At 39.1% G+C, this 72089-nt stretch overlaps 1 long non-coding RNA gene across 1 annotated transcript; it reads right to left on the bottom strand.

The window, feature by feature from the left end:
* Nucleotides 1-24287: 24287 nt before the first annotated feature.
* LOC142032475 (uncharacterized) lies at nucleotides 24288-63501 on the bottom strand. The gene is made up of 3 exons (XR_012650840.1): nucleotides 63377-63501; nucleotides 58641-58725; nucleotides 24288-24821 (listed from the first exon to the last, which is right to left on the bottom strand). It is a non-coding gene; the product is annotated as an uncharacterized LOC142032475 (long non-coding RNA).
* Between the last annotated feature and the right edge of the window lie 8588 nt (nucleotides 63502-72089).

The raw sequence follows: 72089 nt of genomic DNA, 5'->3' as shown, positions 1-72089 counted from the left end.
TTGCTTGAAAAGGTTTGCACTCCTGGATTCAGGGATGTATCTGGTGGCAAGGTCCCATCTGCAAGGCACACACATTTTACCAGCGCTGTGTTTGTAATGCAATTGATTGGACTTTTAATTTCTTGTACAAATGGACAGAATTAGAAACTCATAAACAGCTTCTCTCTAGGCTTCAGTTACCTGGAAATAGATTTATTTGCTGAAAAAATACTATATAGGTCCATTAATGAAGCCTTAACATTCCCACGTTCTGCTACTCGTTTTAGCTGCACAAAGTCTCACCTTGCAATACGTGCAGTAAATTTTTCGAGTTAAATCTCTTGAGGACTCATTTTGACCAAAATATTGGGCTTAAGAACATCCTGTACCTAAGGCTGGAGCACAGATAACCATGTTACTGCCCTAGGAAAAAGGCTGACCGGTGTCTTTCTCCAACAGGGATGGTTTGCACTTCCAGCTCTTCTCTTACCCACAGGCAATTTGGAGCACAGGCAGAAGAAGCCGCTCATGGATTCACGGCTCTGGCAGTGACAAGTGTTCTTGGCCACCATTTTTTTCCCAGAGACTTATCTGAGCACTTGAAAGTGTGTAGCTCATGAGCAATGCAACTCAGAATGATGGAAAAGGCAGCCAGGAGCCGGCTGTCAGCATCGGAATAATTTATCTAGCCTAAAGTCTGCTGCCAGAATGCCGTCTCAAGAAAAATGACATTCAAGAGCAGGTGGAGGGCCAGGTAAGTAGACCTAGCTGACCTCCTGTAACCTCATATAACTCACAGAACCTGTGAGTTATAGGCTGAGCGTGCCCAGTGTTGGAGTAGGTGCTCATTTTCTGGCCAGCACAGAACTTATTTCTAAATCATGTTTTCGAATGTTCCCTTCAGTTCATGTTTAAGTCTTTAAGGACAGCTAAGAAATAAAATTAAAAATTATGTCTCCCTGCCATGGGAAATTTTGAAATTTCCACATTTGTTTTCATCAAAACTCAAGCTGAAATACCAGAATTTCTTCTGAAACAAAAGGTTTTGTACATATTTTGAATTGATAATGTTGGTATGTCCCCTTTTCCCATAACATTAAGCTATCTGAGTTGCTGTGTTAATCTAACTGGAAGTCCTCCTTCAGGGGCGTACGGGCAGAGGATCAGAAATAGAGACATTCCCCAGAGGCACTGTGACTACTTAGATCAATAAAGAGTCTGAAGGTAGACTGACCCCAAAACAAACATTATTGTTTGCTTTTCCTGACAGAGAAGTGATCAGTTTGAAAATTTTGCTGGAAGTGTTATCTTGTAGAGGTCTACATTTTCTATGAAACCATCATTGTTATAGAAAACTGGCCATTACTTACATTTATAACAAATATCAGTTCTGACCTGAAGAAATCATCATTTATATGTGATCGCCTTGATAGCTTGTTCATAAGTCTACAGGTGTGTATCCATGTAGTGTGCGATGTGCTGATTTAGGAGTACCCAAATAGGCTGCCGACATGTTTGAAAATGAGGTGCAAAGCTGGATGTCGATGAGAGATGGTGCACAAGGATAAATTAACTAACCACTGCAAGTTCAAATGGAATTTTCAATAAGCCCCGCTGCGTAATAGGTGTGGTAATAAGAAACAAGACAGTCTCTATGTTAATTGACCTCATTACCACAAATGATAGTTGGACTTTTTTTTGACAGACAATTTTCCAGGTGTCCTCACACTATTCTTACAGCCTTACAAGAGGGAAAAATGTGGTAGTCATCACTAACTAGCCACTATCTAATACTTATGTAAAACTAGGTTAGTTCTAGATCAGTCCCACTAAATACATAACTGCTTGATGTTAAGCAACTGTGGAAGTGCTTTGCAACTTTGGACTCATAAATGGATTTTTACTAGTAATTCAGCAGTAAAAAGAGTCTTAAAGTCATTACCATGACAACTAATCATACATTCTCTGCAATACTTGGTGACTGTCGCTTATGCTATTGCCTTTAATAACAATTATACATACACATAAATACATACACACACACAACCAATGGGTTAATCTTCCAGGTTGGGAAAGTGTTTCAACTCCTGACTGCAAAATGTCTTTTTTTAGTAAGGTATGCAGAAACTGTCTTTAAATGAATGAGCCTATTGCTGGATATCAGAATCCAAATGGGAAATGCTATTTAGTAGTTAGAATAAAATGGTCTGTATGGTAAGAAATAGATTAGGCTGCCTCACAGTGACTGAGCAGAGATAATAGGAGATGATATGAATGTGGAAATAGTAATTTGCAATGGGCCCTGTAACACTTGTAGCATGTGTCTGAACAGTCAGAACACGCTAGAATGGTTCTACCTTTCCTTGTTTAATAAAAGATGTGCTCCAGGCATTTGCCTGACTGAGCCTTGTGCCACTATAAGTTTGCTGACTCTTCTGCTCTACTGTTCTATTTGGGTCAGGTTATCTAAACAGTTGCATTAAACAGTGTCAGATTTCTTGTTAACAGAGAACATGCATTTTTAGCCAAATTGCTGAAAATAACAATTCTGGCCTCTCCGTTTTGTGACATCCTCTGCACTGTTTCATTTGACTCTCAGAAATAAAATTCTTTTAAATCAATGATTTTTTAAAAAAATATTCACCAATATGTTTGAAGGCATGATTCATCGGGTTGGAAGATGGAGATCTAAATTAGTTGCCAAAAATAGAAATGAAGGAAAGAGGTTTATCTGTCTTTGTCAATGCTACAATATTAACAAACTCAACAGCTTCCCTAGGGGTATCCTGGGAGTCTATTTGGGACTGAGAAGTTGAGTGAAGCTGCAAATTTTTCAGTGTTGCTGAACACATAACAAAGCAAGCCACTCTGACAGCCAAGCATCTGTCTCCAGACATTTTTTTCAACAGATGATGGCCTAAGCAGCCAGCTGGACTTAAAGCTGGATCCAGATTTTCAAAATTCAAGAGTTGTGAATCTGAAGATTACTTATGGCATGTTATTGAAAGAGTTTTATTGATGAGGTGATGCTTCAGATGTTTCAGAGACTGGCTCCATCTTGTCTTTTGTCCAAAGAAAAAGAATCATTGGGGAAATTGAAGACATGGAATTATGATAATGATTCCATCAGTACCAAGGTGGTGCCAGAAGCTCTCTCATAAAAAAGTAAGAGAAAAAAACATGACAGAGGGCTTTCTGCCAACTGTGGCAGCCTGCATACTTCTCTGACCTGCCTATGCAGAGGGACACTTGAGTTGTGGTGCTTAACTGTCAGCTGTTCTTTCATGAATTTCGGAGGGTTTGGGGTTTAAGTTGCTTACAAGCTCTTCTCCTACAGCTTGAATTTGAGTTATCTTTGGAAAACAACAGGGGAACAAGGTACAAAATACCTTTCCTGACATGGATTCATCCTGTTTTCTGGGTGTTAGGCACTAGAAGGATATTTAGCTTAGTTTTATCTCTCTTAAAAACAATGTTTACACCCACCATACCTCTCCTAGTGTTGTCTTTAATAACCTGGATTCAATATTGTCCAATTCTGTGCTACTTCCCACCAATGCAAAGGGAGAGCATAATGCCACCAGATCAGAACGATAGTATTTCTCATATACATTTACACTCATATTGTAGGAGAGTAAATGATAACTTATTGAGGGGCTTAGTGCAAATTTCTTTCTAATCTTCTTATACTTTCTTAGGAACAAGCTGTATTTAAAGCTGCATTAAATCTTAATTTTGTGTGGCCTTTTCCTTCTATCATTATTTTCCATCTGGTTTTAGTTAATCTTTGCACAATCCTTTGGAAGAGCAAGCACCAAGTCTTGTTTTTTCTTTCCTTCTATGTGAGGGGGAAAACCTGACAGCCCTATACATAAAGATGAATGAATGAGTTATAAATAATTCGAGCAATGACTGCTGCTACTTTATCATTCAGTTATATCCTTTTCATTGACTAATATAGAATTGCAGGGAGCCCTGTACCTTCATCTTCTTTAAGCAGCAGAAGATCTAACTGCTAAGTATATGTGCGTGCAGATATAAAGAATTACGTAAAGACATAGAATATGCCCTAGGTGACTTGCTTAGCCTTATTGGCTTGTCATTTCTTTCGGGTGGGCTAGATGTCAGGGAACAGTGCAGTGGGACAGCAAACCCACTACCATTCAGATAGAGAGCTCGTCAGTCCTGCTGACCACAGTACAGCCGGCAACGCGTTGTGTCTGTTCCTCAGGTGAGCAAACTGAGATATCAGGGTGACACTAATAGAGAAAAATATTTAGCATCTCTGAGTGTTGAGCACTTCTGTTCATTTGGCTCGAGGGTTTTTATGATGGACAAGCAAGGATGAGAGGCTGCTTTTGAAAAGTGCATTAGCACTTGCCCTCAGATTTTCTGTACTATCATCTCTTCCTCTCTCCTTAAATAGGCAGACTGTGTCTGACATGCGTTTTGGGGGGAACCTTAAAAAATCCACGTTGTGTTATTAATAGTAAGTGTCACCAAGCTTTCTCCCGTAGGAGTAAATATTAGTTACTGAACATGAACAATGTCAAAGGAATTTTCCTTGTGATTAATGGTGTGACAGTGAATAACAAAAGAAGCATTAATAGCTTGCTGCTTGTTATCAGGGTTTGCTGTTTTCTTTCTACAGAACAACAATTTGTCAGAAAATGACCTGGGCAGCACTCAATGGCAAAGCTCCAGAAAACATGTTCACGTGATAAACAAGCTGCAAGCGTGATGGACTTTTCTAGTGGGTCAGATTGTAGCACTTTGCTGGGCAGCATGGAGAGGAAGAAGGTTTCTTATGAGTCTCTGATGAAGCAATATGTCACATGCTGCCTCAAAATCAGATTTGGGAGTCAGTCACACCATAGTCATCATCACTGCTGATTTTGAAATATCCAACCATCAAATCTCAAACAACAGTGGAAGTTCATGAGCTGCCATGCCTCTGCACCTAACACTTATTTCCTGAGGACAGGCTCTGCAAGCTCTTTTAGCTATAGCTTGTCAACTGGGTACAGAGAAAGAGGAAGGGACATTTTATACTTCAACTTTGAAGAAGGTTAAACATGGGTTTTTTTCCTTTTCTGGTGTCTATGCCCTGATAAAATCTTGTAATATACTGCCTATTCCTTTTTTTTCTTTCTTTTTTCTTTTTCAATAAATTGTGTTAGTGCCTTTATTTTCATCCGGCATGAGAAAAGGATCATTTCAAGTTCCATGGATGAAATCAAGTCACTCCTATCTTGCAGGTGTCATTGTTCACTGGAACATGAGTAGACTGTCATCCTAATAGATTTCCCTGAAGTACTCAAAGAATAGCAAAATGCAGCTCAAAACAGCACAGGGTCTTTTAGGAACTGTACAGTACTGGCCTGTAGAGATAGCATTACTCAGCATTACCCAGGAAATTTCATGAACCTGTCACAAGAGAGGCTGTGAACCACAAAGGTCACAAATTACTTTGTAACACCAGCTAATCCTGGAAAATACAGGTGAGGGAGGTTGCAGTTCCCTTACTTTCCTCCACTGTCTGCAAGTCAACTGTACTGCAGGAAGAAAGCAAAGCACGAGGGACTCCCATTTCTTGCCTTCTCCAATTTTTTTTATCAGGTATGACATATTCACCTGTTCAGGCTTCCTCAGTTCCAGCGGCCAGCGCTTACAGAAGGCACAACCAAGACAACAGGGAATGGAAGTAGTTACCTGGATCAAAACTGTGTACGTGAATATAGTGAAGTCATATTCCACTTGTCAGTACAGCTGCATAGAGGCATAGGAAAATCTTGTCCCAACTAGTGGGAAATAAATGTTGGAATGATAATCCATTTTCTGCACTGATAAAGAGATATATTGCCAATACTTTGTTTTCACTGGGAGGTACTGAGAACTCACAGAAGTTTGATATTGCTTGACAGAGTTCAGATTTACCTTAATACCAATAAGTTTTCATTGCACCTGTTGCAGAAACTAGCTTTCCAGTGCTTTGGGATTTTAAAAGAAAACTTTTTAGGAATATACTTGCTTCCTGAATTCTACTTTGCCTCCTTTTTTATTGCAGGAAGTAGAATCTCTGTGGCAGACACAGTACTTGGATCTTCCACGGGGAGTTTCACAGAATATCTAGGAAAATTTCTAAGAAATGTAAGGTCTTGACAGCTATGTCATGCATAGAAGCACATAAGTCATCAGCTTCTTCGGTCTCATTTAATAATGCCATGTCCCTTACACATTTGCAACACTCTGCTTTGATAGTGATTACAAGCCTTTAGGTGCCAGCTGGATTTCTCTTAGGAGGGCTGTACTTGCCAATTTTCTATGGAAAAGACTCCGTTTCATTAAATTGGAAAAGTCCCTTCCCCCAAAAGCATTATTAATTGGCCATGCTTTGGCATGAGAGCACGTGCACAGAGAAGAGAGGAGAAGCTGCTGAGAAGCAAGTGCACCTTGTACAAGTAAATCCAACCTTTATCCCTTCGTATGCCATGAAGGAAAGAAAAAAGGGGGGTTTTGTACACACAGATTACACAGACTCTTGGACTAGCTTGGTAAGATGGTTATAGGCGTTCCACCATAAGTTTTTTTGCTTCCTGTAAGTTAAAACCCATACAGAATATCTGTCCTCTCTGCTCAAGTGTCTTCTGTTAGAAAGCGGTTGTACAGAGCCGTGTGGACGATAGTATGGCAGCATACCAAGGCACACATAATGCTCAGTTTTCCATACCTGTGGCTTGGAAACAGTTAGTTTTTACCATTAGATTGAGAAAAAGTGCATCCACTGAGCCCTCTCGCCATGCCTTAGGGAGCCTGTGTTAGGAAGGTTCGTAAGGAGGTCTGAACTTACCTGCAGACCCTACTAAGGGAAAATGATAACAGAATTATGGCTTGGTTTACTTACCTGGTCATGATTTAATCCTCCTGGGGGTTTTATGGGAGTGGTTTGGTCTATTTCTTTAATCAGTCTCTAAGAAGTTATGCTTATGATACACTGATTGCATTTGTCTGATTATTCTACTTCTAAAGATCGCTGTTCTAATGGAAGTCACCTTCCAGGAATCAAGCAGTACAGTTCTATTCCTGTGACATAAATTACAGTAGTGTGAATACCAAGCACATCCTCACGGACCCACAGCTCTCTCAGTACAGATATTGCAGCAGTTGTCAGAGCATAATTATATTAACTACATATTCCAGCATTTATTCCAAGTCTAACCACTATATGTCTTTTTACTTTTATAGGACTGTTACATTTGCTCTGTGATACTGCAACAGACTTAATAAAAACTTCCTCTTCTCACCTTGGGGCAACCAAACCACACATTCTAAAATTGCAGATACTTCCATACAAATCTTCCCCAGCGTCTCTGATTTAAAAATCTGACATGAGAAATCTCCTGTGATATTAATTTATGAAACTTTAGTTCTAAAACATTTATTTCTCATTGTTTACATCTTTCTGTTTGTAGTAATGGACAATACTAAAAATATAGCATATGAAAAGTTAAATTAAGTTTTTAAATATGCATAAGAATACCTAATGGGTTGAAGACAGCCTCGGGAAATCATCAGTGCTCATGTTTATCAAATTAATTAGTGGCTTTGACAGCTCAGCTGCTAGAGAGGTGGCCTTTTGCCTCATTTTCATAGATCCTATTAACTATTTGGAATCGATGTGAAAGGAAGATTCTCAGACCTATGTTAAATCTGGACATACATTGCTTAGACTGTGTGTTCTCAAATGGAGACAAAGTCTGTGCCCTTATTTTTCTCTACTAATGATGGCATTTTTGTTCCGCTAACTGTAGTCAAGATTTTGGAATCTGGATCTCGATTCACTTGTATGAAATACAAGATATTGTCCATCTTGTTTATAAAATAGAGCTTATGAGCTCTGTCTAAACTGAGTCATACAGATTAGCAAACCATAAAGTGCCATGCTCTGGTAAGTGACAGTGGTAAAATAGCTTTCTTTTTATTGATATTCCACTGCTCTGAAACAAAATAGCTATTAAGCAGGAAAATGAGAAAGGTTGTTTTTCCCTCCCATAACTCTTACTCCACTAGGCAGACATCAGCCAAGACCAATAGCGAGGTTTGGTTCATAAACTGAAGTTTATGATGTTTTATTCACTAGCAAAACTTGCATGGTGCCCTGAGATCTCTTGATGATATATGTGCAGCAAGTGTCACTCTGCTTCTTAGAACCAATATCATACACAGCGTAGTACTGCGAGGAGTAGGTGAGGTCCAGAAGAGCAGTTCTTCTAGACTTGTGGTAAAACAGTGAGGGGAGAGGGATAGTGAGCATACGGAGGACAAAAAGAGAATTGAAAAAATAACAAAGTAAATAGGAACTGGCTCATTTTTCCCGTCTCACATTTTCAGCTATCTAGTCTTATGGGTGTGACCTGATAGAAACAAATGTTCATTTCACTGTCCCGAATACTCTTTTTCTTTCCTCATCTGTCAGATGGGTACCAAATGAAGATAGAGACAATAGGTAATGATCCATCCAAACTCAAAGTTAGTGTCACATTGAGCATCTTAAATAGAGAGGCTGAGATATTTCAGTTATGTACGCAGAATTTGGTGAAATGTAACACAAAACAGGAGCTTAGCTGATGATGCAGAGTGGAAACTTCCAGACAAATGAAGTCCTGTTAAACACCCCACACAGATTCAGCCTGATGATGTCTTAGTACAGCTCAGGTTAATGTTCTCCACTTGTGGGTAGAAGCTGCTATGGGAACCGTGAAATGGGATCACGGCTGGGGAAAGTGAGTTGCCGAAAATTTTGCTGGAACCTAGTATCAATTGTTCTGCTCTGCCCTTCAGGATTATGTGTTCTGTGATAATCCTTTGTAGAGCACACACACAGGAATCGTGCATTCTTGTCAATGAAATTTCATTCTTATTTAACAATTCAAGGGGGTTGCCAACCTGAGAATGATGAAAAAAGCTGTCTTAAGTCATTAGTACTTCTACCTACTGATGACAAGGAATAAAGTAAGCAGCAGGTAAAAGGCAGGGTGCTTTGTTTAATACACAGTTAGCTTTCAAAGTCTTCTCTAGCCTTGCCAAAAGGCCATTATTCTATAACTTGCAGTTCTTGTGAAAACAAACAAAAAAATTTTTTTTCTTTTTCTGAAAGACTCTCCACAACATATTTGGTCTGTCAGCTAACACTCTGGAACTGAAATATGGCCTTAAGGACAAGTATATATAAAGTAAGAAGCACCTTCCCTTGATTATATTTTGTTTCTGTCATAACAAAGCAAGAAGATTTTTACTGTTGAGTTAGAGACTAAAATAGAGTTTGGGGGAGCTGTCTTAGTATATTTTGACAAATCTCTTCTTTCTTATGCCAACTAAAGCATCACAATATAAATTAGTTGCTCCAAACTGCTTACTACTGTAATTAACTCTGCTATGCTCTAGGGTCAGAAATAGCTGTTTTATAACTGTTGCAAATCAAACTGCTCTGCCATTGAAGTAGTCACTTGCCAAGAGACCGTGACACCTCATCCTTTAGATGGATATTGCTTGAAAACACCGCCTTTTATTTGTCCCTGTGAGGCTGAATGGACATCCACTATAAAATTGTACTGAGGGAAATGGGAGTTGAATCAGCGACACGTTTAACAATGCATAACCTTTATTATTCTGCTCCCAGGAGCATTGAAATTTGCATGGCTTAGCAAGTTGCAAGCTGTAATGACAGCACTTAGGACAGACATCAGTGGCAGCAACAGAGAGATCCAGTGAGAAGAGTAGAAATAGCCCAGCTTCAGAACCCACAGAGACATTGCAGAGATGTTCAGCACCTGGCTAATAGCACCTAATTCCTCGCGTATTCTTTGTAAGACACCATTATCCATGCTAAGGCTACTTGCTTTCAATACAGATATAATGTGTAACACTATCAAGAAGTCCAAGTGATCCAGCCATTACATTTTCAGTATTTTCTATTTTCGCTACTGTGCTTTGTCCAGTTGAAAGGTAAGAGAAACACATGCTGTGTGATAATGTAACTACATCTGGAACAAAAAAAAAATTCCCTAGCTCTGAAATAGTGGTATAATGTCTCAGTTAGTAGGTATATCTTTATATGAGTAGGTGCATATAGAAAAATAAAGTCTAGCTACAGTTAAATATCTTTAAATCAACCTAAAATACATATCTTGCTCTAGCTAAAATACTTGAGTATTACTAATAAGTATAAAGCAAATTTATTTCATATTGGTGCTCATTAGATGGTGAAATAGTATCTAGCATATGGAAAATATATAGCATATGAAATAAAAAGTGAAATGAGTTTTTTCTGGCTCTATTTAACAGATTTTAAAATTTGTTACAGCAAGATATAATATATTCCAGGAGAGTATTTTGCACTTACCTATTAGCTGAGCCTTTTTTGATTTCTTGGGGTGAATAGGGCAGGCAGATGTTTGTATGTGCAGAGTATTATTTTCATTTGATCGCCGGGCAGGATTGTTGGCCCTGCACGCTTTTTTAAACATTGGACTAGTTTTCACCAATATTCTTTCCTGACACTGAAAAGTCTCAGGAACTGGTAGGAAAAATCCTTGTGCTTTGCTTGGGGATAATAAAATACGAGATGTGCAACCGGTGATGGTACAGTCAAATACTGCATTCTTTCAGAAAGAGATGATACCGGTGGTTTATCAGGTTCCCATGTTTAAATGTTATCAGGAGATGGTAATCAGGTAAAAGATCACTGATTACAACTGATGACAGAAGGGAGCTGGTGATTATAAAGGAGAGAGGAGGATGGGTAGAAGAAAGAGGAGAAAGAAAAGCTGGCTGCAGAGTAGAGAGGTGTCACCGGCAGGAAAGGAGTGGGGTGACCACATGCTGCCAAAAAAAGTCACATCCCAAAATCCAAAGGTAAACTCAGGTTAGGATATAAGATGAAGAATAGCGTGTATTTGGAACCAAGGAAAACAAAAATGGTTTCGCTGTCCGGCAGCGGCAAGGGCAGGGGCCCTTCTGGGAAGGCGAGGGGTGAGCGGCCAGCGGCACTGTGGTGGCACTGGGTGACCTCCCTCCCTCCCTCCCAGAGCACCAAGACCACCAAGAGCACCAAGAGCAGGGCAACTGCTGGTGGTAGCCAGGGCCAAATGGGAGCCCTGATCACCCAGGAACAGGGGTCAGCCTTGGCTGAGGTGTCTTCTAGCTTTTTCATTCAAGGCCACCAGCTGCCCAAACGTTGGTCCTGAGCCCTCGCAGCCAAACCCTGAGAAGAAGAGGGACGTGTCCAAGCCCCTGACCCTCTTAAGTCTCTGAAATGTTAACCCCAACCCAAATTGCTCATGGGTCGTGCTCCAGGAGGAGGCATGTTTGCAGTATAGAAGCTTTCGGGGGATCGCCTGTCAGCGGAACCAACAGCACACGGCGGCGGCAGGACTTGACTTGCTGTCGGGGTGTCCTACAAAACCTCTGTGCCAAAGAGGTATTGTGGGGAGATGTCAACTACAGATTGGCAACGACTGGGACCAAAGCTTCCCAGGTAAGAGGATCAGATGCCTACTGATCGTCCCGTTTCAGGACCTCCACATGGGCCGCAGCAGCCTGTTGCAGATTTTAAATAGTTTTCACGAATTATTCTGAGGCACTCAAACGCACAAGGTTCTTGTTTTGCTGACGTCAAATCATTTCTAATACAAGTAGTGGCACAGAATTAAAGGACTAGTCACTTGAATAAGAGCTTACAGTATTAGACCTTAAAGGTCTTATTCAAACACTAAGTCAGTGATAGACTGAAGAAACATCATCTAATTCAGGTGGTGCCATGAAAACCAAATGGCAGTTTATAGGGAGACTGTATGGTTATATATGGACATAACAGGTCCCACATGAACCCTCTAGTGTCTGTGTAAAGGAAATCCAGACCGATAGGGGCTGGTGGAGGGATCGGTGAAGTCTTAAGTTTGCTTCCCACAGTGACTGACCTCGCACAAGTGCCGTAGTCATCTGCTGTTTGCAGAGACCAATTGCACAAGTCACAGGAGAAAGATGGAATAAGGAAAGGATTGTCTGACGGAAGTGTCATTATATCCTTCCTCTTAACAAAGGCAATGCGACATAGCCAAAATTAGCTCAGAAGGAGGAAAAAAAGTAAGGCATAGTAGCAGTATATGTCAAAATGGAGGCAGATGAAACAAGGTCTTAAGACTCACCCTTGAATTTTAATACGAGCGATTTTAATGGAGTATTGACAGCAGAAGGCAGACTGGTGATTTCACCAGGAGGTTTTATAAATCTTCTAAGTAATAAGAAGACATAAAGAAAATATGTTTATCTTGTAACTGGTAACTTAGCTGCTTTCCGTCTGTTAAAACATCAAGCAATGGATTCAGATTCTTCTACTTGGAACTACAGAGAAAAAAGGTCAATGAAGTAGCAGTTAGATATTATGCACTGTCCAGTAAAAATAAGCCAGTACCTAAGTTAATAGAAAGAAATGCTCTTTTGCTAATATAAATTGCATTCACTAGCAGAAGAAAGTAAATAACTTCAGCGTATCAGCCTCTGGAATACACCCAAATGTTGTTCTTTAGCTAAGGCATTTATCACACTGAAAGGATAATTCAAAGCAAGGTCCCTAAACATGTACAGGTTGGGTTTTCATTGACCTTATCATCATTTATTATTAGAAATTGTAATGAATTATTATATTTAGAGTAGGTATACAATGAGAAACTATATATAGACTAAGAATCCATTTTGGGTTACTGGAAAATACTATAATAAATAAAAATTATTAATAAAAAGCAATGTGTAATAAATTATGGTAGGTTGAAATGTAATTGTAGAGCTTTGTGGATATTGGGCTGAATTTAAAGTTACTTGTGCTGGAAATTTAATGACTCCTGACTTTTGAACAGGGCTGCACTAATTAATCAATTGGTAATTACAACTGTGATTAACAGCTGTGATCATGATTGGTAACAAGTATTGATTAATTCCCCAATAATTCTGGCACAGTTTAGAATAAGAAGCACTTTGCAGGATGCAGGAAGCATGATTAACAAAAGCAATAATAAAAACACTTCACTCTCATTACAGAGCTGTCTTGGGGAAACAAGATTTGTGAAGGTGAGAAACCTAGGTAGATTTGCCAAGGTAAAACAGCATTATGCCAAAGATTACCTTAATGAAAGAGAATTATTGGGAAAAGTGGGTGCATTTTTTCATAATGATAAATTTGCTCCAGACTTACAGTCATTATGTCCCCACTACTGAAGTCTTTTTTCATTACAATAGCGTGTTCATTTCAAACTGGACTCAGAAACTCTCTTTATTCCCATAAAAGATAACATTTATACACTTTCCAAAGTGCCATATGAATAGTGGCTCATTATCTACTCCTACAAAAAACTACTAACGAAGGGCACAAGGAGATGAAATATGCATCTGCTAACCAAAGCTGACAATTCCATTTTGTGACAATGTCTTCAATTTTTATTTTCTTTGTTCCGTAGCAGACCTGAAAAGAAAGCTTTTGAGAATGTTTGCAAAAAGCAGGATTATGCTAACATATCTATTCAGAACCAAAGTCTTAGTTTTATATTGTCAAAAAGAGGTAGATATGTATGTCATCTACTTGCTAAGGCATTGGCATATCCAGCAGGAAGCCGAGGCTCCTCTTCCTTTACAGTCGGTACAAAGATTTTCATCTAAGGGCACTGTGGGCCAGGTGCAGAATGGATATATGCATTCTGAATCAGTTCCCTAACCATCACAGTACAGAAAGCCTTCTGGTTACCAAAACAAAACAAAACAACAACAAAAAAAGAAGAATCAAGTACTACTACGCTATTGCTGTACATGTTGAAAAAGATGCAGTCGAAGAGAAAAATATTTTTGAGTATGTCATTTACTGCATATCAACTTTAGGCACTATTCCTTTGTACTATGAGTGAAAAGTAAGTATGAACTGTTATATTTCTCATCTGGAAAACTATCAGTGACAGGATTTTTTTTTTTTTCAGTAAGTTTCTACCACTAGGGAAAAGAAAATATAAATTTAAATCAAGGACTTCTCTCCCTACTCCATAATCTTCCAATCCAAATCAGAACAGACACTTCTGAGTCAACATAATTTCTATACTCTCAACTCTTGCTATTTTATTATGATCTTTGTTGTTTATTATAATATTAATGTTTCAGCTCTGGGAAGTTCAGTCAACTGAATATATGAGAATTTAATCATCTAAAAAGAAAACTTACTATTTGCTAAAAGCAAAAAAAGCTTACTCACTCTCTTGATTTTAAAGAACAGTTTCAGTGGCATAAGTGGATGGCATGGCATGGGTGACTTCTAACCACTTGAAATCAAGAGAGAAGACATCAAAAAAAGTTTTAATTCTAACTTTTAAGTCTACCCTATGATTTCTGAACATGCCTCACCATTTTAATCATGTGTTGATACTGCATTTCAAGTAATTTTCACAAAGAAGTTCTCTGATCCTGGAGGTCTCTTGTGTCACTGTGGTCCCCTTTGTCTCTACGTGGTGCTCTTTCAATTTTAATAGACTTACATAGTGTGCTGCTGGTAGTACCCTTTAAGATGGCCAATTCCTTGCACAACGTTATCCTCTACCTCAGATCATTTTTTTGCCATACTTAGTATGATCCCAAAGTGGTGTTAGGTGAAGGAAGGAATGGAGGTAGGTGGGGGGAGAGAGAGGGAGATAAGTCTCAAAGTTTAGCTGTGGATTTGAACCTCCCTGAAGTTCTGTGTGTTTGGGTCTGGGCTTGAGCACATGCTCTTTCAGAATACGTAGGAAACTAACAAAAGCAGAAGCAAAAAGTCCTTCTAAAATGAAATTACAATCAAAGCGGGAAAAAAAATTATAGCAATAAAATAAGAATGAGATCTGATAAATATATCAAAAGGTTTAGCATGAAATGCAGCATAATGAACTACAACACTTCTAGAGCCTATCATTCTTTCACATAATGTTTGTGATACTAAGAGGTAAGAATTAAGACACTTAAAAATCCATTTTAGAGACTATCTTTATTCAAAAGTCCTTTTGACACCAGTACCAAATTCAGAAAAACTTACAACTGATTATGCCAAGAAGACAAAAGACTGAATTTTCTTTTTTTTTTTACATTTATTAAATAACATTGTTAAATAAGGTATGAACATAAGATGTGAACAGATGCTTTTATTCCACAGAGTCCAGTTCTGTAACTCTACCCTTCCATCCCAGTAACTTTTCAAAGATCTGTCTTCCTGGTCTTTGCTTCTCATTGCTTCCCACCCTTGACGGGTGAATATTTTTTAAAAGGCTGTAGGGACTCATCAAGTTTAAATGGCATGATGCACACATTTTATGCCATTCTTCAGCTGCAGCTGGAGACTGCAGACAATAATAATAGTAATAGTAATAATAATAATAATAATATAAAAATCTTCATGCTGTAGATGTAAATAGCTTTCCCTAATGTTCTTTAGAGCATAAAAATACTAAGAAGAACTTTTGATATTGAATTATGTAGTCCTGCACAGGACATTTGAAATAGCAGCTGACAGGAAATGGTGGTTTTTTCCAGAGTTTTACACATGCATGAGGCCCCCATACTGCTGCAGGTGATATCAGATGTTATAACCCCTGTCAAGGATACATTGTTTGTGGCATCTGGTTACTGATAACTAGACTGTACATTTTTTTTCTGTATATATTTAATAGAAAAGGGACTCTAAGATGTTATACAATACAAAATGCTGAGTTAAGTATTAACAGTAAAGCAAGCAAATATGCCATTAGGCTGTCAAAGATCACGAGGGACCTGAGCTTGCTTACTTCTGTCCCCCACTCTCTGGCTTGTTTTCAGGACAGGCTTAACTCCAGTTATAAATCATGAGACTCCTTCTCTTTAGCTGATACCATCCTCACTTCATGTAATTTGAATGCAATTTTGTAACACGCTGTCTCAAACTTTAGGCTGCCAATCTCAAATATGTCTGAAAACAGCACAACTCCTTGGCAAAAATTGAGGGCAGGATCTATGTAGTCATTTTTTCAGCAGTAAAAATCAAAATAGTTTTTGACAATTGTTTTCATCTCACTCTGAAGTATAACTCCCGGTACCACAGATTACCACACTGAGGACCTTCTATGGTAATATGTAGTTATTGTTGATTGCTGACACAAGAGTAAAAAATTGCACCTTTTTTTTTTTTTTAAGATTAAAAGTTGGGTCTCCGCAATCCTCAAGTGTTACTGAAGTAAATAAAGCCAAACTTTGACTAACATAGTTTATGTACCAAAGATATTCTCTAAATTGCTACAGAACTATGGAAGGTCAAGAAATCCTTTCATGTTAATGTCTAGGGGTATCTACTATACAATAAATTTCTCTCAGGTGATTAACACTTTTTCTGCATCAAAATTCTTATTTTTAATCAAGACTTTTTCACATATAGCAGAGATTTTGCCACCAAGGCAGTTTAAATGATACTATGCAAGTACAAGTTACTGTGTTTAGACCCTCCTTAACGAAGTCTATATTCAAAAACTACCAAACACTGTTAGTCTTCACATCTGAGATCAAGTAAGCGATGTTATTATATCTAAAGAACTAGGTATCAAGAGTAAAGATAGTTCCTTTATGACAAGACACATTTTAATCAGAAATTTTGATTTGTCAAAATGAGAAAGGTCTGCTGAAAAACACTGCTTAGTTTCCTGCCAACTTGCATGGGAATCTCGTTTCTACTGCAGCTGGGACTCTGTTGTCTGTGGCTCACATGTTCATCTGCAAAACTTAAGCTCTAGGTATGGGTCAGGGTCTTTGGCAAAGCATCTGAAAGTGGTCAGAGGTCTGTCTGAGATGAAGCTTTTCAGGTTATCAGGTTTTTGTCAGGTTTTCTGCCTTCAGGATCTGAGCTGTATCTTGGGATGGGCAGCTAGGATGAGTGTCACTCTGGATTTGATGACCTCAAGATTTTCAAATATTTGTACCCCAACTACTATCTCAGGACTTGTTGCAGGACTTTTACTCCTTTTGCCCCCCAGTAGGTATGGGGAGTAGCTTTGAAGTTAGAAGTACTGGGAGCTTTAGTTGAGATTGGAGGCCTTGGACTTTGGGTTCCCGCATTCCCTTTTTGTTTAAGCAAAGCTTCTAGTGTAACATTTCTTTTTTTTTTTTTAATTTTATTTCTCTATAGTTGGAACTTCTTACAGTTTGTCCTATTCCTTCAAAACATAGACAGCTTTCTTTCCTTGAAGGTAGAATTTTCTTGCAGGGCAGACAACCATTCAACTAGCTCTGCTCAGGAAACCTGAGTTCTACTTTCACCACCTGGATAGGTGATCACACCTCTCTTTTTGTTTCAGTTTCTTTATTTCTAAAACTATATCTGTAATAATTCTGCTTTTATTTAAACTTTTTGAATCTGATATCCTACAGCTGAGCTAAATACTGCTTGTACAACATCATGAGCGAGCCCATTGCACTACATGTATGAATATTTGAGGATGAATTCAGGCTCAGATTTAGTCTGACAACATGGGGATCAGATTTTCTCAATACAGATATTTTTCAGTGTTTTTGTCCTCTAAGGAAAGAAAGACACCCCCACACACACACACACACCCCCGCTTAGTTTAAGCTTAACGTTTGCTTAACATGTATCAGAAAGGTTCAAACCAAAAAGTACAGAGGATTCAGAGGCCATACAGCTTCTACAAAAGGTATGAAAATATCTGTATATTCTAGTGAGCATAACTGATGATTTGCTGCATGGCAAGGTTTCTTACTATAAAAACTAAATCTCATTGAATGCCTTCTAGCACTATTGCAAGGAATAAGTAGCAGAGTGAATCTCTGTAGGTACAAATTTCATTTTTCAGTGGTCCCCTGGAATCTCTTCTCTTTCATCTGAGGGATTATCACATCCTTTTCTATATCATTTCTATCCATCTTGCATTGGAGCAAAGGAAGGAAGGGTAGGATGAGGGTGATCACCTCTGTGTCAGATATATGCAGCAAAGCAGCTAAACTTGGCCAAATCCATAAATCCCCTTAATAAAGCAATTTCATTTCCCTTCAACAGGTAGAATCAATCAGAATGTGCTTTCATATGCTAATATCTAGAGAGTCTACCAGAAGAGACATAGCAACAAGGTCCTTATACACAGAAGAGGGGAGAGGACAATAGATCAGGAGGAATTATTAGATCTGAAAACATTACAATTTAATGAATCATCATACAGTTACCTTGTGGCCACCAATAAGCATTCCAGGCTATGCTATGATTTACCAGGCTTGAGAGACCTTGTTATCTAGTTGGTGTTACACCCAGAAAACCTGGATCAGCTTCTTTTCTAGTAGGTCTATTTCCCTTGCCATTAGCTGATTTTATTTTTATTGTCATCCTGTTTGGGATTTATTTATCCACATGGTGTATTGTGTACCATGTAGGAGGCATGTGATGTCCAAATGCCTTCTATCTTTGCTTCAAGAGAGCTTCAGAGGACAAACCTGACTCTTCCTCAGCAGGTGACTATAGGAAAGCAGATAGTATGCTTATGCATATAAGGATGTACTTTCTCTGTGGAACCAATCTGATTAAAACTAGGTCCAGAAACAGAACAGACAATTTCATATAGCATTTTCTTAATTTGTCTTTTCCTCGTATCACAGAAGCTTACGCATTTGCATTTGCTATCTTAATTGTGGGTAATTCAAACCACAAAATATTCTTTGCTCTTTAGCAAGGGTGTAACTTTACTTATGAGTAGCATATGAATACAGTTTATTTAGCCCACAGGTGCCAAGAAGCTGTAGCAGTGCTATGTTGTCTGCATTATAATGATATATAGGCAAGACATTACAGGAGAACTTTTCTTTCATATGCTGATTTGGAACAAAATGGACCACCAAATATTCTGCACTTTGTCCAGCTGTTTTGGTCATTTGCAGCGTGAGAAGAATCAACGTGAAAAGAAATAGAGAACAGACGAAAGGCTTCAAAGGCAGCAAACACAAGCAGCTGTAGAAACTGAGAACATAGAAAGGCAAGAGACTTGTACACATATTGACAGGATCTATCTGCAAGGAACTGCAAGGTACGTGGTGGATTGATCTCATGGCTATTTCCTTGGGAGAAAGAAAACTTTACCTTGCTGACAGGATGGCAGGAAGAAACACCAGCAGAGAAATCATGTGAAGATTTTCTTCCCAGGAGATAGTCTATCTCAAAGGAAAAATTATTTACTGTTCTTAACCACAGGCCCCTTTTTGTATCTCAGAAGATAAAATTGGAATTTCATCATACTTGGGAAGTATTTCTAAATACGGAAATGTGTCTGTGTGTTTCATGCATTAAACTTTTACTTAGAGAAGTGTCAGAAAAACTCATATACCTATAAAGGTGTGGGGGGGGGGGTTCTTAACACTTTTAAACTATATAGGGATGATGATCATTGAACTCAGTTCCTGCTTCTGCCTAGAGTATTCCTATATCCTGTTTGTGACTTATTTTACAGTAAAAAAAAAACCTTATGATAATTAAATGCGAGAATTGATTAGTGAGAGAGAAACATCATGAGTGGTCTTCTTAATATACAGCATGAAAGATATGATACAATAGAGTATTGTTATTTTCTAAAGCTGGTGGTTTATTCAGATAAATGTGGTAACCACAATAATAGCTACTGCCAAACAGTGGAAGTTTGCAGGCATCTTTTAACTGAGGAAACAGCACTGTGATTCATTGTCAATTGGAAACCTACTGGGAAATTCATGAAAATATCCCATCAAGCTTTCAGTAGATAGCACTAGAGGTAACAGTTTAATAAGAATGCGTTTAATTTTTATGGCGCTGTTCAACAAAACCTTCTAATTACCTCACAAGCATGCAGTTAAAATACATCAAAAACAATAAAACCTCTCAGAGTAATACATAATTAAAGTAGTCAATCAAATTAAGAAGGTTTCCTGGAAAAGTAGATGAATCTGCGAACCTTCTACGTAGTTCTTTAATGGCTGTGATGTTGACATACATTCCACTTACATGATTCCTTTGCTACTCTATGGACAGGGCATGAGCTCAGGTGCTGCTCTGGAGCCAAAGGGTGTAGGGTGCAGAAATGGAGGCTCAAGGTGGGGCTTCTCTCAGGTTTTTGACACAGCTTAGCTGTTTTCACCAAAGCCTGGTTCAAGGTGCGCTGTAGTAGGGTAGACCCCAAGGATTGTGATGGGAGAGGGAAGACTGAAGAAGAAGGTGGGTACAGGCTGGTCAGGGCATTTAGACCCCGTTGGTGTGCTTGGGACTTTGACAAAGACCATCTCAAATGTCATGCTAAAACATAGTTTGAGCACTTACAAAGATGGGCAATAATACTAAATCAGCAACTTCCCATGCTTCACCCGTATATTTATCCCTAGAAATGAAGGAAAATAACATGAGCTACAGTGACTTTAACTTCTGTAATGAATTTAGGTATTGCTTAAGATTCACCTAAGTTCCAATTTTAATTCACTGGTGGCTATTTATAGTCTTCTTTCATGCATGACCAGTTAAATAGAGATATATGTCAGTGTTTAATTCTCCATATGACCAAATGATCATAATATAACTTAATCTCCATGATAGAGTGGTGTGTCCTCCTGAATCTCTGGAGCAAAATGCATGTCCACAGAGAAAGATCAAAGTCACAGAATCACAGAATCATTTAGTTTGGAAGGGACCTCTTGAGTTCATCTGCTCATGTCCGTTCAGGAATCAAACACCCCACATTCACTTTCAGACAGTATAACTCTCTAAGCAATGATGTTTTTCCTTAGGAATACTTGTTTCTTGGTTATTTTCGGCCTGTGCAAGGTTCTTAGTTTTCTCTACTTTTATTTCTAGTCTTAGTTTTATTCTATTTGCCATCCCTTTAAGAGAATTCCAATGGTTCTTTGATCCATGCTAGGCACCCATGTCCCTCCTCTGGGAAAGTCTTCTTTACACATCCTCACACAGTTATGATGATTTTCTCAACAATATTCCTAAAGTTCTCTTAGCTCAATTGCATCACCTGAATTGTAATATTTGGGGGAGGAACACTTTGAAGGTATATTCCCTTCTCTCAGATGCTTCTGACATGTCATTCCCAGCATCCCAATACATCCAGGAAGACATTCAGCAAAACAGCCAGCTGAAGGGCTTCATACCACTTCATTTACAAATACTTTCAGCTGATGAGTTCAGATAAAGTTCTTTCTGTTTAACTAGGATGCCTAACATCAAGCAGCACTAGGGCTCTGAATTCAGCCCTGTTCTTGTCATAAACTTTCTTCAGAAAATTCACCTTTCCTGTCTCCCCCAAATCACAGTTGTTCTTAGAATTCTCTCTAGTTTGCCTCATATTTATTACCTAAATAAATGCAAAAGAAAGTCTAAAATAGGACACGATATCAAGCAGGGTATTATTTTAGTAAGAAAACAGTGATTAGAAGTATTCAAGAATGACTTCTGTGTTGAAAAGATCTGAGCCAACGATGCATATAAATTTCCCCCAAATTTTCATTCATATTTTCAAATGGATTCATATATTCATGTGCCTTCTCTTCTTGAGCTCACTTCCACACACATTTCTGTAGTTAAACTGAAGTAATGTTAATTTCGAGGTTGTGCATATGACAATGTACAGAAGCAGAAGATTGCATCGACTAGGGGAGTACTGCTTGTACAAATGCTTGCATAACCTCTGAGCAGAAAAAGCCAGCGAGGCTTACAAGGAGCAATGAACATATCTTTGTTTTACCTGTGAGTGGGTGTACATATACACCCTACTGAATTCTCCTTTGTCTGTGTTCTGCTGCTTTCATATCATGTTTGCAGAAAAATGAATTTGTATGAGCAATGTTAATAAGGAATTCTTGCTCTGTGGTGCTGTCTCTGGACAAATGTAAAAAGGCAAATGAGAAAAAAGCAATAGAAAAAAATGGATACTGGCAGCGACTGAAGCCAGGGTTTGTATTTATGAGATGTTAAACTGGCATAATTGCAGCTAGGATATTAAACAATGCCTTGACTGTTTTTTTGTCTGCTGGACTTAGAACCATGTGTGGGGAGCTCCATCTAATCCCAGTGCAAGGCAGTTTTGGAATGCCACCTTCTCTGTCCTCTGGATTAGGTTCTTCATTACCCTCTTCAAATCCACCAGCTTTTTTCTGGTCAGGTAGAGTAGAGGTTAGGCAGATGATAGCTTGGGACAGGAACACAGGTAAGGGAAAGAAGTTCGGTCACAAGCCAGACCAAGGAAGAAAAAGAGGAACTAGCAGAATCATAAAAGATTTATGAGATTACAGCACAGGGCTTCTATCACAGCTACAAGTCTTGCATGTGTGCAGTGACTGGTATGATGATATCAGCAAGTATTAACTTTAGTGTAATTTCTTATTGTCTGTACTCAGAATCGTGACTCCGCTGTAGTATCAGTAAGTCAGTCATACCTACTTTTATCCTCTGTATAGGCATTTCAGTTTAGTTTAGCTTAGGGTGCTCCCAAAGTAATGCAAGCGAAACTGGGGAAAAAAAAGATGTTCTAGAAGAAGCAAGAGTTTTGTGAAGATAATTCAAGGGCTTTATTAGCCCCCCTACCTTCTATTGTTGTAACTTTTTATATAGGCAATACCATCCTGAAAATGCCAAAAAGTTTTCCAGTGGGTATACTTATTTGCATGCAGAACATCATTGCAGTGTTCATCATTAACATCACAGAAGGATCCCAGTAAACACGCCAAGTTTCCTATAGGGCTTTTTGCATTTTTACATGAACATTTTAGTTAATGATGTCACACAGCAAAGTTAACTAATTACATTTTTAATTAGTTTCTGGAATTAAAGTGGGTTATATTTAGAACTTATTTAATTAAAATAGGCAAACTATATTTCATGTGCATAATGTAGATATTCTCAGAACTTCTTACTCTTTGCTCCACCACAAATATAATTAACAGGAAGATTTTCAGTGCATTTCCAAGAAGAAAGGGCAAAATATCTTTTCCCTTTCTAATGATAACCAGCAGTCTCAGCTCCTTGCACTTTTAAAGTGGGTAGGTAAGAAATGTTTATTATTCGGCTCAATACTCCACAGTGGCATAGAACCAGAGGGTCCATAAATAGTATTTGCCTCCTGGCAACTCTATTCCATGATAATATCCTTTTGATACTGGGGCTGTGCACAGCTGAAAGAACCCCCAGGCTATCTCTCTAATTCCAAAAGTTGGTAAACTGTTTCCTGGAGAAAATAAATAAATAAGAATAAGCCAAAAAAATGCAACAGAAGCAAAAGTAACATTAAATAATTACTGCATTCATTTGGCTGTAACAAAAGCAAAAAAGATAGCTTAAAGGTTACAAGAGAATCACAAATGGAGAATACTGTCCCACAGATTCTCTTCTAACTGTGTATAATTATACTAAACCCCTGAAGATATCCATGGGTCCCCTTCTAACAAAAATTTGGGAAGTGGCTGAGGCATGATCCCACACTGCCTTGCCACGAAGCACCCACAGAAACTCTGTCGGTGGAAGAACTGTCGTGCGCGTGGAGTGATTCAGAGTATGAGATCCCGACCCCAAAGGCCACAACGCTACGACACTGCATCAGCCTGAATGGGGCCAACGTTTTATATCGGTTCTAAAAGATATCTGTGAGGTTACGTGCAGTTTAACAGTTGCTACCCTCCGGGAAAGAAGTGTGTGTGCCTCCCTAACTGGCTGTATGATTCTTGGATATAGAAGGAAGTCTGTGTAGCAAGAAATGCTTTATGATGTGAGACTTAAACTTTGTGAAAGCTGCTTTACCTTAGCTCCTTGGAAAGCCTTTTAAACTGTGAGGTGTGGTGATCACCCCAAACGCATGGAAATTAATACTATAAAAGTAAATACCTCTGTTGCACTGCTGTTGATTTCAGAACCAAGCATTTACAGCATTTAAAAAATAATTTACACGTAACTCACTTGGCTTCTGGTTTAGCTCTTTTGCATAACTTTGTGTGAACACCCCTAGGAATTTTTCCCCACATGAAAGCTAGGAAGCAGCTGTTATTCATGCAAATACACATATTCACAGGAAGACTGGTTGCTTCAGCTGATGATTTAAAATAAAACCCTGCATTTCCTGAAAACAGTCTCTCTTATTCCATTAAGTATAGAAAAGGCAGCTTTTTCTTTTCTTTTTCTTTTCTTTTGTTTTTTTTGTCAGTGCTTTGTCCCCAGTGAATATTAAGGTGCCTTCTCTCATAAAACAGAGGAGCAGATCAATGCAGTGTCTTCATTTGTTGTCTTTGCATTTGTCGCTAAAGCAAACCTAAAAGTGACTTGGGGCAGCCTCAAAGCTTGTTTTCTACTCAAAGAAAAATTGCACAAGACAAAAAAATGCCTCTGAGATTTAATTATCCTTCTTTGTTACATCTCACTAGGAAGAAATGTACTGTAGCTGTGAGTTCTTCCATAGCCAAGATACCTGTACTTGTTGCTTTTTTTTGTTGCCGATGGCAAACAGGTCTTTAAAAATGAATTATTCCTGCTTCCTTTTTTGCCCATACTCTCAAGAGTTTCTCCCTTGTGCACAGGTGTGCAAATTTGGTGATGGAGCCTGGGAAAAAATTTATCTGATACTCCCCAGCTCTGTTTGTTCGTTGATGTGTTCATGTCCCATGCTGTATTTTTCTCTTACAGGGATGAAACCTCAGTTATCGAATGGTTTTCCGATCTCCAGTGCTCTCCATCAGCTGTTTCTTTCATCAGGCATCAAATTCCTCTTTCCTGCTTGGCTGTCTTATTTCTTCTTAACATTCTGTTAAAATTAAACAAAAAAACAAACTACATTTTTCTTGAATTTTAAAGTGGCAGCCTTTCGCCTGCCAAAACCAAGCATATTAGACAAAAACTTCCATCCTCCCATTTCCTGTGGAGTTGCCTGAGTCACCTTAGGAATAAAACTGTTAGAGGGGCAGTTCAGAACAAGCTACGTCCTCATTCTGTGATACTGTTGAGCGACTGGTACCTTCTGGTCCTTCTCCATCTGGTACTTTTAAAATTTTTACTGAATGTACCTTATTTAACTGCACAGTTCCCATAGGGTAACATTTGCTTCACCTGCATAAATGAGAAATGAAATATGAAAATTGACCCTGCCACATTGTGAGGGTCTGATGTAGCATTTTTCACTCCCTCTACATTTGCTATTCCAACTGACTGGAATCTTTCCAATCTTTCTGCACAATTTGAGGCTCTTGAAATTACTGCATATACAATTATATTTCCAGCAACATTATGCAAGGCCAGGACAGAGGCCTCATTAATGGCCTGGAAAGGGAGCGTAGATCTTTGTCCACTTTTCCATCTGTTAACATAGCTTGTGATAGGGAGATGCGAACTGTTGCACAGTGCGTGCCTTGTGAAATTGTGAAAAAGACTGACCTCACGACCAGGACTTACCAAACATAATTACCTCATTTCTACAGAACAAATTCTGTGCAGGTTTATGAGGCATAAATAATGGATATATGTTCTCCCACTGGTTTATTGAGAGAGTAGCTGTCTATATCCTATGTGGTCATTCTAGAATAGTCTTTCTGTTATTACACACTAGCACTAATGACCTTAAGAAATGTATCGTACAGTCACAGGCAACAGAAGTCATAGGAAGTCACTTTCTGCCATAATTCTCCTTCACACAGATAGTTTTAACGATAGATGACTTCATCATCTACAAATGTCTTAAGACATGCACAGCAATCAGAGACGAGACGTTAATTAACTTTGTTCAGTCATTTTTGCTCATACACGATTTACTTCACCTGTAATGTTAAATGTAGAGATAAGAAGACATTTAAGGTCCTCAGCCCACCAGAACAATGATTAAAGACTGAAGCAAGTGACAGCTCAGGCAGATTATAGCAGGAAAATTAGGATCTGGGTTTTGAACCCTTTTCTTATCCCCCTTTTTTATTTCTTTTTGGCAAAGAGCTAGTGGGATCCTCTCCAACTGCTTTTGCCCTAATTGGCCTTTCCCTACTTGTGGAATAATTCTCCTTTTTGCTGGATGATTTGCAGGCTCTCCCACCAGAAGTGGTGAAATTATATATGCCTGGAGGGAGAAATGAAATGAAAATGTCTAGTACTATAAGAAACAGACAGCAGCACGAAGAAAGCAATTTTACCCTAGTGTTTATTAGTGTACAACACCGTAGTGATAATTTTTGTTTTGCTAATTAACGACAGCAACTTACTGAAGCGGAATGTAATAATGCAAGTTATTGAGCTGGTTTTGTCCATGGTTCTGAGGCTGTTTGAGTGTCATTACCAACTGAACGGCAGTGCTGGCTGGGGTAGAGACAAACTAAGGAAGGTGTCAGGGTCTGGGTGGGGGGACACTAGTTGTCTTTACTGGTCCCACAGCCCCATTTCAGCTCAGCTCAGGGCACTGTTATCTCTCCTGGCTGTGCTCCCTGGCAGGAGCGGGCAAGGGATCACTTTTGGGGGGCTGCCCGGGACCTGGGCAGGGGCTCGCACAGGGAAGCGGGAACCAAGGCTTTAGAAAGTGTTTTTCCTTTGGTAGCTCTTGTTTCCTTAACCAAGTGGTTTGGTTGCGTTGATTTTACAGTACTCCTCTGAGAGAGAAACAAATGTGTTCCAGCCACACTTGATATTTTAATGTTTCAGAGACAATACGTTCTTTTCTGGAGGGGAAGGGATAAACTGTAATGATGTCCATGGTTTAAAATGACGTTCTGCTACTTAGTGATTACTTTGTCTATTTATACGCTGCCTGGATCCACAAACTCCATTTGCAGCTCAGGTACATATATCTAGCTGTATTGTTTCGATCTTGCCTCAGGAGAACGGTGTTTGACAGTGAGTGTCAATTTGCAAAAATGTGTTGTCTGCACTTTTTGAAGAACAAAGCAAGATACAGATTTATTTATTATTTTTTTTAAGCCAAGCATAAAGGTTTACTATTTATTTGGGACATTAATTTCAATGAAGGATGGGAGCCCAGTGGAATTAATTATGAGGCAAAGGAGAAGCATCCCATAAAAAACTTCTTTTCTTGATACCCTTTCCTACGTGTTCTTCAGTAAAGAACAATTATTTCAGAAGTCTTGGCTGGAAAATGGATTATAGTGACAGAAAAGAGTAGTTCTTTTATATTTGCTGAGGAAGATCATGCACCTGAACCACATGCCAACTGCATCAATGGAAATACTTTTAATTTGTGGCCTCTTCTGTCAGTGTTGTATAGAAAATGTGGAATGGAAGCATGAGACTGAGGAAGAAAGATAAAAGGAGACTACAAAAAATGGACTAGTTAAAAGGTAAGTGATGTACAAACACTTTGTACACCAAAGTAGATAAAGAATTATCTATTGTGGCTTAATGAGTTTTGGCTAGCAGTAATAGAGATTTAGGATAAAGATCTAGCCTGTCTATCAAGGGACCTTCCCAACCATAGGAATTTTTTTGGTTGTGCAAAACTTTAAGGTTTTTATTTCTGTGGTCTTTTAAAATCAGGTAACAATAGAAACTGTAATTTCTGGAACAATTTGTTCCTATGCTTAGGAAAAGCGGTATGTCCTTCAATAACACTTTCACGTTTAGTTTTAGGTTATTTCTAAGCACTTGGTAATTTTCAAGGGTGCTGTTAATGAGTTTGCTGGGCTGGGGGGGTCTGACTGTAGTGAATCTGTGGCTTTTTTATTCAGCTGCACTGTGTTCTAAGATTTTTGTGTGTGCTTATACCCCTGATGACTTCAGAACAAGATCATACTGTGAAAGTATAACTGCACACTTTTACTGGCTTTGCAATAGCTAGCAAGAAAGGAAGGGTTTGTGCTTCGGCAGCAGAGGTTAAAACATAAAAGGTACAGTGGAAGACTTGTAGATGCCAGGGATCAGAGTTGCTTGTCAAATTTTGTCAAATACCGGGTGCAGTATGGATCTAGTCTTTACTGCAGTGGTGGAGATTCTGGTCAAACAGAATGACTTGTATCATACTTCTCTCAAAAGCACTTGTAACTTTTGTTTCACTTAGGCATAAGGAAGAGATTATTCTCTTGATTGCTGGTAGCGATGATTTATCTTCAGTCCTTGTCGATAATGGCCTTCTGCTAGTAAACACAGGCTAAGGGGTAAGTGGTGAGTTGAACACAGGGTGTAAGTACCTATATGAGACCTATTTCTGATAGCAGTGCTTTTAATCTAACCAGTACAAGAATAAGGGACCTAAGGCTTCAGGCTTTTAGTGATATGCGATATGGTGTTAAAGTTTTACTAGGGAAGTAACCATGCAGTAAATATTCCTCATTTTTTCTTTAGGCTAAAACTGGACAGCATCCTAGAAAGACTCATTATCGCACAACCAGAAGATATGTGAATGATGTAGCAAACACTTATTAAAACTCTATTGTCTGTGTTATGCAGTTAGATTAAAGGAATATAATGATTCTTTTAATTTGGTCCTACGAAACTGCATGCAGGTTTGCATTGACAAATACACTTGCATTAGTTTGTTCTGCTCAAAAGTCAAAGTCCCATCAGACTACTGACTAGAGGTAATAATTAAGGTATCAAATATTGATATCAAAGACACTGATTCTTAATTCCACATTAGAGACTCAGCTGTTTCACCTCCTGTTTAATGAGTTATCAGCAAAATAGAGTTCCATTTTGCTGTTAGTTTGCTGAAGGGGAGAGGAACGATACAAGAAAGAACCAAGTGATTTTATAGAATTTGCAGCACAGTTACAGTGTCTGTGTATGCGTGCATGTCTGTGCACATCTTCTGACTTCTAAATTCAGCCAAACTGTACACAGAATCATTGAGAAAATAGAGCTTCATAATGTTATTTTTATGGACTGGGTTTTATAACTGGGCTTGCACTTAAAAGTGTCTAGTAGAGTATATAGTGTATACAGGATGCTAAAAAAGTGTTAACTTTTGAAAAAACTTCCTAGCCCATGTTAAACCTAATTTAAAACATTTTGGCTTTAGTGTCATCATTTTAAAATGATATAATTAAGTATTTTTCAAAGGAAAATACATGCTGATGTCTCTGCATAGCATTAAATATTTAAAATGAACATCATTGCTGCAAATTTTGTAATGGAAAATAATTTTACCAAAGCAGATCAAATGACTACATCACGTCTCCCTTGTAGTAAGTGTATCCTGCTCTTTGAATTATTCACCACTATATATCTATATGTACATAAAATATACATGCAGTAACTGTACAAAGCAGAGCCTGGGTAAGCCTATTGAAAGCATGCCTGGAATATGTTCTGTAATATCCCAAATCTCGGATCAAGCATAAAGCATGCTTAGCTCTGTGTACTCCATGGTAAAGATTTTCCTGAAAATGACTGAGTGCTCCAAGTTGTGGTGAGAGGTATAATGACATGATATATGTGACTGTCTTTTGGGGAGAACTCAATTGACCTAGTATGAAGAGAGCAAAGGACTATTGTGTGCTGCTCACCTTAGCCTTATTATCACGTCAAAATTTTGATATGTAAAGCATTGAAACAAAAAATGGTAAAACACAAGTTTAGCTGGACTTGCAAACACCCACCAATCATTGTTGGCAGGCAAGTAATGTTAGTCACTGAGACAAGCAAATTGGCTTAAGGAGATTACATATGTACTGCATTTTTACCCTATTTTACTTCTGGTTTTTTTTTTATTATTGTTATTTGTCCTGTGTTTGGAGTTTGCACTGTGAGCACTCTCATTCCCTTTACTCCCTCTTGCCTTCATTACTGCATCTTCCTTTCATCTTCAAAATCCTAGCTCTCCAGACTTCCATATGTACAGAACGCTATTGCTAGCTTCATTCAGGATCTCCTTTTCCACTCTAGTGCAAAAACACGTTGAGGCCATTAATTTCTATGAGAATATACTTAGAAAGCTCGAAGGAGTGGAAACAAGAAAGGCCGCATCCAAAGAATACGATGTGGGTGGCAGTTATGGGAGGTTAGTGTGCTGGGGAAATCTGTTTTGTGATCCCTGATTTGTATTTCTAAAACTCCTCTCTAAGCATAACACAAAGTCTTTAGGTGAGCCATTCATTACTTGATCTACCTCAAATGTCCTGGATAAACATATGCAAGTATCTAATCTTCCTGGTGTGGAATCATATCTGGAGAATAGGGAACACAATATTTCTTTATCTTGTAATGGAATTGCAAAGTTCATTAACATCTCCGAGGTGGTTGTGTACTTCATTTATAGCAGCTATCTAAACATGACATGAACAATTACATTGCTTTGCAGCTTGTTTCTTTTTAACATCTGTTTTATCTGATTATTTTAGCACTCTGTCTATACCATTTAAAGTTGTCTGAAATACAGCTTATATCAAAAGAATCATAGAAAATAGTGATATTGAAAGTACTCTCGATGCCCTTTTCTGCTAGCATTCAGAAACAGTTAGGATAGACTTGTACCTAGAAGGTATAAGTACCAGGCATTGAAAAAGGAAGTCTGTTATTCTGGGGCATAACACAATTTCTCCTGAAACCAAAAGGTTTGTCCATGTTTTAGATACTTGTCCTGATGCTCATATTCTGATATTCTTTGAACTTTGAAGCCCAAGGTCTGTCAACCAATGTATACTGAGTACTGGAAAAGTAATGCTAAATTGCTATGGTAGTTCACTGGGTCTAAGGAGATAACCTATTCTTTTTTGTATCAATAATCCTGCTAAAGACAACTTTTCTGAGCTTCAGTTTCAACATTGTGGAAAGAGGAATAATACAGATGACTTTACAAGTTATTTTGAACAGTACTAAACAGAACTAGGAGGTCTTGCTGTTATTGCAGTCTACTATAGTAAGTAGAAATACCCAGCTGGCTTTTATTCTGATACTGTATCTTCTAGATGAGAACTCTGCGTTGCACATAGATAGTAATTAGCTGGTTTGGTTTCAGCAGCCTTATACAGCCATGGCTTAAGCAGACAGTGCTGTCAGGAAACAACTCTATGTTGACTTGTTGGAACAAGTGACAGCCTTTCCCTATGCATAGGCTACATTTGTTCCTGGCTTTGCGTAGCAAATCTAATCTCTGAAAGAAAGATGGGTAAACTCTCCTGGCTTGTGTAATCTCTTATAAATATGCTATAAATTGAGCAGATGTCAAATTGTCATGCTTGTAATGCCATACGTGTATAAAACTTTATGGCATGCATGACACTATGCTCTGGCAGCAGAGCTAATGGCATTAGTCAAACAACCCTAAAGTGGAAATAACAAAATTGCTAACAGGGATGTGCAAGAGGCCAATCATTTAAAATCAATCCCATCTCACATGACACAACAGGGCCCTCTTAATTTACTGCTTTTCTAGGTCTTACCAGAAAAAGGGTGCATCATAAAAAGCAAGATACATCTTGAGGCCTTTTCTTAAGCAAGGAAGAGAAAGTCTTATTCCCCTCAGACCTACAAAATAACAGGAAGATGCTGACCTTGGTATCTGTGAAAAGGAGTGTGGGTAATAGCACAGTTATTCAGTTTGAGTCATTTTAAACTAACTCACTATAAGACAGGACACTTGAGACCACAAAGAGAACTCTGATGGTCTGTCAGATGTGGATATACAGGCAAAAGTATCTTCTGTGCCGTCAGAGACATTGATTAGTGACAGGTAATGGTCAGAAACTTATTAATGGTGAAATGTGCTTTTTGTACTTAACTCTTGTTGGTTTTTTCGATCTGCGTCAGTTTTGCAGTCAGCTGGGATCGATGGCATCAGACTGTAGGAATACCAAAGGAAATAAGAAAAAGTCCAAACCATCTAAATGCAGCCTATTAATTCTGACTCATCAGGCTTAAAACCAGCGGTATTTGTGTCCCTGCTAACTTGCCCGATCTAGCCACAACACTCCTCACACGGGTAGCTGGATGCCTTCCTGCTGTCCCCACTGTGGGTAAATCAGCCCAACTTACACCTTCTGACACGTACTCCTTGGCAGCATGACAACCGGGAGGACGCAGCGTGGTGACTTGGCAGCTGTTAGATCCGCCTCTGCAAGGCAAGTCGGATCCAACTAGTTTGTAAGGTTTTGTCAGCGACCTGTACAGATCGCTTTATCAAGGAGAAGGACAATGAGGTTTATGCTTTGATGTTTTTTCAGTCCAAGCCCTTTTGTTTTAGGATGAATCTGCAAAGAATTTAAAACCTTTCCCTCAGACTTCCTACAGCCACCTGGATAACGAGAAGTAAAACTTGTCTCTGAGAAGATGTACTGGCAATTTGTTCTCTTCAATCCATGCTTGGATTCTGGCTGTTTGCTATGAGAGGTGTCAGAGAGCTGAGCATCAAAACCATCTCATGCTGGCCATTCTCATCATAGGCAGGTACCACATGTCACCTTCGCTTTCCCTAATACAAGGAGACAATGTCATGAGGAGTGTCAGGGAAGATTTACAGCCCATTGAGATCTCTTTTTCTCTTTCCCAAGAGCTAATGTAAGCAATAAAGTACACAAGCTCATGGAGCTACATAACTCTTTTTGTCAGCTGTGTCACTTGGATTCAATATATCCCATACTAGGTGACAGGAGTGTCTGCTATTGTGTGGTGAATGTTCCAAAAAACCAAGCATAGCTCTCACCTCCTCCCTTACCACAACCCAGCAGACAGAATCAAATCTTTGCACACCAGCAGGACAAGTCTTGCAGGTACATTAATCTATTTGTCTTACCTCCTGATTTCAGAGTTTTGCTAGCTAGTTCTGCTGCATTTGCTTTCGCGCATACTTTCTGTTTTTATCTTCTTTCCCTTTTCCGCTCTCCAGATACAGAAGAGGCAAAGCCCTGTCAAGTCATCTGTAATTCTTGACAGCATAATTTCCTTAGGTCAAAAGCAAAGCAGTGTAACTGTGAGGAGAAGGGTATTCCGCTCCTTTCCATAATAGCAAAGTGAAAGTTCCAAAGAGATTTGTCACTTTCAGGAAATAAAAACTTGTGATGAGTGTTTATATAACTTTGGTTTTAACTTATTTCAATGTTTTTTAATATTTGTCAGCACTATTGTTAGAATAAACAGCTCTTTAATCCTCATGTAGATTGCAGGGTCACACATGTGAGATTAATGGGGGTGTGAGAAAAGTCACTCAGTCATCCCCTACTGAAAATTGGCAAGTGTGTACGTATTCTGCTTCTTTTTGGCTGAACTGGAGTGTGGTGCTGCCTAACATAAATCTGTTTCACTGAAAATTAGGAGAGAGTCACTTTACTTGCGCGGCATTGTGAAGGAGGAGAATTATGCTGGGGAAAAAAAGGAGTCATGATGTGGCAGGTGTTAGCACTGACACGGGTAAATTAGTTTGCGAAAGTTCATTTCTGTCCTAGTTGTCACTGCAGAGATTTGAGTAGCTACTTAGGTGACCAGAGCTTTGTCACAATATTGTGCAGGCTGACAGATACCTTTGTGCAAGAAAGGTTTTCTGCTTCCTTGGTGATATTTCAGGTGACATTTATTAGTTAAGTAATAATACAATGCATTTATACAGGAAATATGATCTGTGGGGAATTATTCACAGAGCTGCACAGCAGAATCAGTAATCCATTCCAACAGAATCCACACTTACTACATTGTCCAGAATTTAGGCATCTTTGTTTATATCTAAAGGGGAAGAAGCAGAGCAAAAAAGTATGTTGTTGAACATAGACAATGGGTGGGTGAAGGAGGAAGTATACTATGACATCTGGGCAGATGTTATCTTAACACAAGAGACTGATGTTACTGGTCACACCAGCTGTCTGGAAAAAAATGCCTATTTTTTATCTTTATTAACAATCTGGGCTGAAGAAATTCAACAAGAATAAAATGCTTCAAGGCTCTTTTCTCTAGATCTGGAAGACTCGTGAGAATATTCAATTAGCCAAGTCTATTCTCTGGCCTTTTAAACTGTACCAAACTAATAAACACTTGTAAAATATTTTCACCCTGTAATATCTCCTCTTCAATTTCTCTGTATGTATACAGGCTCTTTGCATCTCATTACTTTGTTTGCCTTGAAGCAAGACTGACATTTTCAGCAAGAGCTGAAATGTGAGATTTTTTGAGATAATGAAATCTGTGTCCGAAAAAAACCCAAAGCAACTAGAAAAGGTTTAAATTAGAAAAATTAATGTGCTGTATGCTTAGCTAATTATGTCAGGATTTTTGTATGGTTTCTTTTTAATCAGGCACCAGCTAGAAACCTGTGAGCTACCAACTTATTTTTCCTTCTGCATTTGGCACTTGAAGGAAAGGAAATTACAGTTTTAATTCTGTTTTAATTTTATTGGTTTTGTTCTTGTACTTATAATTAATATGTTCTGTACTGCAAGAGGGTGAAATTATATGCTCATTATAGAATTAATTACTGTCAGATTAAGTCAATTGATTCCCCCACCACCATCCCTGCTGTGATAACACTTCTTGGGGCCTTTTGTCACTAAGGCATCATTACATTCTCTTATTTCTTCTGGGACTAGGTAGGAACTTCTCCCTCATCCTAAAAGAAGAAATGCAATTGCACCTATTTGTTTTCAGTTCCATTAGATCTACTCAGTGTTTCAGTCTTGCTTAATGCTTGGAAAATTGCAGGAGTCAACCTGAAAGCCAGCTTTTTTCTTGTTTGGGTTTTGTGGGGTTTTTTTTAGCTTTTCCTGACAGAGTTTTCCCAGGTGCTGTCTCAGAGCTCTCTGATCCTACTGACAGGGGTACCTATGTGTACTGTAAGTAAAACATGTAACAGGATAAAGAGCTTCCCCAGTGACTCCATGGACTGCTCCCCTCAACCTCTCTGCTTATCTCTCCCCTTTGTAATTCCTGGATGAAGTTCTAGAGCCTACGTCAAACAGATGACTACAGCCATCTCAATGAAAGTCGAACATCTGGACTACTCACTGTAGGGGCATAGCAGTCCTGATTTCACTGTTCTACTCCAAGCACAAACAGAATCTACTGTGGATAACAAGAGAAGTAATTGGTATTCTAGTAAATGTTTATGGTTTAAAAGACATCCAAACAAGAAAAAAGGGAAAAGACTATTAACATTCCCTACAGAAATGTAAATTGAAGCACTGGAGTTCTTACTTGTCTCCAAGACTGAGAAGAGCAAAGACTAAAAACAGAATGTGTAAGTAATGCTTCTGCTTTTACAGTGTGAAGTTCAGAAAAGAAGTGAGTAAGCACTTTTTATGATATGATGCTGTAGGCAGAGAAGGGAAGGCCAAAGTCTTAAAATTGGTGTGCCTTACATTGGCAGGCAAGTTCCATACTGAAATGAAGTCAGTGAGCTGTGGCTACTCCCTGTCTTCTGGAACAGGAGCTGTTTAGTACATATGTGTAGCTGTACTTTCCCAAGCAGTACGATGTTTCCAGTATGAAAAAAACATAAGGGAAGATACTGAGAATAAAGATAATAAACTAAGAATTCTTAAAGTATTAAATTACATCCCCGATACAATTACCTGAAGTTCTTCACAAGTAAAACACTTTTTCTTTTAATATAGTTCTTTGCTGTTTAAAAACTGAAAAACCATCTTAAAAATATTTAATGAAAGGGATGTCACCTGCTGCAACATCAGCAAGTGCTTCCCAGCTGTGATTCTTCTGGAGCTGTTGATGCAGGGAAAGTGTCTGTATTCTCTGTCTGTACAGTATCCACCTTGTAGTTTACTGGAACATTTTGTTGAGGGTGCATTTCTTATGCTTTTTGTCTTTGCCTTCTTTGTGCTGAACTTTATATCCTTTTTAATAAGACAGTTATTCTGCTCTGCATTTGCCAAGGGAGTCATGCAGGTTCATTCTATTTTGTTGAAGTGTCTTTTCTGTTAGAACAGTAGATAACCACCTACTAATTAAAGTAAATGGCACACATTAATGTCTCCATGGTGCTTTGTTTATTTCAGATTGATATTTCTTGAGCAGCTATTTCTCCCTTTTGATAAGGAAGATATTTGTGACCTTCATTTACTTGTGGAGCATGTAATGTTTAGTCTGTTCAGGGATCTTTGAACTGTTTTCTCATTTCTGACACTGGTCTGCTATGTGACCTGTGCAAGTCAGTGACAAGTAATTGCTACTTGAATTGGTAGGTTTGGATATTCAATATTGCTGAAAAAAGCCACTGAGAGAGAATTTCAAGATGTTTACATATTTTAGTGCAAATAATACTAAAATCACTGGGATAGTTAGGCATCCTACTTTAAGCTTGCTTAGCTACCTTATAGAATAAACATTATTAGCAACAATGCTTTGGTGCTCCTTTCCAGCTACTGAGTTGTAAAAATAATCCGCCTTATTAAAATGGTTTTCCCAGTGAGGCTACTAAGGTGATGAGCTACTTTGGAATAGCCAGTTTCATCTTCATAATTTTAATACTACACTGCTGTTTCAGAGGCAAATATGACAGAAGGTGTCATGAGTTTAATAGGCTTTTAATGGAAACTCTTAGAGTAGGCAAGGTAGATATATTATTAGTCTGTAAGTGCTACAGACCTATTAATAAGTAAGTTTACTTCAAAGGTAAATTTAGTATTTCTTCCAGGACATTAAAGAACTGTGATGAATCTGACATATTTGGGAAAAATAACTTAAGCCTATCATTCTAAAACTTATTCTGAATGATCACAGGAGTTTCTTACTGACATGACTGCAGCTAGAATACTGGGATTTCTCATTTCTCACTAGCCTTCAGTGTCCTTACTTTGCAGACAAAGCAACTGAAGTTCAAAGTGATTTGCTCAGTCTTACAGGAAGACAGTGGTGAACAAGGACTTCAATGTAGATTGCCTAATACTTCTTTACCGCAGAGTCTCACATCAGTAAGTGCAGGTGCCCTTAAAAAAATTGCCACGACCATTAAGTGTATTTCCATTTACTTGTCTACCTTTAATTGGGTGTGATGTAAAAGTGATGAAGTTTTTAATTGCTACAGGGTGAGCTGTAGCTTGGAAATGCTGAGACTGATTTTTCTATTCCTAAACATTGTGCTTCAGAAAGGGAGGAAAATCTGGAGACTTGCAAGATTCATGGATAACAGACTTTCTTAACTGATCCCAGCTCTGTCAGGTCCTGATTGCAACTGTTTCTTGTCCGTGTACTTGCATTTTTCCCCCTTGCTAGAACATTACTTTATTGTAGTGAATCTCTTTTCTACTATCACTAGGCCAGGAGACACCTGACTGCAAAAAAAAAAAAAAAAAACCAACAAACAGCTAGGTACCAGAACTGGAAGAAATAACTCCATGCCAGCAACTCATCACTAGTGTAGAATGAAAGGAAAACACAACATTGTCAAGACATGAAAGTCTAACAAGTCTTCTAAACTTACATATTGAGATTTATATTCTCTTTTGATGTGGATACAAATGTGTCTGACTTGCTGTTCCTTGTTCAGGTGATCTTGATGAATGTAGCTAATTGTTCTACTGCTGTTATCTGTTGCAGGTTGCCTAATAAGTCTTCATAAAATGCCTGTGCTGTTACCCTTGTAGTCTTTGAAAGGATGCTATAAAGCAAAACTATTAGACTTGCCCTTTGAGGTACCACACTAAAGACTGATAACTAACAACACAGTATTAGGTGAAAGAAGCACTAGAGCTGCTAGCAGGAACGGCATCAAGAATTGGGGAGCTTTTATTTTTTATGCTTTAAAAATGATTAGACTCTTTGGGCCAAGAGGGAGGTAACAAAGGTTTTCTCCTTTTTTCCTTTTCTTCTAGTAATATTACTAGCTGATTTTGCAAGGCCTGGAAGGTTTAAGGGGAAGGGAAAGGAAAATAGCCAAAACAGGCTGAGGAATAAAGGTAGGATTCGGGGCTTGTTTGTACTTTTATGATGCTAAGACACAGCTGAGCCTTTGGTTTTGATTTAGCCCTTTGGACACAGTCAGAAAGTTCTCTGAATTAAGGTGTACTAAGGAGATTGCATTAGATCAATCCTGGAAGAGTTAAAAATAGTTCTCAAAGTGGATGCTGGTACACCAAATAAAAAAGTGGATCTTGGAAGAATTTAGCTCTGGTTTTTAGAAAATTGATGATGCCTTCTCTTCATAAAAAAGGCCCTTTTATTCAGGGGTTACAAGGCAGGTGTAAATCAAGTCCACAGAAGACTGCAGAGGGAAATTAATGCTACTATGCTGGTCAATAGATTAGGAAACTAAAATATGCACAAGAGTTAAATGGATTCTCCAAGGTCTTTGGTCTATGAGGAATTCAGGAGACTTGATGTAGTTAATCAGTTACCTAGAAAGGAAACTAGCGACTACACGGATTCTGTCAGTATATTTCAATAACAAGCCAGGGCTTACAAGTGAGCCCTAAAATTTTTCGAAGAAAGAACATGTGTAAGTAAAGGACCTCATTTGACAGATATGTGAAGACTACTCAAATCTGTCAATATTTCCTCAGAAAAATTTAGTAACAGTAATAATTAGCTCAGAGTAAGTCTTTTCTCCTCAAGTTCCTTTCTATTACAAGTAAGTTGATCTGCAGCCATAAAAATGATTGTTTTAAAAACTAATTGCATTTGGTCTTTCTGGATTTTCTGTAGCTAAAATGAACTTGATTTTTAAATGGATATTTTATATGCACCCATGACTTCTGGGCATTAGCCTCATAATGTACATAGCTGAACAGTTAGCCAACATCTCTAAGTAATACAAACATTGACTCTTCAAGGTCACAATGAAGGTATTTTTAAGGGCACTACTCTCCAGTGTAAAATTTTGTCAAATAAAAGGCTTAGGGCTTATATTTTCTCTTAATATAGAGATATTCATTTTGGTCCTATCCAGAGACTGACCCTAGTGATTTTACTACCTGGGAAAACTGAAATGTATTGTCTTTACTATGTTTTTATTGCACATATGTCAGTTCCAGAGGTTAAAAAAAAAAAAAAAAAAGCTATTTTTTAAAGTACAAAGCGTTACATTTGCTAAAGAAAATCTTCAGGAATAGCTCATTAACTTCTGAAGGGGCTCACTGGCTTTGTAGAAGTCATGCATGGACAGATTTGGCTTCAGATACTGAAATCTCAGAAACTTTCAGATAAAGAAGCATAAGAATTAAACTGCAGATATATATAACTAACGGGGTGGCTTTATCTAGATTGCAGCATCCCACATAATATTTGACATTTCCATAGCATATTCTTGATTTATAAAGCCTGAGAACACCTCAGGAAGGTAGGAGGATGTTAATCTCCCCGTTTTTATACACTTAGAAACTAGGTCATGTTATTCATTCATTTCATGAAAAGATTTTCCTTCTCTTTTGTTCCACAATGATGTACCTTTTTTTTTTTTTTTGAACTGTCAGTCAAAACAAGGTGTAAGGACCACATTGCAGGACAAATGGTGTATAAATGGGTTTTGTAAATTCTGTCATATCTATGCAAACATGACAAAAAAAGGCTTGCAAGTGTGGATGGTTTAAACACAGCATGGTTCACAAGCTGATAGATCAGCTTTGTAAATGCCTCTCAGTTGCAGCCATCTTCAGTATATTGCTTCTGGAAGTTAAAACACATGAGAACTTTTTTTACACTGGGAGTTAACCCCATTTCACTACAGAAAGGGCCAGAACTTGGGAGTATGGTAAGTCAAGACATGTGCAAATAGGTGCTTTTAGCACCATTTCACAGCTCTAATTCCAGTGCTGTTCTGTGCCAGAGAGTATAACTGTTAGAGAAGCCCGAGGGCTGCCATGGTCACAGGAATGAATATGCATCAGTTGGGTGTGAAATAGCTGGCAAGTTCTTATCTTAGCTCTATATATGCAAAGTCAGCTCCTCTGAACGGATTAAGGTGATATGTGTAGGGTAATAAGGTAATATGTGCAGCTATTTTAGGCATTTAAACATTTCTTCCCATTGTAACCTGTATTTTATTTCCATTAATGAGATATTTATGTGGGCATGCAACCATTTCTACTGGTTTTACAAGAAGCCAGCAAAAAGCAGCAGAGTAATTTTGGATTTTCTGGTCTTATGTCAGGTTGTCCATACCAAATGCCATTCCACTTTAACAAAATTCAGGCCATGCATATAGCATCTTTCTTCCATTGGAAGGACTGCCTTGACAAAACAGTTACTGTCACTGTTTTGTCAGGCTTAATCACTGATTTAACATCACTGTGGCCAACTGACCATGCTAATAGGATTTATGCATACCTTGAAGAAATTGTGTTCTTTTCTATGTTCTCACTAAAGAGGATCTGAGCACAGCTGCCAGTACAACACCTTGTGACCCTGTTGCACAGACTCTGATCCAGGACATTGGCATCTTGAAAGAATCCTAATATGCACAGTAAAATTTAATGTTACAACAATGAGTACAAACAACAGTCCTCTTTGTTCTTCCCTCTTTCCACAGAGCATAAGTGAATAGGTCTGGAGAGCTGGAGCATCTATCTATAAAGGAAGTCCTTGACCAGAAATGTCAAGGAGAGAAAAAGCCAGATTTTTTTTTTTTTAAATATTTAGCTTTGAGAAATCCTATTATTTCAGAGTAAAAGATTAGCAAGGATATAAGCCATCTACTAATAGAGTTGATAAGATGCCTAGTGGATATCAGAGATAAACAGCTTTATTGTGCATTTATCTTGTAGAGAGTCTAAATTTTATCCTTACTGTCTTCTTTTTCAACATTTATCTTGGAGTTTCTTTACAGATCAAAAGTTTATTGAAAGCTCCATTAGAAGGCACACTTTCATACCCTGCTGGGAACTTTTTGGCATATCACTAAAACATGTGGACTTACAAAGATAGACACAGGAACTGAACAAAATCAATGACATTCAGTCCAAGAGGAGCCAGAGAAGAAACATTTGAAAGAGGAACGACCCTGAGTGTCACCAGCTGGTGGATGGGTTCAGCAAGCCTTTCTCAGTGGTGCTGAGGAAAAGTATTTTGAGCCTTGAACAGTGCTGCTTATGGTATAATGGACTGTAATTTAAATCATCTTGCTAAGGAGAGAAATGGAGCCAGCAAGGGACAAAAAAGCTTGTCTTTTTATACCCACCCCCAAGGTTTTGAGCAAGCTGAAAACTGCATAACTAGGGTTTACATTCTGTCATATGACACTATCATTAAAAGTTGAGGCAGGTTAATTGGAATGGGGGAAATCAGCATCTGGGGAAATCTAAAGGCAACAATTAATGTGTCCTAAAGCTGCTGAACATCAGAGAGAGAAAACTCTTTGGTAGTCATTATTTTATTACCTTTTCACTCTCCTTTCGTTAGAGCAGGGACAGCTACCTCAGGCACCTCCATGTATGACTGCCTGTTCTAACATGTCTTTTATCACCATCATTTGGAGCCCCATGAGGGCATGGAACCATTTCTTGTGATGTATTGTGGACCAGTCATAATCACCTTGAGGTGGTTCTGAGGGCTGAAGCAGAGGTAATGAGACAAGACAGGCCCATTTTCACCAGAGTTCAGGGAGTGGAAGATTAATTAGTTGGAATAGTCTCCCCTTGGACACTACTTTAAAAGGCAAAATATGTGGAACTAAAGTATCTCAACTCTATCCTTTAGTCTCAGTGGCCCCATGTATTAAGCAAATAAGCGTTATTTTCCTCATTAATCAAACAGGTAAAACTAAAGTATAGAGATGATGCAGCATTAGGTTCTGTGTTTTGGAGGGATCAGGGTTTAGACTTACCATTGTGACTCATAATGACCCATATTTCTTGTGTTGTTTCTGCTGTAGTAAAATGACAGCACCATGGTGGCATTCATGTCGTGCTGACCATGCTATACAAACAGGATGGATCTTGCTTGTTTTCCCAGTGGATGCAAATTTTTTCCAGCTCCTGTCTCATGAAGTCTTGGTCAGCAGCTACACTTCAGATCCAAGCTTAGTCGTGAAATTCTTGCAGGGTATGCAGAAAAACTCAGAGCTGATGTTGTGCTATTAATATTTATACTTTGGGTTTTATATCTCTTACTATTTTTTCCCCCTCTGTTGAAGACCTGCCTTTTTACTATGCCAAGCGCAGCTCTGCTTCGCAGTTTGCAGTGCCTTCATAGACCCTGGGGCCAGCACAGATAGTGCTAACTCACAGTAAGCTGAACAGAGTAACCACTTAAGGAGCTGAGATGCGGAGGCATCCTTTGTTCAATTAAGCATTTCCTCCTATTGGAGCTCTGTTGAATTCCTAAAAACTTACTTGCTTTCTCATTAATTTCTTAATTCAATTGCATGGCCTGAAATTTTCTTTTCTGGGATGAGAAGGCTCTTCCTTACACATCCCTTTGAGCTTTGGGGACTCTACCAGTTTGTTTACTGCTGGTAGCAGCAGCCAGCTTCACTCCTGTTCTTCCAAATTAAAAAGGAAGATGCTTTTTCATTGCTTTCACTGCTCTGTACAATGGCTTTCTCTTCTGATTTTAGTGCTTACCATTTTTATTCTTAAATTTTCATTGCTCTTAGATTTTTCTTAAAGAAAAAAGATCCAGCAAATCATAAAATCATTTATGTTGGAAAAGACCTTTAATATCATTGAGTCCAACAGTTAACCTAACACTGCCTAGTCCACCACTAAACCATGTCCCAAAGTGCCACGTCTACATGTCTTTTAAATACCTCCAGGGATGGTGACTCCACCACCTCCCTGGGCTGCCTGTTCCAGTGTTTGATAACCCTTTCATTAAAGAAATTTTTCCTAATATCCAATCTAAATCTCCCCTGGTGCAACTTGAGGCTGTTTCCTCTTGTTCTATCACTTCTCATTTGGGAAAAGAGACCAGCACCCACCTCACTACAACCCCCTTTCAGGTTGTTGTAGAGAGCGATAAAGTCTCCCCCCAGCCTCCTTTTCTCCAGACTAAACAACCCCAGTTCCCTCAGCCGTTCCTCATAAGACTTGTGCTCTAGACCCTTCACCAGCTTGGTTGCCCTTCTCTGGACACGCTCCAGCACCTCCATGTCTTTCCTGTAGTGAGGGGCCCAAAACTGAACACAGGACTCGAGGTCCGGCCTCACCTGTGCCCAGTACAGGGGCACGATCACCTCCCTGCTCCTGCTGGCCGCACGATTTCTGATACAGGCCAGGATGGATATGTTTGAGATTCTGTGAATTCCATTTACTGGATGGATGATTGGTTTTCCTGGTACAGATGAGATTTTGGCAGGAGATTAAATGAGCATGTTTAACGCTTGCTCCTTCTGAACTCCTAAATTATATGTACACTTAAATAAGCCTTTAAACACCTTTGGGAGTGCCATATTATAATTTATCTCTGCAAATTTCTACTCTGAACAGAAAGTTTCTGTATTAGTAACCAAAAATTAAGTAGTTAGCAACTAAAAGACATGCTAACTGCTACTGAGTAAGAATGCTTTTGTGCTACCACAACTTTTATAATTCTGTATTAACTTATTTGTTGGAGGATTATTTAGGATGAGAAGCTTGATCCACATTAGTACTCCTAAAACCAAAAAAATCCTGGATATGTTTAAAACCTTTGAGTTGTGCCCCTAAGATATAAAAAGCCCAGTGTACCAAATGACATGTTCCAAATTTTCAATATTAAGTCAAGTCAGCATTTTTCCCCTGTAGATCTACTATTTCATGTTTTGTATGCAGATCCACAACACGCAGAGCTTCCTTCACAAATGATACTTTCCACCGAGGCTGAGCTTCTTCAATGTGGTATTTGCAATGCATACAGTTCCCCCGCACAGCACTTCAGAATAAGCTGAAGAGCCGTCTGTATAGCTGTAACATACAGGTCGTTCTTATAGGAGCTGTGATTAACTTGATTAACAAGCTGATGATGGCAACAAAAGCAAGGGGTGAGGGCACCAGGTTGTGTTTTGTTTTAGGAATGTCTAGGGAATCTATATTAGCCTTTCTGTTATCTAACTGGAGATGACATGGCCTCCAACCCTCCCTTGTAATCTAAACTTCTTTGTGTTTTGAAACTAGACTGATGTTCCAACTGTTGGTCTGATGTAAGCATTCCTGTAAAATACCTTGACTGCATTCTCATATGCAGTTAGAACTTCAGCTGTAAGTTCTGAGTGCTTTTTCCTGTTTTTCTGAGCTTAACATGGAACTTTTCAGTGTCAAATGGTAATAACCACAACTATAAAGTATAGGCTTCCACTACTGTTACTACAACAAACAGAATAGCCACTTGCATCCTGCCTCTTATGTAGCATTGTCCAAACAAGTGTCCTGAAAGCAATCACGAGTGCCAGAGCTGCGCTGCTGCACGTCATCCCTCAATATTCACAATCCATAGCATGTGATAAGCTTCAGAGATTTTTTTATTTGGTAGCTTCCCTTAAGTCCTTCCATTAAGATAAATCATTCTTGTATCTAGGAACGATTCACAATAAGTTTTTAAAGTATTGGTGATGAGAACGGTCACTCTTATTTTGCTTCTCTGGTAACTACGGCTCTGAGGTATTAAAATAGCTTTCTAGGCAAAACTGAGTCTTTAGTAAGCTGCAGCTTTTCAGTAGTCCAAGACATCATGTGTGGAATGTTCAAATCAAAATCCACACAGTGGCTTAGCACCTTTTTTGAAACATTTTGCTCTTTCCTTGGCTTTTAGTCCTTGATAGGGACTGATGGATTTATGTGCTGAGCAGCAAGTGCAAGAAGCAATGTGGAAGATCCCTTGAGCTCTTGCCTTGAAAAATCAGTGAGTGTGAGCTCTCAGTATGATGTCCTGCAGTAATTAGCTGTTTCTAACTTTATCCACCACACCACAGACTCTGTGCACTATGGAATTTAACATCTCAGCCCATTAGCTGACATCCCTGAGCAGTCAAGATGCCAAAAGACTATTATGTGTAATCCTTGATTTCCTATCAGCTATATCCCAAGATTATTGAATCAGCAAGCAAATGAACTTTAGTTTGTGATCCTTTGGCATGATTCCAGATACTGTAACATCTGAGATGATTTGCAAGGCATTTGTACATTTTAAATAGGGGGAAAAATTCCCTGAACAACTCCAAATTAGCTGAAGAACAGAAGGAAAAAAATCCACGAGTTATTTACAAGAGAACATATGCTCCCTCCTATTCTTTTTTGCACACATGACTTGTCAAACACCTTTTTTTAGACATTTGGAAGCCCTAAGGAAAATATTATCGCTGCAAATGTATGTATATCTAGATGTATGTAGGCAGAACCAGGTGCAGTACAGTAAAACCTCCAATAAAATGCATCACAGAGAGATGGTGCACATCGTGATTATATGCTTAGCACTGGGGTTTTTCTAATGCTACTTAATCACGTGTCTGAATCCATGAGTGTATACTGAGGGAGTTCTACATAAGTATAAAGGTTTGCACATAAGGGTTTGGTCAGAGAACTGCTAACTATCATAATTTGTGACTATTAAAGAGGTTTTTTCCATTTTCCCTTCCATTTTGTGAGGGAATAACATTATGTGGTTTCTTTTCTCATCTGGATAATAGTTTTTGATAAGTCTTAAATAATTAAAGTTCCTTAGGGACTTAGGCCTAAATTTCAGTGCATTTCAAGTAACAGTTAAAGGGATAGTGTAAGAAAGCACCAAAGTCACAAATTTTCCTAGAGAACTGAAAGCCTCACTTCCTCTTGCACAGAGGTTCCTGATTTTTTTTTTTTCCTGTTGTTGATGAACTTAATCTCAAAAGATGTAGCCTAAAATATGTCCACATAACACAATGCAGTACTTGGGTCACCTGAATTATCTGTGAGACAGGCAACATGAAACAAGACACAACATGGGATCATACAGAGAAATGGCTCTGCATCCTTGAAGCAGTATAGCTCCACATTAATTAGCTCTGTCTCTAGCAGGGTGTTATTGAGCACTATGTTACTAATTAGAGTTCCCAGGCCAGGTCATATGGCACCGATGTGGAGTCTCTGGCTGATGCTCAGCTCATGCTGTAGACATTCCTGTTAGGTACCTTTGAGAATTTTACTTTTAATCCCTCTGCTGCAGGTTCCCTGTCTGTAGAACAGAGAAGGTAAAAATGCAATAGTACATCTTATCCTTTTTTTAACTGCTCTGTCATCTATTAATGTGGAATTTATGTAAATAAAAAGCATTGTTATAAAAAAAAATCAACAACCATCCAAAAAAACCCTGAACAGATAAAGGCATTGTAGCCATATTCATCTGTAGCAAGTTTCTCCACAGCTGCCCAAGCCCTGTCATCATCTTTCAGTAGATTTGCCTTCAGCAAAGCACTTAGATTTTTCTGCTTCTTTTCCAAAGGCTTTGTTGTGTGTGCCAGTAATTACAATTATTCTAGTAATGACAGCCCTGTAAGTGACATCCTAGAGTTCTCAAAGCTTGCTATCATAGCCAAAAGCTATCGTAGCACAAGTGGCACATGCTAGCTTTCCCAAGTGAAATGTCAGTCGAGTTCCCTTCTTGCAGTTTACCGTTCCATTTTAGGTATGTGCATGCACACGTGCACACACAACTCCTGGGAACTGACAAAACAGACCCTCTCTGTTAGGTGCCCCAGAAGAATATCACAGCAGAGCTCCAGCACAGATACCAAACCAAGTCCTCGATTTCCCTCTCTCTGGTGGCCACCTATTTATTGTTATCCACCTGTTTATTGTTGCCTGCATCTGGCTCAGGGAAATGTAGAGACCTGGTTATCAGTCAGAACCACACACGCTGCAGCTGGCAGCTGGTTTCCTAAAACTTGGAGAGCTGTCTCCAATATATTGGTAAGCATTTGTTATGATAAAAGTGCTGACATAATTTCAACATGAAGCAAGTTAAAAGCCTCAAATTACATCAAGAATGTGAGTCAAATGCTTTTGTAAAAAAAGAACAAAAAAATCTTTGTGATGCTTTGATTCTTCCCATCCTGTATTAAACAGAAATGGTAAGTAGTCCTTGGATAAAGTGGATTTCAGATTCTGTTGCAGAGCAAAAATATCCTGTAATCTTTGCAATGACATTGCAATTCCATAGAGTTTTTCAAAGCAATCTCAGAATATAAAATCATTAATTTTCATGTTTCTGTGGATCACTATAGACAAAAAGTAATTACTAACCTTGTTCTACAGAGTTGGCAGAAATAATGAAGTATCTTTTTGCAAGTATGATTGTTTTTATGAAGTAATTGTTACGTAGCAACCTAACTTCTGCATGAAAATAATTACTATCTTATTAAAGTGTGAATAATTTCTATATAAAGTAAATAATTCAATGCTAAGAAAATTTTTCAGAACTGTTCCATGGAGTACTGCCATACCATATTTGTGTGCAGAATTAGCATGCTTTTTTGTTTATCTGCAGCTTAGATGAATGTTAATGCTTTATGATCATACCCTTCACTAGCCACTGAAGAAAACAGATATGTATTTGTATGGTGCTAAATTTTTATAGAACACCTCCCACATAAAGGTTTTATGGAAGTTTATTCATTTATTCGTAACTCTTACAACTGTGGAAATCCAGAACAAAATGGTTAAAGAAAACCTATACAGAGGTTATGTGAGTCTTCATTTGGGGGGTGGAGATCTTTTGAACTCTGCAGACCTTCATGATTTTCAGAAATGTAAAACATTGACAGCTGTAAAAGAATTCAGGCAAGTTCAAAAATATTCGCTTTAAGATGTCTTAGGTTAAGTATAAAAAAATAGAGAATTCCATATACTAGAAATGGTATGAGTGACTTCTATAAAAAGATACAAGACAATTGACTTAAACTGAGAATAGTTCCTAAGTCTTCTGACTCCTTTTTGTATACCTTGAATAAAACCAGTTAGAATTTTCCTTCCTCTGTCTTCCTGAATGACTCAGTAAAGTAGAAGAAAGAGAAGCATGTTAACCGAGAAAAGAAGGAAGACCAAGATTTACCAATGAAAGCCACCTGCAGTCATGATGCAAAGAGTGAGAACTTAATGGATGTTTTAATGTTCAGTGCTTCAATGAATGATGCATAGTGCTCCTAGCTCCCTTTTATTATGTCTTATCTAATCTACATTGGTAGATTGCTGTGCTTTCCACCAGTGCTTTCAAACAGAACAAGTTTATTTCAGATTAAGGACTACTAGTGAAACAATGGTGAAAGTCAAATCTCTGAGAGACAACGCAGAGTCCTGTGCTGCTTCTGGAGGAGTGTGCCGCATTCTCGAATACAAAATAGCATCTAGCTTTGGAGGAGAGCAGACAGTTTCATAAGATCAAAACCATACTGGTTTGAATCATAGAATCATTTAGGTTGAAAAAGACCTTCAAGATCATCGAGTCCAACCACCATCCATGCCCACTAAACCATGCTATGGAGTACCTCGTCTACGCGCTTTTTTAATACCTCCAGGGATGGTGACTCAACCACTTCCCTGGGCAGCCTGTTCCAATGTCTGACAACCCTCTCAGTAAAGAAATTCTTCTTAGTATCCTATCTAAACCTCCCCTGGTGCAACTTGAGGCCATTTCCTCTTGTCCTATCTCCAGCCACCTGACAGAAGAGACCAGCACCCACCTCACTACACCCTCCTTTCAGGTAGTTGTAGAGAGCGATCAGGTCTCCCCTCAGCCTCCTTTTCTCCAGACTAAACAACCCCAGTTCCCTCAGCCACTCCTCATAAGACTTGTGCTCTAGACCCTTCACCAGCTTGGTTGCCCTTCTCTGGACACGCTCCAGCACCTCCATGTCTTTCTTGTGGTGAGGGGCCCAAAACTGAACACAGGACTCAAGGTGCGGCCTCACCAGTGCCAAGTACAGGGGGACGATCACCTCCCTGCTCCTGCTGGCCACACTATTTCTGATACAGGCCAGGATGCCATTGGCCTTCTTGGCCACCTGGGCACACCGCTGGCTCATATTCAGCTGGCTGTTGACCAACACCCCCAGGTCCTTTTCTGCCAGGCAGCTTTCCAGCCACTCTTCCCCAAGCCTGTAGCACTGCGTGGGGTTGCTGTGACCCAAGTGCAGGACCCAGCACTTGGCCTTGTTGATCCTCATACAATTGGCTTTGGGCAATCGATCCAGCCTGTCCAGATCTCTTTGTAGAGCCTCCCTACCCTCAAGTAGATCGACCCTGCCTCCCAACTTGGTGTCATCTGTAAGCCTATTGAGGGCGCACTCAACCCCCTTGTCCAGATCATTTAAAAAGACATTAAACAGAACTGGCCCCAATACTGAGCCCTGGGGAACACCACTTGTGACCAGCCACCAGCTGGATTTAACTCCATTCACCACGATGCTTTGGGCCCACCCATCCAGATAGTTTTTTACCCAGCAAAGAGTGTGCCCATCCAAGCCATGAGTAGCCAGTTTCTCCAGGAGAACGCTGTGGAAAAAGGTGTCAAAGGCTTTATTAAACTCTAGGTAGACAACATCCACAGCCTTTCCCTCATCCACTAAGTGGGTCACCTTGTCATAGAAGGAGATCAGGTTAGTCAAGTAGGACCTGACTTTCATAAAACCATGTTGCCTGGGCATGAGCACCTGGTTGTCCTGTATGTGCCACATGATGGCACACAAGACGATCTGCTCCACAGCATTCCCCAGCAAGGAGGTCAGGCTGACAGGCCTGTAGTTCCCCAGATCCTCTTCCCCGCCCTGCTTGTAGATGGGCGTCACATGTGCTAACCTCCAGTCAACTGGGACCTCCCTGGTTAGCCAGGACTGCTGATAAATGATTGAAAGTGGCTTGGTGAGCATGTCCACCAGCTCCCTCAGTACCCTTGGGTGGATCCCATCCAGCCCCATAGACTTGTGTGTGTCTAAGTGGTGTAGCAGGTCGCTAACCCTTTCCCCTTGGATTATGGGAGCTTCATTCTACTCCCTGTCCCTGTCTTCCAGCTCAGAGGACTGGGTACTCTGAGAACAACTGGTCTTACTATTAAAGACTGAGGCAAAGAAGGCATTAAGTACCTCAGCGTTTTCCTCATCCTTTGTCACTATGTTTTCCCCCACACCCAATAAAGGATGGAGATCCTCCTTAGCCCTCCTTTTGTTTCTAATGTCTTTATACAAACATTTTTTGTTGTCCCAAGCAACAGGTCCAGCAGGGTGCCTTCCCTAGTTGGCTCACTCACCAGCTGTGTCAGGAAATTATCTTCCACACACTCCAGGGACCTCCTAAACTGTTTCACCTCTGCTGTATTGTATTTCCAGCAGACATCTGGTAAGTTGAAGTCCCTCACGAGAACAAGGGATAGCAATTGTGAGACTTCTCCCAGCCGCTTATAGAATATTTCGCCTGCCTCTTCATCATGGTTGGGTGGTCTATAACAGACTCCCACCAAGATATCTGCCTTCTTGGCCTTCCCCCTGATTCTTAGCCATAAACACTCAACCCTATCGTCACCATCATTAAACTCTATACAATCAAAACACTCCCTAACATACAGGGCTACCCCACTGTCTCGCCTTCTTTGCCTATCCCTTCTGAAGGCTTTATAGCCATCCATTGCAGCAGTCCAGTTGTGTGAGTCATCCCAGCATGTTTCCGTGATAGCAACTATATCATAGTTTTCCAGCTGCACAATGGCTTTCAGCTCCTCCTGTTTGTTGCCCATGCTGCATGCATTGGTGTAGATGCACTTCAGTTGGGGTATTGATCCTGCCACCTTTCTGGGGGGGAGAAGCCCTAATTCCTATATGACCATTCTCAGGCACTTCCATGGTTTATAGCACATCCATAACCCTTGCATCTTTGCTGCTGCACAGATCTCCATCCCCTACCTCCATTGAGATGGCAGACCAAAGAACCTCGCTAGCACACCGTCCCTCAAATGTTGGTGTGCCGCCCCCAGGCTTATCTCTAGCGAGCCTGGTTTTATCCCTTTCCCCCTTCAAACCTAGTTCAAAGCTCTTTCAATGAGCCCTGCTAACTCCTGTGCAAGGATACTTTTCCCCCTTTGAGACAGGTGTACCCCGTCTGCCACCAGCAGGCCTGGTGTCGTGTAGACCGAACCATGATCAAAAACCTCAAAATTCTGCCAGTGGCACAAGGCTCAGAGCCAGGGATTGATCTGCTGGGTCGTCCTCTTTCTGCCCTCATCATTCCCTGCAACTGGAAGGATAGGGGAGAACACTACTTGTACTCCTGATCCCTCAACCAGTCATCCCAAGGCCCTGAAGTCTCTCTTGATTGTCCTCGGACTTCTTGTTGCAACTTCATTGCTGCCTACCTGAAAAATCAATAATGGATGATAATCTGAGGGCTGTACTAGGGTAGGAAGGTTTCTCTTCACATCTTTAACCCGGCCCCCAGCAGCAGACCCCCTAAGAAGTGGGTCTGGTCTGCACATTGGGCCTTCTGTTCCCTTCAGAAGGGAGTCTCCTATGACAATGACCTGTCTTTTTTTCTTTATGGAAGCAGTTTTGACACAGGTCGTAGGCTGACTTAACCTCAGCAACACCTCCAGGCTAGATGAACCATCCTCCTCGTCATTATTTGCTTCCACTCACAGAGCTTCATACTTATTAGGCAAGGGCACCTGGGAAGGTGCAGTAGTCATGGAGGAGACATGCCTGCTGCGCCGGGCAGGAACTTGTCGCTGTTGCCCCTTATCTCTTAAGTCACCGCGTTCAGCCAGGCGGAGAGAGGAGAGGGAATCCTCCGTATCATGCGTCGTGTCTGCCGGTTGGGCCTCTCCCAGGGAAGGTAGGGTGCGATTCCAGCAGGCCGCCTCTCTCTCGAACTCCCTGAGACACCTCAACCTACTCACCTCGGCCTGGAGCTCTGTCACTCAGCGGAGGAGTTCCTCCCCCTGGGCACACGTCCCCCATCGGCGCCAGTCGTGGTGGGCGCAGAGCTTAGAGAGGCCATGGCTTTCTGCTGGGCGGGTACCTGTGAGAGACTGGAAGAGTTAATGTCTCAAACACTGTGGTGGGGCACGTTCTGCTTAAAGACAAACCCTGCACAGCGAGGAGCCAAGGTGGAAAGCCCATCAGCTCAGACATCGGCAACAGGAGGGGGAGGGCGTGCTGGAGGGTGCGGAGCTCCCTCTTCTGATAAGCTGTTCTGATACAAAGATCAAACAATGGCCAGGTCTGCAGGGAAGGAGAAGTTACTCCACAAATGACCCCCAGGCCCAAAGGCTCACAAACTGCCCGCCCGAAGGAGGGGCAAAGAAGATAAAAGGACACAAACAGAAGCCCGGGGTGTGCAAGCCCACCAGAATGGGACCCCTCAGCTGACTGGACCCCTCAGCTGACTGAACCAACACTGGGCCCAGGACCGGTGAAATCTTTCTCTCTTCCTTTCTCTCTCTCTGTCTTCTTCTCTCTTTCCTTTTCCACAGTCCCTACACCTCATCTGTTTCAAGATATAAACCGTTGACCAAGTCTGAGACTAAGAGTAGATCCAGCTGCCCCTGGGCCCTTCTCTGAGGAGGAGTCTAGAAAGCAAGGGGGTCAACTCTGAACCTCCTGACTCAACGGGAGGGATCTCCTTCTTCCCTGGATTGATGTGTATGGTTACACAGTTTACAGAAGTAGTCTTATGCCAATTCCTGTTGTGAGAAACCCTGCCACCTACTACCATGCCTCCCCAGTTCAGTTTGCTTCCGTCATAAATAAAATCTTTAACCGATCGTTTGGTGTCGTTTCACCTTAATTTAGCCCAATGGAATATCAAATTAAACACGACTCCCTGGTGTGTCCAGCCTGGGTCGTGACAGTACCAAAGCTCCGTGGTCGAGCTGCCAGAGCTTCAGCGCCCTTCCGCACGAATTGTAGTCATTCCATTCCATGGTCATTCCCTAAGGCCTCCTTTTATACATGGTGGGGGGGCTTGGCCACCGTTGCTCCTGGCCATGCCCAGGTCTCAACAGCCGCCATCACGTGAGCTGTGAGCTCCCAGCGGGTCTCTCGGGAGAGTTTTAACAACACTGAAATAGCTTGCAAATTCATCTTGATTTTTGTCAAGCTCTTCATGTCACTTTTACAGAAACCTACACAAACAGCTTTTATCCATTTTATGTAAGGAATAACTGGAAGTAACTTAGTGAAGGAGCAAATCTGTAGTTAAATGGTCCCAAATAGTTTTTCACTTTCCTGATTTGGCAGAATTCCCTGGGAAAGGGAGATTTTATGTCATATGAAGAAAAATAATATCAGAATTGACAGATTAGAAAAAAATAGTTGTGTAGTTCTAGATAAAGTCTAAGATGTAATACATGCAGTTTTGTCACAAGTTGTAAGATAGCTGTAAGACTTGGTCACAACTGTAACGCTGAATAGAAAGGAAAAAAAAGAGATGACTTCAGACTGTACAAGAGAAAGTAATTTAAGGCCTTTCAGTCATCAGAGGATGCTTTGGATGGTTCCAGTGTAACTGCTGTGATTTTCTGCATTTCCTTAAGGCAGAACTTCCAAGGCTAGATAATTAAGTTTGTAAATGATGCAGAAGACAGCTATAATGTCAGTCAGCACATCCAGGTGGAATTGAATTTGTCTTTCTAAACAAGGAGCTTAAACTCAAAGTGGTAATCAGCCACCTTTTGGTTATATATATCTCTCTAGTGTTTATTTATTCAGCAATGAATTTATTCAGGCAGCTGGTATGAGCAAAAAAGTGCAGAGCCATCAGTCTTGTCCAAGGATGTCCTGGACAGCTTGCCTCTTTTCTTCCCTCTCATTTAAAATTATGCAAGACTGGAAGGTAGTGGAACTAAGCCAAGAAAGAAAAAAATCTCTTCTGAAAGCTAGAGATATTTGAGGAAGCAAGTTAAAATAAAAGTAACTTAGTTCACTGTGGAGCAGCTACGAGCTAAGACAAAAAAGACTGGATCTTCCAGTAAGGACGATCTGGGATGATCAGAAACTGAGAAGACTGGGTGCTAACTCAGTCTTTTTGGTTATATCTGCACTGCTATCTCAGAACATGCTCCAAGTCAAATTATCAGCCAACTTGTATTAATATTTGCAGAAGCGTCCCCTGGCTGGTCCCGGGGCACCTGATTTCAAACTCCCCAAAGGAAACTCAAGCTGTATGCTGTACAGCCTCCACTGTCTTGTGATGATGCCAGGCAGAAAACATAAACTGGGAGCCGTCCTCAGAGCAGACTAGGTTCTTCGCAGAAGGTAGTTGGCATAGTTGATCATACTGGTGAATGGGACTCTTGGGCAGTCGGAATGGAGGGTGTATGCAACAGCAGGTTTGGTGGCTGGGGTGAAATTTTTTTTCTGAGAGTTCTTTTATATTGCCAGAAAGTTTATTATTTCTATCATTATTATCTAAAGTGATGTTATTACTCTTTCTCTGCATCAAGCAGGATCTGAGGGAGGAGGAAGAGGAAATCTGTGGTAGAACCTGTAATGCAAGTCCACCTTCACCTAAGAGTGAGCTTACCAAGTTCTTACCTTCCTCAGTATTTTAGAGGTTACTATAAAGGTTCTTTAGTGAAGGAGCAATTATCTTATAACAGAAGGAATTTTCGATTTATGCAGTGCCAGTGCAGTATTTCCATTGGAAGATCCTAGCATAACACAAATAATTAGTATTATGCAATTGCTTCCTTTCTTGGATCCTTCTGTTTGGGTTTTTCAGCATTCTGACCCACTGGCTTTCCATTCGGCTCCTGCTTTGCTTCTTGGACTTGATATACGTTGATTCCTTGACTTGCAGGGCCTTAGTCTGGCTTCTAATACCACTTATGCTGTGCTTCTCAGAATTGCCTATTGCTGCTTCCTTCCACTCCTGACAAAGGACCATGACTGTGACTCTTGTTCCTGTTTCTTTCTGCAACCAATATGAGACCAGTAGGGATTACAGTCACAATCCCAGAGACAGTAAATGCTTCATTCCTGTATTGTCTTTCATGCTTTTTGAATAGTACCTGTTGTATTAATAATTCCACTGAGCTTCCAGATTGTAGGCAAGTTAGTCTTGGGGGTTTATCAGTTGCTTTCTTTCCTACGTTCTTTTAATTAACATCTACCATTCAGTTGGGTACATATTCTACCATTTTTGTCCATTCATTCTGAGATGAGCATGAAAGCTTGCTAAATGCTTTAATTGGTAATTATGAATTCTGTTATTTTCTCATGCTTTCCAGTTAGGTATTTTTCTCAGTCTTGCTCATGTATCTCCGTGTACATTTCCAATTGCTTCAATCTAAGCTTCATACTAGACACAAACTTCATTTTTGTCAATCCATGTTGCAAAAGAACTATATGGTGTTTTTTATCACAGTTCTTTCAAAAAAATCAGTCAAACTTTATTCATTTGTCACTATATTTTTCTCATCCCTATGCTCCAACTCTCTGAAAAAAACTCCTCATTTTCTAACTACTTACTTTGCTTATAGTATTGTTGCTTCTCTATGTATGTCTTAAGATTTTCTGACTGAACTTAAAGTTTCTGCTTAATTTCTTTTTAAAGTGCTGCAATAAAATCTTAAACTGAGATTTTTTTTTACTTCTGCAACTCTTAGTACTTGTCTGCTTTATAGTTTCCCACTTTTCTCCAAAAATTAGGCTTCATTATGTTTTGTCTATAGTGTTTCCCACTGATGCCTTCTTATGTCACAGCAGTTTCATTCCTTTTCTCCATGTTTTCCCAACTTTGTCATCATCAAGTTTGTACACCAGTACAGATTTCATATACCCGTGAAGTACTTAATTATCCCAGAAATATTCAGTAATATTTCTGTGACTTAATATTCTTTTTATTCATACAACTCCAGATACCCTTACCAATTTAATCAGTACCTTATATGTCTTACACTGTCTATATGCTTCCATTCACTTCCTGTAGGTTGGTATTTTCCAGTTGGTTTACATCAAGAATGTATTTTAATCAATTAATGTATTTTACACCAATCAATGTATTTTAAAGTAAAATACATGTTTTGTCATTGCTGACACTGTACTTGCACAATTACTCTTCAGTCACCACTTTCTTTTATGGCTATGGTTCAAAGCTGTATATGTTAAAAATGTCATCTTTTATAAAGCCAAATTGGATCAATTAACTGTACTTCAAAAAAGTTATCCCATTTCCTTAGGCAATCTCTTCCTCTAACTACCATCTTTTTGGGGATGTGACTTTTTCGCACATTGTTATGCTGGATTCCTCTGCCTCATTTCATTGCCACCTGCGTGTACATACACAAAGTGGTATCAGTCTAGTGTGGAGTCCAGCTGTAGAGATGCACTTCTGAATTTAAGTTGCAACACTGCTCTTAATTTCAGGATATTTCATTTGTTTGTGAATCAACTATAGTTAGGCTGGTTCCTGTTGGAGTACCAGGTTTAGGTTTTGTTACTCATATACTAGATAAAGATGACTTTGATTTTTTTTTTCATGCAATGCTTCTTCTCACACCTTTCTTGCTGAATCTGATAACTGAGGCAAAGTGCATCAAATACCAGAGAGGACATAGCTGGACTTCAGGATAAGGAAGCCAACAAGTATTGTTATGGGTAATGAAGAAGAAGAAAACATTAGCATCAGTAAATACCAACACTAATGCTTTGACACCCACTCACATCTTAGAGAAGAGACTGAAAAGGCACTAGGGATGCTGCTGTGACAGATACAGGGGTTTCAAGAGATTGACTGACACGTTGTTATGAAAGATCCTAATTGAGCTTGATGGCCTAGTAAATGGGAACCAAATGTTGCAAACCATGGGGAAAGCTCTGAAATAGTTGGTTCATTCAATTTCTTCTTGTTTGTCAGGGTAGTTAGCAAATTGCCGTCTGATACGAACTCACTTCATGTGTTACTAATCAGAATTAATATCAAAGCCAAACAGTTACCTCCTATGAGGAGATGGATTCAATCTTCTCTAATATACTTTCTTTGTCTCTATAATGCAAAATAGCAAAACCACATATATATGGATGTATACAAGGCCACGAAGTGAACAATGATTTCTTCTAGGGAATTAAGTTTAGTATGTCACCAACACAAAAATTTATAATTCCAAACTTTTAAAACACTAACTAGTCAGAAGGAACAAGGCATGCTAAAATAACACACCTTGGATCCAGCACTCATGGGATAAAAACTGTGAGGGGATGAAATGCCATTCCACAGCAGACATGTCCCTTTCAGAGTCATACTTCAATATGTTTGAAAGTTAAATAATAAATTTCAACATTTTTTGTTAAAAAAAATAATCCATTCCTCCTGACCAAAATATTTTAGGCCCTTTGCACCATCATATGACATAATACAAAATAAAAGTATTTGAAATAAGTGATTTCAAAACACAACATGACCTGTCAGGATGGCTTTTCTCCATAGCAGAAGGGTTACATTATTGATTCTGTTTCACAGAATAGGTAGCTGCTTTAAATAGAAGTACACATTCTAATGCCATGTGGTTTCCTCAAAGTGTTAACACTCAGCTCTACCAAACATTATAGAAACTCAAATACAGTGACAGGCACCATACAATTGTCAAGAAAGGAAGAAACTATAAAGAATAAGCAACAGAGATATTTCAGCATTTTCCTATTAGATGAACCTGTTTGGAAAGACTGTGGGATCAACATTGTTTAAGTGTCAGCAGAAGAATCATATTACAAAAACTGTTCTTAAAACTCTCATAGTGTTCAGAATCTAGGCTTTCTCTTTTTTTCATGTAAATCACATATCAAGGGCAGATTTCTCCTAGGTTTTTTTCCATATGACATCATTGAATATGAACACAGGATTCTGCCTACGTGGGTTTTTTTGAAGCTTTAAATAAACAAAAAATGCAATTAATTCTGGAAATATCAAAGCAATAAATTTGAAAAACTTTTTGAAAATATGATTTTGGGGGTGATTGGTGTAGGAAGAAATAGATGATCAGATAAAAAAATGTGTTATTTCTCATCTCATAAATTTTTTTTAAAAACGCTATTGGAAAGCTAGTGTAACAGACATCAGTATTAGACCCTACACTTGTAAACCTTATCACTTTCATTTTACACTGGTTTATGTATGATGTTTTGGTTTTGATGTTTAATTGAATGTTACATGAGCTGTAAAAACTTTTGAGTTGTAGGAAAAATGCAGGAGACAAACACTTGTCATTTAACAGTGTTAACACTGAATGTTAATCATGGCTTCCCCCAGATAAGCCCACATGCTGCTTGTTTAACTGTGACTTTCAAAATACTAGAAATGTACCGTGAACTGAGGTTTTATCTTCTATATGAATTTATTTAATTAGTTCATAGCAGCTGTATTCATCTTTGAGGTTTTAAATACAGCCAGCTGAAGCTATCAGTTCAGCAAGTTTCTCCAGAAATAAATTTTAACTGGAATGAACTGGGAATGAGATGGGATGGGAAGGACAGACATACTGGTGGGGGTTTTGTTGGGTTTTTTTGTGGAGACTGGCAACCTTAATACTCTAGTTTATTTAAAATCTGTGACTTTCCTAATCTAATGACTATGAGGGAAAGCTTTTGAATCCTATAGTTATACCTGTGCTGTGTTACCTGATGTGTTCTTCAGGAATCTTCCACTGCCTGTGTTAGCCACATTGAAGTCTATCCTGTGCATATAAAGTTGCCTAAATAAAGTCTTTGTGGGGATGATGTATTTAGTCATTGGCAAAAGTAAGGAAGAACCATTTAAATAAGCATGCTTTAATAAGAACAAGCATATAGAAACCATTTACATTACAAAATATACCAAAATTGAACGTATTTCCAAAGCCTTACCCTCTCAGGTAAATGTACCCATCCAATCAATTGCCTTGTGAATTTTGAGGCAGGTCAAGGTTTCTTTAAAAAGATTTGGTTTCCCCTGAAACAAAAGTACAAATATCAACTGTATGCAAAATCCTAGCTTTGTTCCAGAAGTCATTGGTGCCTGAAGATGAACATGCAGACTGATACACAACAGTAAATATAGATTTAAAGGGGAGAAAGGGAGGACGGCTTGCAGTTATACTTCCCACCCTGTTAGCACTGGCTCTGTACCAGGGTCTGGGCAGCTTCTCAGCCTAATATACTACAACATCAGGTCTTGATGGTAGTAGTGATTCACTTCTTTTCAGGGCACTAGAGTAGCCTGGCTTATAAAACATAGACCAAATAGTTGATGCTAAGAAATCTTGTTTCTTTCACATGCAAAGCTTCTCAAATGCTTGTGCATTCTCCTTTTGCTTACTTGGGAAAATCTAATCCAAAACCAAATAGAAGGGTTATAGCTCTGTAAACCATATACAACAGCATCGTGCTCATATATGTTTACAACTCATGTTATAGGCATTGCTATAGTTATGCATCACGCAAATTTGTGAGTGGTATCACATGGCTCATGTAGGTATTTCCAGGTATTAATGAACAACTAGCCACTTCATTTGTGCAGCTGCTAACTAGCTACTATTGTCTGTCTGTCTTTGGATGGAAGAAACTAAACAAGGCGGTATGAAGCGTGCCTGCTCTCTACTTTGTCTTTCTCTGGTAGTTATTTAAAAGAAAACAAGTTCGTCTTCTTTTTTTTCCTTGTCACTTTTGACAAAAATGCAAGAATTCATATATTTTTGCCTGTTTGGAAATACACTGTATACTCAGCTCTTTCCCAGCTGATTTCACATTTACTCTCCTGAAATGTTCTATATGGTAATACAAACTGCTTCTTGTGCATTTAGCGTGGTATCCTTCAGTGCAGTGTATGTCAGCTAGCTTTTTCTCTCCAGTCTGTAAAAAGTAGTATTTTGATAGTGTCTGAAATTAACCTCTGTGTGTGTGTTTTTCTTTTTTTTTTTTTTTTTTTACCTTTGGAAATGGAGCAGCATAAAGCACTGACTCTTCTGTTCATTGCAGACCTTTTGCATTTTTAGATAAAGCATTTGACTGATCACTTGTTTCCTTATTTGCTGATGATGATTATCTAACAGGGTGTACGGCTTCCTAATAATTGGATATTGTGCTTTCCCATTTGGTGTATTACTATTCTATATCACTTATTATTTGTCGGGTAATTAACTTTTAATTACACTGTTTAAAGGAAAGGGCAATGTTGATTGAAATACAACCTGGCAGACAGAACACACACTGGAGATATGGAGCTGAGCTTTTCTCATCTGAGTTTGTTTTTGCAGCAGTGTGGGGCAATCATCAAGCACCCAGATACTCTAGTTATAACAAAACACACTCTTGGGATTTTTTAACTTGATTTTAAAAATCCATTTAGCTTCAAGGAGCATTACAAAAACGATAGATCTGAAATCAAAGTACTCTGTTTAACAACACAGCTGTTTAATCATAAATGGTAGCTCTATGAGTTTTCCCTTCTCTCCCATCGTAGCTTCAACCTGCTTCAGAGAGAATGCCTCCACCAGTGAAAGTAATTTCTTCTCTGATTCTTTCAGTCCTTAGCTAACCTGCTGAAATCACTAAAGAGCACTAACCACATGTTATTCAGAAAAGGATTTTCTTCTGATATAAATGCCTTTTCTTTGGAAACAGCTCCAAATCCATCAACTTTTTTCAACACAGTGAACAATAATATTATTGTAATATTACTGTCATATTTTTGTAATATTCAGATTAATTCTAATCCTAACCAAGGCAAATTTCCAAAGCATTTTTCATGATCAAAAACAAAACCTTCTGATTTGCAAAAAATACAAGCAAAGAATGTATTTTTTCTGGGAGTTTTTGGTAGAAAACTCCAACCAAAAAAAGCTTAGACAAACATCTGAGTCTTCTTCATCTTCCAAACCCAAGACTATTAATCACCATTTTGGTCCAACAAAAACTGGTTTTGTTGTTGTTTTTTCACTGTTTTGTCATCTCTATTAATTTTATATAAATTTTTTAAATACCTTCATATAATACTTAATACATTGATTTCTGTTTGAAGATGTGATAAGCTAGAAGGCAGATCATCTCCACAGAATCAAAAAGGAAGCAAAGCCTGGAGGTAATAAAAAAAAAAGCCCTACACTGTATTTGTGTAAGTGGAAATTGTGTCTTTGGTCTCAAGCCAGATGAGCAGGAATTGCACTAAAGATCTAAACAGAGAAAATAATTTCAGAAAAGTGAACAATCCAAAATGGCTCAGTTACAGGGTTGTGATTACCATTGTTACTTACGTCTGGCAACAAACCGGTAGCTGAAAGATAGACAGTAATTTATAAGAAGTCCAATGTTGACAAATGCTTACAGTTCAAAACTGGTAAAACTTGTCTCTTTTTTCTGAAACCAGATGACATAGCAAAAAATCCCATTACAGACCTGTCAGTCATAATAAGATGCATTATGCTGAAGTGATGTAAAAACACAAATAAAAACGTACAAGAAGAGCTACAGAAAATGAATGTGTCTTCTGCCCACATAGAAGTCCTTTCTGCCTCACCCATGTCTTTGCTAATGAAAACAGATTTAAGAGGTGGGATATTTATTATGGAAGCAAGTTAAAGAAAAGGACTTGTCAGTTTGATGGAAGATGTTATTTGTGAAACAAAACCAGAACATGATATAAATTGCAAGTAAGACTAACTCAGGAAGGGCCAGCCCAGCATATAGTATGCTGTATACTGTATATGGGTAATAGGTATATTTCTTCCGGTTGATATAAATAACTTGTTATCATTCTGGACTAAAAGGTAACAAAAGATTGAACCAGAGGAAATGGCTGTGTGGAACCCATGTCTTTTATAACACTTACCAAATATAGCTCGCTGTGGGTGAGAAATTAAATTGTTCAGTATGGCTTAGCTGACATCATCTTGGACAAAAAAGATTTTTTCCTATGTGAAAAGTATTGTGGAATTTATCCTAGCTTTACCACAGAAAAGCAAGTCATTCAGTCATTTGCTGGAGTGTTTGAACATTAGTCATCTATTGCCTATTTGATATGTGAAAGTCAGGTCAGGCTGGTCCTAAGCCTTGACTTTTATGGTTACTAGTAGTACTTAGATGGATTCCCAGACTTCTTCCGAAACAATATAAGACTCTACAAGACAAGTGATTATATTTTAGAATTGATTCCCAGTTTGTATGCAAGACTGATGTACTGATTTTTCACTTGTTTACAAGTTTATAGAGAACCTGCTTCCTGATTAAAAATCTGAAGTCCTGCTGAGTAAATCTATTGATTTTATGACAAGGCTACCCTCTATGAATGCTCTTGATTTAATGGTTTATCAAAATCAATCATAAAGTCTTTGTCAATATGAAAGAACTATGTACAGAGTATAAAAGAAAGGAGGAAAACTATTTGTTAACAGAAGTCAGTTTAGAATGGATTTCAGCCTAGCTGGGGACAGTATTCATCTGTTAATGAAAAACCTTACAAAGACAGAGCAGGCAGACAACTAACTGATATAAAGATGTATCTCTGCTATATTTTTCCTGTAAGTTAATCAGGAGAAATATAAATAGGACTCAAATTTTCACTGCAGTCTTAGAAATTTAATATGTAATTTGCCAGACACTTTCAATCATCTGAGAAAAAAACATAACCAAACAAAAAAAAACACTTTCTTCAAACCTAAATAAGAAAAGGCACCTAAACTAACACAAAACTGTTAGTGTAAATAACCAGAAATAAACCAGTCAGGCATATTTGCAACTTGCAACTGCAAGGTTTAGTTTTATATATCCTATCATTGCCATGTTTCAAAAGGCAATAAAATCTTTACTGTGAAGAAAAAAAAATCTGGTTTTAAAATATGTGCATTCTGTATGTGCATAATTATTTTAATTACAACTGATCTTTCAGTAACTGTGCTAAAAAAACACCATGAAATACAGGTAAACCTAATAAAAGACAGTGAGAATATATCCCCATTCCTGTCCTTCTCAAAGTCAATAAAAACGTCAAGGCATTGGCACAAATGTTTGAATATAAAAGGAATGCCACTGGAAGATAGGAAGTTTTGCTCAGATAAATTTTGTTGTTTATCTTGGCAAAAAAATCATAATATTACCTTCCAAAGTTACTATTTATCTCACCAAAATGAACATTCATTTTATGTTTTCAGCATGAATCTGGAGAAATCATGGGAAATGATCCACTGTCCTTAAAAATCAGAGTAGTCAGACAGTAACTTTCAGCTTTAAAATAAGGAGTTAAGTCTTCTGTTCCCTTTGTACAGTCACATAACGTTAACTGAAAATTTTAGGGCCTGCTTCTATTTTATATTTGTATATTTAGTATTGATTAACTCTGGCAGAGAGCCTTAGCATGTGTCATTAAAATTCCTTTCTGTACAGGAAATGAAGAGGAGGTCTGTGCAAATCTTATTCCACTGACAATATACAAATATATGATATATTTGGGGTCTTTTTTAAAAAATGTTTGTTGTATTTATGATTGACCCAGCAACTTCATCAAGAAGTAACATGAGCAGATGGCTATTAGAAAATGAAAGACACCAAGACTAAAAAACTTATCTGAATATAGAAAAAACACCTGGTTTAATTTTTGCAAAAATACTTACCAGGAGCCAGCTCCAGGGGCGGTGAGCGGAGTGTCAGTTAAAGCTAAGCAAACATAAACACTATGCTAACTACGGAGGTACAGATCTTGACTGTCAGAAGGAAGGACTAAAATAGTTGCTGAAATGTCTACAATGTTTTCCTACTGAGTTAAGTCCTGAGCACAATCCTGCAAAATTAACTGTATTTCTAATTTATACTTCTTTTTTAAATGAACAGAGGCATCACAAACATTTTACCTAAACCTTCTCCCCATGTTAGGGAGTCATATCACAGCTTACCTCCGATCAGCTGTGAGCCGAGGAGCAAAACCACTTTGAATTTTGTCTATCGTTACCCGTGTGAGGCAACCTCAGCCGAAATCTAAGCAGTGAGAGTACAAATATGCCCCTGACCGGTCTGGCATGAGCTGAAGTGACAGGAGGGGACAATATTTCATGACATAGCAAGTCTCCACTCTGCTACTTTCCCTATGCAAAACTCCATGGGGTCAAGGAGATATGAAGGGGCGAGCAACTAGAAATCCAGTAACCAAATAAATATCTAGATAAATCAGGGAACATTTTTTAAAGAAAAACTAAAATCCTTTTGTAGATAGGACTAGGAAGTTTGCTCGAGGAAAAAGAGCAAGTAGGTGATTTATGGGTAAATCATATGGGAGAAGGAATGGACTTTCTGATAAATATTTCATATAATGAATGCCTAGCAGGAAAGGGTTGCTTACATAAATACATCCATGTTTCTTTATTTTAAAATATCCTATTGAGTAGGCTTGTTGTGCTCTGCGAGTTGTACCTAAAGATACTTAAAAACCTTTCCTGCCGGATGTTAAAGGAAGAGAGTAATAAATAACTTGAGACAAAGTTTTAACCTTTTTCTACTCTGTACTTATTTTTCTGTTTATTGGACCAGATGAACACTTACCACAAAAATAAAACAACAGCAATAATTAAAAATATGCCTGTGATATTTGTGAGTTTTAACTCAGTAAACAGTAGAAACATAGCAGCTAAATTAAAAGACAATACTAGTAGAGGGGAAAGCTGTGTCCATTCCCCACAAAAGCAGCAAGCCTGACCTCCCAAGAATGCTTTGTAGCTGAGGTCAACTTTGGATGCAGATTTTGTGTGGGAAAAGCAAGTACCACATGAAGTGTTGGTGGGTCTGGATTAAGTTTCGTGAATCGTATCATTTCCCTGATGTCCTGAATGTCAGTGAGGGATCAATGCACAAGGTGCACTGACTTGATGAATATGCCAGTTTTAAATTGAAATGGAAAGCTGAAGCCTGGGTTGTGCTAAGTCACCTCAATATTTTTCACAAGATGAGGAAAGAGCATAAGCCTCTTTTCTCAGGTTAAATCTCTTTCTGGGGAACCTGCATCCTACTTTCTCAGGTAGGATATACCAATACTAGTAGCTATTCCAGTTGCTGAAGCTCAAAATCCTCAGCTCACCTTTTCATTTTAAATATATGAACTTGCCCTTTTTAATAAAGAATTTGTAAAGAAAAGAAAATGGCATGCTGGCAATGAAAAGCATTTCTATCTTTCAAGCAGCAAAAGTTCTCATTTTTATTCTGCCTGACAATTTGACATGAATAGGATGGAGATGCTACATAAGGTGATACAAAGACTGGTGAATTGTCTCCTGCCTCTGGGTAGGAATCAATCATCATCACTAAATATTATAGATCAATTAATTTCAGGCACACATTCTGCATGTTATGAATGGATTCTCCCTTAAAAGGATTTGAAGGCCTGCGTTTATACCACAAAAGTGGATGTTTTACACTGTTTGAGTTCCATCAATGCTGGCTTGGTGGAGCAGAATCACTGTCCTGATTGATAAATCAGCGTCAGGTCAGCATTAAGCTAAAACAAAGTAAGGATGAGCCAAACTAGGAAGCAAGGAGCCAAACATGCCTCGGTCATCCTTGAGCCCTTTCGAGTTCAAATAAAAACTTGGATGCAACTCTCTAGCACCCTGCTTACTGGAGGAAGGACCGAACAAAGAATTCAAACCAACACCTTCTTTATCTGCCCACCTTTAAAATAAGGGCTGCATTATATAGGCTTGACCTTTGCCAGAAATGCACCTGGTGGTGGCTTTGGGGTGAGGGTCCCCGGCAGCGCGGCGGGGGGGCCTGGGCCAGGGCTGACCCCCATCCTGCGGGAGATGCTCCAGCCTGGCCAAGGATCCAGTGCTGGGCTCCACTGGAGCTCCTGTTGCCCTCGCCTCGCAGCTGGGCTGCTGCCTGGTCCTGGGCTCCTGGTCTGGACCCCAGACTGGTCTGAGATTATCGGAATCTTTGAAGATCAAGACCAGCAGAACGGTTCCCAAAATATATGAGGGCTCTTATTTGGCAGAGGAAAGAAATTAAGAAAGAGGCTTTGTTCTCCATCTCAAATACGTATTTTTGGTTATAGGTTTAAATGGCTCTAAACATTTCAAAACTCCTAGGTTTACTGAGACATATAGTTACATTGCAAAAAGGGCTTTAAAGCATTCACTTCAGACTCCTGATGGGAATACAGTATGCATTAGGCATTTTCATTTTGTCATGTCAGTTTTAATCCCAGCACAGCAATGAAAGTGGCGCGGGGCATCGCTTTAGGATCTGGGAATAGTTCTGAAAAGAAACCCAACAAAAACTAGTTGCTTTTTTTTAAGTGAAACTGGTCAGGGCTAGGCTGGCACACCAAGTGCATGGCTACGAATCCCATGTATGTGTCTGGAAATCCCATATCAGCAGCTAAGAGAGGACCTGATCTCCAGCCATAAACTGGGGCTGAAAATTCCGAAGAACAGAAACTTAAAGAGACTTTTAGCTCCAGAGCTGTGCCTTGAATTTGACCCCAAGTGGTGGGAAGGGAGCAGCAGCTATCTGAAGCCATTCCACAGTTATTCCTGACATGCATTGTGCAGGGCTGTAAGCCATTATATAAGTTTAAGTATTAAGATTAGGTGTATCCCAGACAACTCAAAATTAGATTTGTCATGATACCTAAAAGGGGAAGTGAGAACTGGGATCTAACCTAGCTGCAGTTTAGAAAGCAGATATGTCCCAGGAGGTCTTCACCATATGAATGTTAAGTTGATTTCTGTTTCCAAAATTGCCCTGTGTTTTCTTACTGACAAAGTCTGTCTGTGCTAGCTTAGCTATTGCTGTCTTACATATGCAAAGAAGCCAAGCACTGCAATATTATGAATTCAGAGATGGTTTACCCACACTGCCATCTACAGAATGTTACACAGATCAGCAAATTATGAGAGATGCTATACTAACAGATGCTCCCTTTCTCTTTTTTCTTTCTCTCTCTTTTTTTTTAAAGTTAATGTAGCTCACTCACATGACTATTTGCTTTTTACATGGATTTACAATGGTAGACTAGAATGCTGTGCTGTGAACACCTTTCCAAGTATTACTGCCTAGCACTCCTACAGCTCATTTCACCTTATTAAAGTCTGGTTTTTGCCTGGTGTGCATTTTACTGCAACTTTCCCAGTTTCCTTGTGTTACATCAGGTCATAGTGTGTTACCTTAATGTGTAGTCTGTTAGGTCTGTTGCACAGTACTGTGGTTCAGGGCACAGCTCCAAGGTCCACTGGAGCTCACTCATTGCTGCCTATCTGGTTAGTTATTCCGTGAAGATCCCAGTGAAATCCACTTTAATCTAACTGTGGTAATATAGTACTGACCTTTGTGGCCCATTTGCTGAGCAGATGAGAAACTCCAGTATCCAGGTAAGCACCTTTTTAGTGTTTGGTCACTGGGCAGTAGACACAGCTCTGCTGCTGCTCCATTCAGGATCCAGGCAACATTTAGAGTAGAAGACAAAGCTGTAAGCTGTTTCCTTTTCATTCAAAGTACAGCACTAAGGAAGGAATAGCAAAGCGTACGATCTCATCAGCAAGACTTGGCAGTTACATGGGGGATAAAGAAGGCTAAAAAGTACTGTATATGTTCAAGAATTCTCTAAATATACTATAAAAATACTCCACTTGTCATTCTTAATGATTCTCTGCTGCCACTTATGGTGATTGGAGCTCCATTTACAGTTTTTTTCATTTGAAAGCATTTCAGTCTTGGAACAAATTGTATAGATCACAGAGAGTTCACATTTCAAAGTGCTGAACAGAAACTTCCTCGTTTTGGATGCTTTTTGTAATCCTTCGCTTCTGCCAAGATTTTTCCCAGGCACATAATATGCTGTGTTGCTGGTATACAAAACTTTGACTTCTGTAAATAAATGAGCCGCAAGAGGAACTGCTATATTCTCCTGTTTGAATGATTCATGTACCTCCAGCAGTAGGAAATAACATACTATACAGAATCTTACAGAAGTAGCCTGTGTGGCTGGCACAACAATGTGATGGGATGCCTAGCATTGAAAGATAATGAGATTTCCTCTGAGCTGAGTATGTATGGTAAGCCCTCAGGATTCAGTAGAAGTGTGAAAAGTAGACAGTGGATTATGAGAAGAAAGAGGGATGAAGATAAAATTTTAAGATCATTCTTCAAAAAAGTGCTTAATTTTGAGAATTTACAATACATCCTCCAGACAACTGTTCAGACATTGTTTTTCAAATGCAGGAAATATTACCTGAATCTTGATTGATCACTCTCCCCTGATCTTTTCAAAGGATGCAGGATTTCCTTCTGTCCCCTCAAGAATAAATAAAAGGGTTGAAGACAAAATCTTCCCTGACTTTATGCCCATTCTTAGATGTCTTACCAGCAGTCATCTTTTGAAGCAGATATTATCAGTCTCCCATTTTAGAAATGAGGGAGCTTGTTCTTGTGGTGATGTTCATATTTTGTCCTGCAAAGAATAGCAGCCTTCAAAGATTCTGACAAACCAGCTTCTTACAGGGATAGATAAGAAAACCCACTGCAGTCAACAGAGAGCCTGACACTGACTTTAGAGGGCCCAACGTAGACCAAGCCAGTGGTTAATCTGCTGTGAAAGGATGAGAGGGTTTGGGAACCAAAAGTCAGATCACATTGTTTTTAATTAAATGTGAAACAGTTAACCCAATTTTTCTGTTCCCTGTTTCCCTGCTTTCTCTAGCAGAAGTAGTCCAGGAGTACACTTTGAGAAGAAACTGTTCTTCTAATGCTCTGAGGAGCCAAAGTGCCTGTATTTCCCTCCTGATGTATGCATCACAGGCATGCTTGTAGCTACATTTAGGAGGACTGTGGAAAGATCTGTGGGCTAAATTGTTTAGAGACAAGAGCAGCATCCTCTGCAAGTATAATCTGACCTTACTCTAATTAGATAATTTTTTTACCAGCTGAAGATCAGCGAAGGGGAAAAGAATCATTTATTTATCCAAATACTAATTCATCACAAAAAGACCTTTCAAGTGGAAAAATGCTAGGAAAAATCTACATGATTTCTATAAATGTTTTTTTTAAAAAAAATATTCAAAAGCAACTTTTTAAAACTTACACTTTGGCAGTCTTAAAACAGCATGAAAGTGAAACATTTTATCAACTATACTGAAACAAAACTCATTTGGGACCTCTCCAGGAGGAATTTCTTCTACTAGTTCATTTGCATTTGGAACTGAAAACCCACAATATCTATATTTTGCAAGCAGGCAGAGGAGTCCTAATAAAAAGGCATCTTAGAGTGTTCCTAGAAAGTTACATGGCAAAGTTCAGAGCCCTGGAAAGGCAATGAAGCCCAGGAATCAGATGCACAACAAAAATGGGATCAGATCTCTCTCTTCTGTAATGTCTTTTCATTTTTATATCTGTTCTCAATCCCTCAATTTTTGAAGCTTCTTTAAAAACCTCTTGTAAAAGTTATTTCCCTATGTTCCTTGATTTGAAGAATGATAATGGCAATGTTGGAAACTTTGAGTGATCTTTTTTAAATGATTACTAGTAGTAATGCCTACAAATGGTAATCCTCTTATAAGCAAAAGCAGTTATTCTTAGTCATACACTGGGAAAGGAAGGAGCAGGCAAGTGATTTAAGCGATTTGCCTTTGGATCTGTATATAGCTGAATTACAGGCTCATTCTCTAATTTCTGTGTTACATTATGTTGGACCACCATGTTTGCAGGACAGTGGTTTTTCCATGCTGTGTGCTACAGAATGTTTCTGGTTTTGGCAATGAATGTTTCCCATATTGTTCTCCTAATAAATGCACAATCAATAAAACAATTCAGCTGTTTATTCTGAAGAATATTAGCTCTTTGCTTGAATAAGCAGTCCTTTCTAGAAGATATTTATAACTTCCCAGAATCCAGCCACTCACCTCATTTCTAAGGAACTTAAAAAAAGAACAGAAATGTCTTATGGAAAATGATGAAACAGCCTTCATTCCTAAATTCTGCTTTTTCATCTGTCATTTGTGTGTCACTCAATTACGACAGCTGTTTTCAGGGCATGAGGAAAGACCTTGATTACCAGAAATAATTTCTTTTTTTTTTTTCATGATAACAGAGTAAGTAATGAGTTATGTGGTGACTCAGCAATAAAAAGACATTTTGAAATAAAGGATGTTAATCAACAGAGTAATTTTCATATTCTGGAAAGCTGCTCTTTCTCAAGGAGAAAAGATTCTGAAGAATCCAGCACGTGGATTTGCCAGGCTTCCTGTTCCAGCTTTCCAAAATAAAAATTTTCACCACAGGCAATATTGGGGTGAAGTACAAAAAGATGTGTAATTTTCTTGAAAGGCATCTTAAAATATGTCATATAATGGAAATGCACTTTTTTCACAGAAAAAAAAAAATCAATTGAGAAAACTTTTGACTTTTTTCTTCACATAAAACCAAAAGGGCTAGCTGCTTTCCTTTCATAAGAAATCAGTCATAAGACTATCAATATCTTATAACTGAGAAAGCCTGTAGTACTTATGAAAGTGTTAGTGGTATTATACACTCATCAGTTCAAATGACTTTAATAGGATAATTTAAGGCAAAAGCAGAATTAGACCTTTGGTGTTCAGTCGTGGTGCTAGATCATAGCTCATCATTGCTTCTGATCTGCATTGCACACTCTGATCCCACGGCAATTACAATGACACTTGGTCAACTCCATTCCCCAACCATCACTGACAAGCCTCACGCGTCAGTATTCTCCGTAAGTGACAAGCAGAAAACACAGACTGTTATGGCTGGAAGAGCAGAGCCACTTCCAAAAATTGGGAAGGGAAAGCAGGACTTCCCTGTTAGTGCCTTTTCCATTCCTTCATTCCGAAAAAGCTAAAGGAACCATGATATGTTAGTCTGCTGGAGCCAATTTCCATCACTGGTTTTGTTTTGCCTAGGTCCTTGAAAACAAACTGGTTGCTGGGGGAAACTTTATTAAAAGCGCTGTGATATTTTCTTCTGGCTTTTCTTCTGATCTAAAAATGCTACCAAGATGAGACAGAGAAAACTTGAAAAAGCCGGTTTATTCCCCTCTCCCTCTTTTCCCATCACACATATACTTTCCCCTGATGATTCAGATCTATTCTGTGCCTTCAGAACTTGCTTTCTTGTGAAGGAAAAGGATGCATATCTGGAGCATACAATCAGCATTTCGATAAGGGCACACGGAATACACATATAGGCTCGTCCCTGATACTTCTTTGCTGCTGCTTTCTTTTTCTCCACTGTACAGCAGAGGCATTTCACAGATTCTACTCTAAAAAGAGCTAAGTGATTTGGGGGTTTGTTTTATCTTCTTTTTCACTTTTTTTGGTAATAGTAAACTTGCTGGAATTAGCATCCCCAGACTATTTGCAATGTCAAAATGAGTTTCCTGTGTCATTTGATCTGATTACCAAATCACGCTAATGGAGGATAAAGTCACGAAATACGAAGTGTTTGGATTTTTGGCTGTTTTGCCAACACTAAAGATAAAACATTTTTATTTTAAATTGGCTGGAATTCCTAACAGCAGGGAGGGCAGAAGCTGTCTAAGTGAAAATAAGAAAAGAAAACATGCTACATTGGGTTCAGATCAAAAGTTGTGGGGTTTTTTTAAGTTTGGCTGCTGAACTAAAAAATCAATTATTTTCACAGCTCTTCCTGAAAAGCAGTACCAAACAGTACTTTTCTGACTGAGCTTTTCCCACCATGGAAAAGGCTTAATAAATCCTAAAAAAAAGTGGTGGTTCAGTATAACACCAAGACCATCCCTGGAGGTTTTTTGACAAGGCTGGGAAACCCCACTCCCTGCCTGCTCTCTCAGTGCCCAAAGGTGGACTGTGGACGTTACCATTTTTCCGCTGCAATTGAAAGGATTTCCCGGCACAGCTCAGCTAAGATGGCCACACGTCCAAGAGGGAGCCTGCGGTGGTGGTCACCTCGGGCGTGGGGAGCGAATGGCAAGAGCACCCCTGTGCTCAGGATGGGCAGGCAGCCCTCAGACACGTGTACAAGGAAGCCGACTGCTGCCTCTTGGATGCCCATCATCTACTTCACGGTTTAGGGCTAAAGAACAAACTGCCTTTTCCAACCTGCGCTTTGGCTGTGGCCATTGGCTGTTTTATCTACATGTTGAGCTATGATGAACCCCGTGTAAGCTGATGCTGCTTATAGATCTACGGCTTCAGGCACTGGTGTGACAAGACATGGGCACTTGGCCACAGAACAGCTAGTTATACTTGTGGGAAGACTGGGGAGGAGAGGAAAAAGTGATTCAATTTGTGCAGAGTGAGCTTTATTTGGTTTCAGTAACCAGCAGTTATCAATAATCAGCTCTTTGTA

Source organism: Buteo buteo, chromosome 6 (assembly GCF_964188355.1).
Source record: "Buteo buteo chromosome 6, bButBut1.hap1.1, whole genome shotgun sequence".
Classification (NCBI taxonomy): Eukaryota; Metazoa; Chordata; class Aves; order Accipitriformes; family Accipitridae; genus Buteo; species Buteo buteo.
This window is presented reverse-complemented; position numbering and strand designations above follow the sequence as displayed.